The 72,089-nt window shown below is 38.7% G+C and overlaps 2 protein-coding genes and 2 pseudogenes across 2 annotated transcripts; all 4 read right to left on the reverse strand.

Moving 5' to 3' along the window:
• Positions 1-7,761: 7,761 nt before the first annotated feature.
• LOC114610230 (olfactory receptor 50-like) lies at positions 7,762-11,500 on the reverse strand. Its single transcript, XM_028754734.1, has 2 exons — positions 11,493-11,500; positions 7,762-8,698 (listed from the first exon to the last, which is right to left on the reverse strand). The coding sequence occupies exons 1-2, from the start codon at positions 11,498-11,500 to the stop codon at positions 7,762-7,764; spliced, it is 945 nt and encodes a 314-aa protein (XP_028610567.1).
• Positions 11,501-26,012: 14,512 nt separating this feature from the next.
• LOC114610257 lies at positions 26,013-26,953 on the reverse strand (annotated as a pseudogene).
• Positions 26,954-34,558: 7,605 nt separating this feature from the next.
• Positions 34,559-35,659, reverse strand: LOC114610169 (annotated as a pseudogene).
• An 8,995-nt stretch (positions 35,660-44,654) lies between these two features.
• Positions 44,655-45,593, reverse strand: LOC114610229 (olfactory receptor 50-like). Its single transcript, XM_028754733.1, has one exon. The coding sequence runs from the start codon at positions 45,591-45,593 to the stop codon at positions 44,655-44,657; it is 939 nt and encodes a 312-aa protein (XP_028610566.1).
• Between the last annotated feature and the right edge of the window lie 26,496 nt (positions 45,594-72,089).

The following is a 72,089-nucleotide window of genomic DNA, read 5'->3' on the forward strand; positions in this document are numbered from 1 at the left end:
AAAGTCCATCCAGAGACTGCCCCACCTAGGAATTCATCCCATCTGCAGACACCAAACTCTGACCAATACAGGTGTGAATGCTTGCAGCCAACCATCAGACTGAGCACTGAGAACCCAATGGAGGAATTAGGGGAAGGACTGAAGGAGGTAAAGGGATTTGCAACCCAAAGGAAGAATAACAATATCAACCAATCAGACCCCCCAGAGCTCCCAGGGACTAAAACACCAACCAAAGGGTACACATGGAGGGACCCATGGCTTCAGATGCATATGTAGCAGAGGATTGCCTTATCTGGCATCAATGGTAGGGGAGGCCCTTGGTCCTGTGGAGGCTCGATGACCCAGCTTAGCAGAATGCTGAGGCTGTGAGGTAGGAGTGAGTGTGTGTGGGAGCACCCTCATAGAAGCAGGGGGAGGAGAGATGAGATATGGGTTTGTGGAGGAAAAACCAGAAAGAGGAATAACATTTTAAATGTAAATAAATAAAATAACCAATAAAAAGAAAAGCTGTCAATGTAATTCATCAAATTTAAAAATGAAGAAAAAACCTAAACTAAAAAACCAGTAGTGAGTTCTGCTCTATCCCCTCTAAACTCCACTCCTCAAGCCCCAGGTCTACCTCTATCCCTGGAGGCCTATTGCCACCTGAGACAACCAAGTGTGATTGCTATGCTTCAATCCCCTGCCAGCTGGATCCCCTGGAAATCCCAGCATCTGTGAAGTCTGCCATGTCCCCTCTGGGCTCCATCTTCCAGTCCACACCTCTACCTGCAATCCCTGATGCCTGCAGACATCTGGGACCATCAGGTGAGATTCTTTCCCAAATTCTCTGCCTGCAGCTTCTCCTAGGAAAACCATCAGCAGTGAGGGCTAGTCCCATGCTGTTCCCTCTGCACTCAATTCCTTACATCACACCTATGCCTAATTTTAGTGTTTTTACATGCATTACATACCAACTTCAGTTTCCCCTACCTCAACTCCATCTAGTACCTCCACCACCAACACCATCCTTCTACCCTAGATCTACTCTGTAGTCAGAATTTGGGAGTTTGGATTTATTTAAAAACACAGAGACATCCTAAAAATATGTTTTTGTTTTAATACCAGGTGTGGAATATGGGGCTGTTTAAGATTGTCCACAGCAGTTTGCTATGATTAGCCTCATGTTCTAGTAAAGACATGATAGTTTCTGTGATTGAGAGATGTTTTGAATTCTGGGGACAGCTTAGATGGTATAGAAATGCTAGGACCTAAGAGGTGGGATTGGTTGTTGTTGGTTATTCTTGTGGGTTGTTGGGAAGTTTCTGGTTGTTGGTGGTCATTGTTTGTTAAGTAGTCATGCCCAAGAAGAAACAGCAACAAGGAATTGGATATCCTTATGCACATGAGCCTTGAGCTGGAGTTAATTTTAAACTATGTAGGAGCTAGTACACTAGAGTATTTCCTTGGCTTTTACAAATAAAGTCTCTGATAAAAGGAGAAGTCTGCCTACCTATAACATCTGTCCTTTTCCTAATACTACATTCCTTATTTTCTCTAAATAAATCAGAATATTTGGTATTTTTGAGGTGATTTTTCTCAATAAAGTAAAGAACACTTATCTTAAATTGATGCAATAATCTACCAGGCATCTGAACACTTGATTCTCCTGCAGATGACCTAGGTTCAGTGCCCAGGACTCATATAGTGGCCCACAACCACCTGTAATTCCAGTTCCAGGATATCTGATGTCCATTTCTGGCCTCCCCAGGCACTGTATACATGGAGTACACATATACTGATACACATAAAATAAAAATTAAATGTATTTTTAAAATATTGGTAAGTAGTTTTTACTTTTTTTAAATATATTTGTTGAGAATTTCATACATGTATATTCAGTGAAATAAGTTCATTCACGTACATCTTTTTCCTATCTAACTCTTCCTGTTTTCTCCAAACAAATGCCTCCAAATTTTTTGTCCTATTATATTTTAATAACCTGATAAATCTGATTAATGCTGTTTGTATGTGAATTGATAGGATCATTCAATGCATCTTAGGCAATTTATCAGTGGTCAGTATCCCAAAGAAGGATTCTAATTCCCCACAGCCATCAGCTTCCATTAACTCCTCATCTCAAGTGTGGCCTTGGTAGCCCCTCCCAACCTCAGTGCTAGCACTTTGATTTTGTGTGGATCTTACTCAGTAGCCATAGCTTCTGTGAAATTGTGACTATATCAACTCTGTCATGGACAGAAGACAGGATTCCACTGCGTTTCTCCTGATACTCTGGTCCTTACAATTTTTCAATAATGGGAGACACTTGCAATATAAAGAATAAAAAAAAAAAGATAAGATTCTCACACTACATGAAGTGCCTGATAAAGTCTACAATACAATATGTAACAGACAAACATGAAATGGGAAAGCATAGAAAAAACATGAGCATGGATTTCACATACACACAAACTCTGTAAAATAATAGAAATTATAGTTGCTCTAATGGTCCACTATATTCTTGTGAGATTATAGATTTTTTTCTGTATAGGAATACAGGAACCAGGCTAAATTATCTCCTAAAGCAGTAAGTGATGCACATGCTTCTTTATAACTACTCCAGGGAATGACAGTGTCTTCTTACCTCCAACAATATTACTCCTGCCCACATCTGTACTAGCTGTATAAGAAATATGAATGCGAGCAAGCCAGCCACCTGTATCACAAATAGTCAATAGGTGCCATACCTTATTAAAGAACAGGACTATAGTAAAGAGAGGTGAGCAGTTATTTCCCATTCATTATTTTTGTAAAAACAAAATATAAAGTTTGCACTTACCAAGTATCACCCAAAAGAGGCCATAATAAGAATTCCCAGACACTTTATATGGGATGGATCACAAGGTGGGTCAGTCTTTTGATAGCCTTTCCTTCAGTCTCTGCTTCACACTGTCTCCATATTTTCTCCTGTGAGTGTTTAGTTCCCCCTTCTAAGTAGTACCGAAGCATTCACACTTTGTTCTACCTTCTTCTTGAGCTTCATATGGTCTGTGAATTGTATCTTGGGTATTCTCAGCTTTGGGGCTAATATTCACTTATCAGTGAGTGCATTCCATGTGTGTTCTTTTGTGATTGAGTTAGCTCACTCAGGATGGTATTTTCAAGTTCCATCCATTTGCCTAAGAATTTCACAAAGTCATTGTTTTAAATAGGTGAGTATTGCTCTGTTGAAGGACATCTGGGTTCTTTCCAGCTTCTGGCTATTATAAATGAGGGTGCTAAGAACATAGTGGAGCATATGTCCTTGTTATATGTTGGAACATCTTTCAGGTATATGCTCAGAAGTAGTATAGCTGGGTCCACAGGTAATATTGTGTCCAATTTTCTGAGAAACTGCCAGACTGATTTCTAGAGTGGTTGTACAAGCTTACAATTCTACCAACAATAGAGGAGCATTCCTCGTTGTCCACATCCTCTCTAGCATCTGCTGTCACCTGAATTTTTGATCTTAGCCATTCTGACTGATATGAGGTGGAATATCAGGGTTGCTTTGATTTGCATTTCCCTGCTGACTAAGGATGTTGGACATTTCTTTAGATACTTCTGAGCCATTCAGTATTCCTCAATTGAGAATTCTTTGTATAGCTCTGTACTCCATTTTTTAATAGAGTTATTTTATTCTCTGGAGTCTAACGTTTTGAATTCTTTGTATATATTGGATATTAGCCTTCTATCAGATGTAGGACTGGTAGTGACATTTTCCCAATCTGTTGGTTGCCATTTTGTCCTATGATAGAATCCTTTGCCTTATAGAAGCTTTGTAATTTTATGAGATCTCATTTGTCTTTTGTTGATCTTAGAACATAAGCCATCAAACCCAGACACTATTGTGGATGCCAAAAAGTGCTTGCTGACAGGAGCCTGATACAGCTGTCTCCTGAGAGGCTGTGCCAGAGCCTGACAAATACAGAGGTGGATGCTCATAGCCAACCATTAGGCTGAGCTCGGGGTTCTCAATGGAGGACTTAGAGAAAGGATTAAAGGAGCTGAAGTACTTTGCAACCCCATAAGAAGAACAACAATAACAGCCAACCAGGCCCCCAGATCTCCCAGGGACTAAACTACCAACCAAAGAGTACACATGGAGGGACCCGTGGCTACAGCTACATATGTAGCAGAGGATGGCCTTGTCTGACATCAATGGGAGGAGAGGCCCTTGGTCCTGTGAAGGCTTAATTCCCTAATGTAGGAGAATGCTAAGGAATGGGTGGGTGGGGGAACACCTTCATAGAAGTAGGGGGAGAGAAGATGGGATGAAGGTTTCTTGGGGAGGGGAACCAGGAAAGGGACTAACATTTGAAATGTAAATAAAGAAAATATCAATAAATAAAGAAAAGAAAATAGAATATTACTGTGAGTGCTGTTATTTAATAAGCAATTCACAGTGTGCCTCAAACTTTGAATAAAAATAAGAATTCCCAGATACTTTGTTGAGTTTTCAATCAGCACAGCTTTCAAAATTATAATTATTTTAGAGAAATGTCATAATTCTGAAAATTTACATAGTGTTTTTACAAACTTTCATCCACATGCCACTTCCCCATTGTGATAGTTTGATGAAAATGGTCCCCAGATGCTTGTATATTTGAGAGGTTTGTTACCAGTTAATGCAACTACTGGGGAGAGATTATAAGCTATAACTTTATTGGGAGCTATTGTGTCACTGGGAGTGGACTCTGAAGTTGCAAAAGCCATTGCCAGGTCTAGTGTCTATTTTTCTGCCTTTGGATCAGGATAAAAATCAGTCTCTTACTGTTCCAATACCATGCCTCTCTGATACATGCTATTATAACCATGGAGTAACTCTCTAAAAATGAAAGGAAGCCCCTAGTTAGATACTCTCTTTTATAAGATTTGCCTTGGTCCTGATCTCTTTTCACAACTATAGAACACTACTAAAACACCACTACTAATTGGTTGTATTTGTATAATACATTTTTTATTTGAACTAATAATGGTTAATAATAATTTACTAAAACTTGCATTCTACAGAGTTGTTTGCATTTTTTGTTTTTCTGTTTTAGTTTGTTTGTTTACCTTTCTCGTTTGATTTGAAAATTGTGTAGAAATATTTATCTACAGTTACAGCATAATATGCAATGTATTTTCTTCCCTACAGTCCATTTTGCCCAATTTATTCATGCCTCTTTCTCTCTATTCTAAGGTATTAGAGACTACTCTTCATTTTTATTAGCTTTATTATTTGGTAGGTTTTGGATATAATATAGCTAAACCCAAAACTTTTAAACTGGCTTCTATTAAACTGTCTTGCAGACAAACTTAGCAGATACTGGTTAAACTGGTCATACATATTCTCTGTAATCCAAAACTCTCTGTCTGTACAGTTTACAGGATCTCCTACATTTAACCTCCAAATACACATAGAGGAATATTTGCAGTAGCATTGTTTAAAGAAAAAATTCAGCCACTGTGTCATAGTTACATTTCTATTATTATGATAAAAACACTGTGACCAAATCTACTTGTAAAGGAAAGTTTATTTGTGAGTTATAGTTTCAAACATGTAAACTATGATGGCAAGGAGCATGAAGGCAGGCAAGCACAACAATGAAGCAACAGCTGAGAGCTTATATACCTTATTCACAAGCAAGAAACAGAGAGCAACACTGGAAATGGTGTAGGCTTTTGAAAGCTCAAAACTTGCCCACAGTGACTGACCTCCTTGAACATGGATGGCTACATTTCGTAATGCTTCCTCAACAGTTACACAAACTATGAACCAATATTTGAATATATGAGCCTATAAGAGCCATGCTCACTCAATTCACCAAGCACTGAAAGCAAAAATAGTCTTTTTCTCTTGCAGTATAATACGAGTATATAAAGAATTTTTTTCAGAGCCAATAGCACAAAACAAAATCGAAGTGTAAGAAGAATAAATATAGTCATTTCTCTCATAAAACAAAACACTAGACCAGGTAAATTTGAACAATCTACAATACATGCAGAACTGTTACAACTCTAAGGAAAATATTAAAAATAGTCAACACACTGGTTAACTTCAAGAGATAATATGATACCACTGAGGAGAGACCAACAGAACATCAACAACACTGACAGTTTTCTACTATTTAAGTCTAGAAATTAATGTGTATTTTGTTTAATCTTATTGCTAAGACGTTATAGGTATATGACATATACCTTATAGGCTCATATATTTGAATATTGGTCCATAGTTGACGTAGTTGACTATTATATTATAAATGTATAATACAGCACACATATCTAACACATGTATAGAAATGCACAATGTTATTTCTAATGTTCTAAATAGTCTAATGACTGTATAAAATATTGCTTGTTTTAAAAATAATAAGTAGCAGAAATTTGACGCATTTGCAGACATGCACACACTCTCACTAGCTGAAGTTCTGCTAAATGCTAGCTGGGCAGCATTTCAGGAGGCATTAAACTCTCTTCTGATACTTTGTCTATATATCTGTGATACCATCAACTACTCTCAACTGAATTAAATCCCTGTGCTTCCACAGAGAATGATTATCATGGACCAAAGGCAAAATCACTTCATGGGATGTGACATTAAGCAAGAAGCTGTCTTTCTCTTTTTCAGAATAAAATATATTTGAATTAAACTTCTCTTCAGATCTCCTTGAACTTAATTGAAGAATTTGATATTTCCTGGTGTCCATCTCGCCACTCTTCATCACCCATTCAGAAGAGCAGAGTCTCCTTAGATTCTGCACATAACCAGAGCACCCCTGACCCTAGAGGCTCATGCTTCAGTTCACTCCAACTTACCAGGACATTCATGCTCTACACAGGGCTTGTCCTTATCCTTGTTTATATGTGTTTACAGAGTACAGTGTATTTTTACTTTAGTTAGTGACCAGGACCAAACACTTCTCAAAAACAAATTAGGTACTAACACACATACAAATTATTAAAAAAATTACAAAAATAGATAAGATTAGAGATAAAATAAGAAACAAACATGGGCATAGGTTGCTCAGTAGATACCAAACTATGGTAAGAAAAACAGAAGTTTTCATAGTTTTCACTGTGCAGTAATTACAAATACTATATAGTATTCCAAAGACTAGAATAAAGAGTTTATTACTAAGGCATGGTAAATATTTGAGTAAATTAATATATTTTCTTTGATGATGATATCATGCACTATTTACATGTATGAAAACATTACATCATACTCAATAGAATTCTGTCACTTTTGAGTGTCAACTACAAAAATTAAAAGATAATTATAAAGGACAGAAAGGATGGCTCAGCAAGAGCATTGACTGATCTCCCACAGGGCCAAGATTTTATTTCCTTCATCCCTATAATAGCTCACAACCATCTGTAAGCCCAATCTCAGAGGATCTGACACCCTCTTCTAATTTTTTCAGGCAATAAGCACATAAATAATACACAGGCACACATATAGGCAGTGAATGAATACACTAAATTAAACAAGTAAATGTGATGAGAGCTACTTCCAAAAATTAGAGCATGTTATAAGATGAAAGATAACAACAAATAATGAATCTAAGAGAAGAATGAGTTTTGTGAGCAAGCTTGCCAAGATGCTGAATATCAGTAAGATAGTAAAATAGATAAGAAAACTGTGACAGAAGTGATTGAAGGAAAGAGAGCCATGTGAAATTTACCTGAAAGAACAAATGATGAATGGAGAAAAGGAGAAGGAAGTATGGATGCTAACAAGGAAGACCATGCCCATCACTATGCACACAGTTTCCTGCTGAGGATGTTTCTCAGCGCTCCTTTCATATCCCGATTCCTCAAACTATAAATAAAGGGATTCATCATGGGTATGATCACAGTGTACATCAAAGCCACAATGGCATCCTTGTCATTAATGCTATTAGATGAGGGCAAAAAATATAGTCCAATAATGGCTCCATAGTACAAGGAAACGACACAGAGGTGAGAGCCACATGTGGACAAGGCTTTGCAGATTCCCCTGACTGAAGGAGTTCTCAGAATGGTGGCTCCAATGTGGCCATAAGAGACCAGAATGCATATGAATGGCAGAGTGATGACCACATTACCCAGAACAAGGATGACCAGCTCATTGATGGTGGTGTCTGAGTTGGATAGCTTCAGCAAGGTAGACAGGTCACAGAAGTAGTGAGGGATGATATTGTGTCTAAAGTGAGATAGTTGAGCCAAGAGAAGGGTGTGCACAAGGGAATTAGCAGTAGATAAGGCCCAGGACACAACTACTAGAAGAACACAGAGGTTCTCACTCATAATTTGTGAATAGTACAGAGGGTGGCAGATGGCCACATACCTGTCATAGGCCATTGAGGTCAGAAGAAAGCTCTCAAGATCAGCAAAAAATGAAAAGAAATATACTTGAGTAATGCACCCAGCATATGAGATGGATTGACTGTGTGTCAGCATATTCATGACCATTTTTGGAGCTGTGACTGACGAGAAAGAGATGTCTGTGAAGGCCAAGTGGCTGAGGAAGAAGTACATGGGGGTGTGGAGGTGAGAGTCCAGCCTGATGAGCAGGATGATGAGCAGGTTCCCTAGCACTGTGGTCAGGTACATGGCCAGGAACAGTGCAGAGTACATGCCTTGGTCCTCTGCCTGAATAGGGAGCCCCAGGAGGATAAACTCAGACACAGTGCTCTCATTATCTCTCCTCATGCTCTTGCTCTTCTGCTGGGAGTGAAAAGAAGAAATGGTAAAGAGAAGTGAATTTAACTATTACATTGTAGAAATATTTTATGAATCATGAGAACTGAAAATAACATTAGCTTAAACTATTTAGTATATCTGGTTTAACCTTAATATGAAGATATTTGTTACAGTAATATGCTAGTGATGGTTAGCAAGGGATATAACTTGGAAACAACAAAATATGTTTTAGAAGGAAATAACAAGTGATAACAATTATCAGATGAAACCTGATTCCAGATCAAGATGTCTGGATTTTACCAAGAAAATATTGTTAAGAAATTAGCATATAAATTGAAAATAGCCAATAGAAAATTCAACAGAATTTCAATGATTTTATGTATTTTAAGCTTTATTGAATGCAGCTGCCCAATGGTATGTTCCCATCAATTAAATCCAGATAGTGGTAGCCATGGAGCTATATTAGATCTGTGAGATACCAGGATCTGGGGAATTACTGAAAGCAGGATGTGCAGATGTTCAAAGCATTAAGAGCATGAATCTGGGACAATAATATAAAATACTTATACCAACTTGCAAGGAGCTATGAGTTCTTGCCCTAACATCAGCCAAAGAAATACCTTGTGTTTTTTCTAGCAAAAGCAAATGTCACATTTTACACTTAACCTGGGGTTTTTAAGCCAAAGACTGTGACCTATGCATTTACAGCATTTTTATCTGTTGCTAACCTGGCATTTCTCTCCTTTTCCATCAATCATGCCCTACCTGTGTGAGCAATCACAAAACAACAGGAAACAGAATGGGATAAAGTTAGAGATGTCAACCTAGCAGCTGAAAGAGCTCTGTGGTTATATTCTATTTGAAGACTTGTTTAGTGGCTAGTTTGTCCCCATGACTGACAGACACCTATTTGCTTCTTCACTCTTTCCAAGCTTAAACTAGAGTTAATGTATGAATTCTCCCAACTTAGTAAAGACCATGTTTAAAGTGCCTATCCTTCATCCACTTCAATCTGTAAAAAGAAAGTTCAGTTAATGTGACATTGCATTAAATTAATTATACTACTTTTTTTTACTTATTTCTGTGTTCGTAGTAATTACTTTATCACATGAAAATGCTGATTATTTATCTGTATATGGGTAGACTGTTTCTAATATTTTTTATATTTTGACCAGTATTGCAATAAGCAGTATTATTTTTATGTCATTTTAGATACTATATATGATATATTCAGAAAAAATGAGTTTAGACAAATAAGCACCCATGGTTTTACAAAACTGTCAAGTCATAAGAAGCCAAGATAATGAAAAAGCTTATATGTGTTCTATGAAAAGTCTTTAGTGGAAGAGGCTACATAAGAATATTGTCAACATGGGTCTCTAGGTAACTGTTTGGAAGTATATTGCTAGGGGCTTTGAAAAACAAGGGAAACCCAAGGCAATAACCAGTCATAGAAATGTAAATGTTGGAGAACATAAGAGAAGCATGCAGATATCATGTTTAATTTGCTATTATAAAAAGTTTCCACATGTTTAAGAACTGTAACACACACCCCCTTGCAAAAAAAAGTATTGAAGTATACTAATGGATAAGCAAGAATACTAGCTGGAATGTGAACATCAGGAGTAATTATGGAAAAATCACAGAAATTTGGGAAGAAGTTAGACTAAAACACAATAGATATTGTACCTAAATTAAATGTGAGCAGAAAGGATTATTTTCCTGCTTTCTTAAAAAAATGGATAAGTTTAAGGAACATATTCTATGGAACATTTTGAGGGGGTATATCCTTTTATCTCAAAGTGTAGGCAGGTTCTCAGTGCAAGGTAAATTACTGCATAGGGAACTGTATGCCAGTTCATGGTATGATTGTTGAGATGGGAAATACATGCTGAACAAAGAGATGGAGAATAAGAAAGACAGACAGACACAGACAGATACATAGGGATCCCTAAACAAGAGAATTGCAGTTAACTTTAGCAAAAAAGCATGGGAAAGCTCTTCAATTTCTCTCTAGAAGAAACAGCTGGATCACCTGAAGCAGTCATTTATCCATTGCAACAAATAGAAGAGTAATGAGTTCAGAATCAGATATGATAGATATGTGAACATATACACTGTCTACATATACTGAGAAGTCCATGTGAGCTCTAACTTTGAAAATCATGTGGAGTACCTAGGGTGTCCTCTCTGTCCCCAGATCCAAATTAGAGGCATACAGGATAAAATTGTTTTATTGTCATTGTCTCCCTTAGGAAAAGAACTTTTTTTCAAGCAGGTATGAGAGTCCCTTTACCCTTGAGAACTGACAGTAGCAATCATAACAAGATTCGTCAACATTTTGTCCTGTTTAAAACATGATCTCTGTGAGCGAGTGAAAATTCCCAGTTCAAACGACCCAAAAATGTTAACAAAATCATAGAGGAAAATTTCCTCAACCTAAAGAAAGAGATAGCCATATATGTAAAAGAAATCTATAGAGCACGAAATAGATTGGAACACACACAAAAAATTCTCTTCTCATATAATAATCAAAACACCAGATACATAAAACAAAGAAAGAATATTAAAAGCTGTAAGAGAAAAAGGCCAAGTAACATATAAAGGCAGACATATCATAATTATACCAGACTTCTCACCAGAGACTCTAAAAGCCAGAAGCGCCTGGACAGAGGTCATGCATTATCTAAGAGAACACAAATGCCACTATACTAAGCTACTATACCCTGCAAAACTCTCAATCATCATAGATGGAAAAGACAAAATATTCCATGAAAAATCAAATTTAAACAAAATCTATCTACCAATTCATTCTTACAGAGAAGATTCTAGAAGGAAAACTTCAATAAAACGAGGGTACCAACACCAAGGAAAAAGCAAGTCAATAATCATATCCCAACAAAACCAACAGGAGAAAATCACATACACATAATTCCACCTACAACAAACCTAACAGAAACTAACAATCATGTGTGCCTAGTATCTCTCAATATAAAATGAATCACTTCTTCCAATAAAAAGACTTATGCTAACAGACTGGATATGCAAGCAGGATCTAGAATTTTGCTGCATACAAGAAACACACTTCAAAGACAAAGACAGATACTACCTGAGAGTTAAAAGCTGGGGGGGAAAAAGCCTTCCAAGCAAATGGTCTAAAGAAACAAGTAGGAGTTGCCATCCTAGCATCAAATAAAATAGACTTTCAACTAAAAGTTATCAAGTGAGATAGGGAAGGATACTTCATATGTATTAAAGGAAAATTTTACCAAGAGAAAGTCTCAATTCTGAACATCTATGCCCTAAATGCAAGAGCCCACATTCATAAAAGTAACTTTAGTAAAACTCAAAACACACATTGAACCCCATAGTGGGTTCAACAGTTCATAGAATAGTGGGAGACTTCAACATGCCACTCTCACAAATGGACAGGTATTGAAACAGAAACTCAACAGAGACACAGTGAAACTAATAGAGGTTATGAACCAAATGGATTTAACAGATATATACAGAACATTTCACCCTAAAACAAAAGATTATACCTTCTTCTCAGCACCTCATGGATCGTTCTCCAAAACTGACCATAAAATTGGTCACAATACATGCATCAATGAATACAAGAAGACTAAAATAATCCCGTGTATCCCATCAGATCACCATGGACTAAGCCTGGACTTCAATAACAACAAAAACAACAGAAAGCCCACATACACATGGAAGCTGAACAACTCTCTACTCAATGATAACTTGGTCAAGGAAGAAATAAAGAAAGAAATTAAAGACTTTTTAGAATTTAATGAAAATGAAGGCACAACATACTCAAACTTTGGGTCACAATGAAAGCAGTGCTAAGAGGAAAACTCATGGTGCTAAGTGCCTTTATTAAGAAGTTGGAGAGAGCAAAAAGAAAGGTAGATGACAGGAAATAATCAAACTCAGGGCTGAAATCAACCAAGTAGAAACAAAGAAAATGATACAATGAATCAATAAAACCAAAAGCTGGTTCTTTAAGAATATCACCAAGATAGATAAACCCCTAGACAAACTATCTAAAGGGAACAGACACAGTAGTCAAATTACCAAAATAAGAAATGAAAAGGGAGACATAGCAACAGAAACTGGTGAAATTCAAAAAATCATCAGATCCTACTACAAAAGCCTATACTGTACAACATTGGAAAATCTAGATGAAATAGATGATTTTCTAGACAAGCATCATGTACCAAAGTTAAATGGCAAGCAGATAAACCATCTAAACAGCCCATATCCCCTAAGGAAATAGAAGAAGTTATTTAAAAAATCTCCCAGCAACAACAACAGCAACAGCAATAACAAGAACATAATGCCCAGGGTCAGATGGCTTTTGTGCAGAATTCTACCAGAATGTCAAAGAAGAGCAAATAGCAACACTCCTCAAACTATTCCATAAAATAAAAACAAAATGAAAACTACCTAATTCATTCTATGATGCTACAATTACTCTGATATCTAAAACACACAGAGATCAAACAAAGAGACCTTCAGACCAGTTTTGCTTATGAATATTGATACAAAAATAATCAATAAAATTCCAGCAAATTGAATCCAAGAACACATCAAAATGGTTATTTACCACAATGAAGTAGGCTTCATTCCAGGGATGCAAGGTTGGTTCAATATATGAAAATGCATTAATGTAATCCACTATATAAACACACTCAAAGCAAAAAAAAAATCATATGATCATCCTTTTTTGTGCTGAAAAATCATTTGACAAAAATACAACACTTCTTCATGTTAAAAGTATTATAGATATCAGGAATTCAAGGCTCACACCTAAACATAATAAAAGCAGCATACGGAAAACAAATTATCAATATCAAGTTAAATGGAGAGATTCTTGAAACAATCCCACTAAAATCAGGGAAAAGACAAGAATGCTCACTCTTCCCATACCTGTTTAATATAGTGCTCTAAGTTCTACCCAAAGCAGTAAGACAACACCAAAAAAGAACATGGTGATACAAATTGGTAAAGAAGAATTCAAGGTATCACTTTTTGCAAATGATATGATAGTATACATAAGCAACCACAAAAGTTCTACCAGAGAATTTCTACAGCCTATAAACAACTTCAGCAAAGTGAATGGATATAAACGTAGCTCAAACAAATTGGTAGCCTTTCTTTATGCAAATAAAAAATGGGCTGAGAAAGAAAATAGGGAAACAACACCCTTCAGAATAGTCTCAATATAAAATACCTTGGGGTAACTCTAAGCAAACAAGTAAAAGATCTGTATGACAAGAAATTTCAGTCTTTCAAGAAAGAAATAGAAGAATATTTCAGAAAATGGAGAGATCTCCCCTGATCATGAATTGGTAGGATTAATATAGTAAAAATGGCCATCTTACCAAAATCAATCTATAGATTCACTGCAATCCTCATCAAAATTCCAACCCAGTTCTTCAAAAACATGGAAAGAGCAATTGTCAATTTCCAGGATAAAACCCAGGATAGTGAAACAATTCTTAACAACAAAAATACTTCTGAGGGAATCACCATCCCTGATCTCAAGCTATACTTCAAAGTAATAAAAACTGCATAAGTTGGCACAGAGACAGACAGGTTGATCAATGGAATAGAATTGAAGAGCCAGGAATAAAACCACACACCTATGAACACTTGACCTTGGACGAAAAAAAAAGCCAAAAATATACAATGGAAAAAAGAAAGCATCTTTAATAAATGGTGCTGGTCTAACTGGCAATCACTGTATAGAAAAATGAAAATATATCCATATTTGTCAACTTTCACAAAGCTCAAGCCCAAGTGGATCAAAGACCTCAACATAAAACCAGATACACTGAATCTAATAAAAGGGAAGTTAGAAAAGAGCTACAAACTCAGGGGCACAGGAGTAAATTTCCTAAACTGGACACCAATAGCTCATGCTCTAAGACTAAGAATTGATAAATGAGACCTCATGAAACTGAAAAGTTTCTGTAAGTCAAAGGACATAGTCAACAGGGCAAATTGGTAACATACAGATTGGGAAAAAAATCTTCACTAACCTCATATCTGATAGAGGGCTAATTTGCAAACTATATGAAGAACTCAAGAAGCTAACCTCCAAAAAAAACCAAACAACCCAATCAAAAATGGGGTATACAGAAACTGAAGAAATTAAAAATATCATCAGATCCTACTACAAAGGCCTATACTCAACAAAACTGGAAAACCTGGATGAAATGGACAACTTCCTAGACAGATACCAGGTACCGAAGTTAAACCAGGAGCAGATAAACCATCTAAATAGTCCCATAACCCCTCAGGAAATAGCAGCAGTCATTAAAAGTCTCCCCACTAAAAAAAGCCCAGGACCAGATGGTTTTAGTGCTGAATTCTATCAGACCTTCAAGGAAGACCTAATACCAATTCTCTTCAAACTATTCGACAAAATAGAGACAGAAGGAACACTACCCAATTCGTTCTATGAAGCTACAATTACACTCATACCCAAACCAGACAAGGACCCGACAAAGAAAGAGAACTTCAGACCAATCTCCCTTATGAACATCGATGCAAAAATACTCAATAAAATTCTAGCAAACCGAATCCAAGAACACATCAAAACAATCATCCATCATGCTCAAGTAGGTTTTATCCCAGGAATGCAGGGATGGTTGAATATTCGGAAAGCCATCAATGTAATCCACTATATAAACAAACTTAAAGAAAAAAAACCACATGATCATCTCACTAGACGCTGAGAAAGCATTTGACAAAATTCAACATCCCTTCATGATAAAAGTCTTGGAAAGATCAGGAATTCAAGGCCCCTACCTAAACATAGTAAAAGCAATTTACAGGAAACCAGTAGCCAACATCAAGCTAAATGGAGAGAAACTTGAAGCAATCGCACTAAGATCAAGGCCTAGACAAGGATGCACACTCTCCCCCTACCTATTCAATATAGTACTGGAAGTCCTAGCCAGAGCAATTAGACAACAAAAAGAAGTCAAAGGGATACAAATAGGAAAGGAAGAAGTCAAAATATCGCTATTTGCAGATGATATGATAGTATACTTAAGTGACCCCCAAACTTCCACCAGAAAACTCCTAAACCTGATAAACAACTTCAGCAAAGTGGCTGGTTATAAAATCAACTCAAACAAATCAGTAGCCTTCCTCTACATGAAAGATAAACAGACTGAAAAAGAAATTAGGGAAATGACACCTTTCACAATAGTTGCAAATAATATAAAATACCTTGGTGTGAATCTAACCAAGCAAGTGAAAGACCTGTATGACAAGAACTTCAAGTCTCTGAAGAAAGAAATTGAAGAAGATCTCAGAAGATGGAAAGATCTCCCATGCTCATGGATTGGCAGGATTAATATAATAAAAATGGCCATCTTGCCAAAAGCAATCTACAGATTCAATGTAATCCCCATTAAAATCCCAACTCAATTCTTCTCAGAATTAGAAAAGGAAATTCTCAAATTCATATGGAATAACAAAAAACCCAGGATAGCGAAAACTATTCTGAACAATAAAAGAACTTCTGGAAGAATAACCATCCCTGACCTCAAGCTGTACTACAGAGCAGTAGTGATAAAAACTACCTGGTATTGGTACAGAGACAGGCAGGAAGATCAATGGAATAGAATTGAAGACCCAGAAATGAACCCACACTCCTATGATCACTTGATCTTTGACAAAGGAGCTAAAACTGTCCAGTGGAAAAAGGACAGCATTTTCAACAAATGGTGCTGGTTCAACTGGAGGACAAAATGTAGAACAATGAAAATTGATCCAGTCTTATCCCCTTGTACAAAGCTCAAGTCTAAGTGGATAAAGGACCTCCACATAAAACCAGATACACTGAAACTAATAGAAGAGAAGGTGGGGAAGAGCCTCGAACACTTGGGCACAGGAGAAAAGTTCCTGAACAGAACTCCAATGGCATATGCTCTAAGATCAAGAATTGACAAATGGGACTTCATAAAATTGCAAAGTTTCTGTAAGGCAAAGGACACTGTCAATATGACAAAACAACAACCAACAAATTGGGAAAAGATCTTTACCAATCCTTCATCTGATAGAGAGCTAATATCCAATATATACAAAGAACTCAAGAAATTAGACTCCAGACAACCAAATTACCCTATTAAAAAATGGGGTATAGAGCTTAACAAAGAATTTTCAACAGAAGAAACTCGAATGGCTGAGAAGCACCTAAAGAAATGTTCAGCATCCTTAGTCGTCAGGGAAATGCAAATCAAAACAACCCTGAGATTCCATCTCACACCAGTCAGAATGGCTAAGATTAAAAACTCAGGTGATAGTAGATGCTGGCGAGGGTGTGGAGAAAGAGGAACATTCCTCCATTGTTGGTGGGGCTGCAAGATGGTGCAACCACTTTGGAAATCAGTCTGGCGGTTCCTCAGAAAATTGGACATAGCATTACCTGAGGATCCAGATATACCACTCCTAGGCATATACCCAGAAGATGCTCGAGCATATAACAAGGACATATGCTCAACTATGTTCATAGCAGCCTTGTTTATAATAGCCAGGAGCTGGAAAGAACCCAGATTTCCTTCAACTGAGGAATGGATTCAAAAAATGTGGTATATTTACACAATGGAGTATTACTCAGCTATTAAAACCAATGAATTTGAGAGGTTCCTAGGTAAATGGATGGAACTAGAGATTATCATCCTGAGTGAGGTAAGCCAATCACAAAAGAACACACATGGTATTCACTCACTGATTATTGGATATTAGCCCAGAACCTTGAAATGCCCAAGATGCAACTCACAGGCCTCATGAAGCCCATAAAGAAGGAAGACCAAGTGGGGATGATTCGGTCCTTCTTAGAAGGAGCAACAAAATACTCAAGGGAGCAAATATGGAGACAAAGTGAGGGACAGAAACTGTAGGAGGGGCCGTCTCAAGACCACTCCATCTGAGTATCTATCCCATGTGCAATCACCAAAGGTAGATTCTGATGTGGAAGTCAGGAAGTGCATGCTGATAAGAGCCTGATATGGATATCTCCTCAAAGGTCTTCAAGAGTCTGACATACTCAGAGGCAGATGCTCACAACTAGCCATTGAACTGATCATGAGGTTCTCAATAGAGGAGTTAGAGTGAAGACTGAAGGAGAGCTGAAAAGATTTGCGACACCATGAGGAGAGCAACAATACCAACCAACCACAGCTCCCAGGGTCTAAACCACCAGCCTGTGAGCACTTAGGGAGGGATCTAGCACTTCAGTTGAGTATGTAAGAGTGGAGGGCCCTACTGGGCATAGGTGGAAGAAGAGAACCTTGACCGCATGAAGGCTGGATGCCCCAGGGGGTGGGAATGTTGAGGGTGGGGAAGTGGGAGTGGGGGGTAGATAGAGGTTACATCCACAGAGAAGAAGGAGGAGGGGTGAGGTGATTGGGGGTTCCTGGGTGGGTGGGGGATGGGGTAAGGGAACAACATAGGAAATGTAAATAAAACATCCAATAAAAATTAAAAACAAAAAACAAAAAAAAACAAACAAAACAACTAAACAGAGAAATAACAACAGAAGAGTCTCTTATGAATAAGAAGCATTTACATAAATGTTCAAAGTCCTTAGTCATTGTGGAAAGGCAAATCAAAATGACCCTGAAATTCTACTTTAGACCAATCAGAATGACTAAGATAAAATAACTTAGGTGACAGCACATGTTGGAGAGAATGTAAAGAAAGAGGAACACTCCTCTGTTGCTGGTGGGATTCCAAACTGGTACAACCACTCTGGAAATCAATCTGGAGTTTCCTCAGAAAATTGGGAATAGATCTACCTAAAGACCCAGAAATTCCACTCCTGGGTATATCCCAAAAGCTGCCCCACCAAACCACAAAAGCACATGCTCCACTATGTTCATAACGGCCTTATTTGTGATAGCCAGAAGCTGAAAACAATCCAGATGTCTCCCACAGTTGAAGAATGCATAAGGAAAATGTGGTTTATATATACAATGAATACTATTCAGCTATTAAGAAGGAGGACATTGTGAGTTTTTCAGGTAAATATATGGAAAGAGAAAAAAATCATCCTGAGTGAGGTACCTCGAACCCAAAAGGGCATGCATAGTATGTACTCACTAATATGTGGATATTAGTTTAAAAAGTGCAGAATACCAAGGACACAATCCACAGAACTCAAGAAGGTTAACAAGACAAAACACCCAAATGTGCATGCTACAATCACACTTGGGAAGGAGAAGAAAGCAAAGAGCAGAGGGAGAGAGGAAACTGGGAGAGAGGGGAGGAAGAGGGGTAAGAGAAAAGAAGAAAATGATCAGATATTGTGGAGGGACCAGAAGTGAAGCTCCAAGGACTAGCAGAATGAATGGAAATATATAACCTCGGGAGGTAGGAGTTGGAAGGTGAGAGTTGGGAGGTGGGAGGTGGGAGGTGGGAGGTGAGAGGTGGGAGGTGGGAGGTGGGAGGTGGGAGGTGGGAGGTGGGAGGTGGGAGGTGGGAGATGTGGTGAGCCTCTAGAATGTAGAGACTTGGGGAGTGGGAGAATCTCAAGATTCAAAGGGAGGGACATTAGATGAAATGCCCTACAATAGGGAGAGGGAACCTGTAGATTCCACCTCCATTAGAAAGACAGGGCATCAAGTGGAGGTATGGGGTTCACATCCCACAGTCAAAAACTCTGACCCAGAATTGTTTCTGTCTAGAAGAACTGCAGGGACAGAAATGTAGAAGAGACTGAGGGAAAGGAGGTCCAGTGACTGGCTCAAAATGGGACCCATCTCAAGGGGAGGCTCCAAAGCTTGACACTACTTCTTATGCTATGATGTACTTACAGACAGGAGCCAAGAATAGCTGCCCTTTGAGAGGCCCAACAAGCAGCTGACTGAGGTAGAAGCAGATACACACACCCAACCAATGGTCTGAAGTTGGTGACCCCTATGATTGATTTACAGAAATAGGAAATAAGTTGAGGAGGAGGGCAGCCTGATAGGAAGATCAGCACTCTCAACAATCCTGGACCCCAGAGATCTCTCAGACAATGAGCCACCAACCAAGCAGCAAACACTAGCTGGTCCGAGTCCCCTGACAAAACACAACAGACCGTATGGTCTGACCTTAATGAGAAAAGATGCATCTAACCCTTGAGAAACTTGAGCCCCCAGGGAATGGGAGACTTGTCAGGTTATAGGGGGTGTGGTGGTGTTGGGACATTCTCTTGGAGACAGGGGATGAGTAATGGGATGTGCAACTATTAGAGAGCAGAACAGAAGGGGCATAATGACTGAACTGTAAAAAAAGATTAAAGAAATAATGAAAAAGAATTGTACCTTTATTCTTGTGTATGCTCACTGAACACTCTTATCAACATTAGCTGAAATCCTATCAACTTTTAACAAAGAAATAATGTGACATTATTTACTATTGAAAATATGCATTCCGAATGGCTGCACATTGTGTTATCAGACTTACACCCAATGATATTTGCATACATACAAGTAGAGGTAGATCAAAGTTTGTAGCAACCTAATTTACAAAAAAAGTTTATCAATAAATATATTGGATAATTTTACATAAGGAATAATCAAGTGTATGGAAAAAACCAGTTTAAAAGAAATCTAGTGATGAAGGAAAAAATAAGTCCTTTAACAGTATGGGAAAATCATAAAAAAGAAGAGTTGGAGGAAGGATTGAGGGACCTGAAGATGAGAGGAACTCCACAGGATCAGTCAACTACTTTGGACCCTTCAGGACTGCCAGGAACTGAACTATCAAACAGAGAAGAAGCATAGGCTGAAGCTAGGACCCAACACAGACAGACATGCAGTTTGGTCTTCATGCAGGTCCCCCCAAAAATGGAATGCGTGCTGTCTCTCAATCTGTTGCCTGTCTGTGAATCCTTTTTTTCTGAACAAGGCCATCTTGTCTTGCTTCAGTGGAAAAGGATAAATCTAGTCCAGTAGTGACATTCTGTGCCCACTCCCCAGTGGGGATGTGATGGCTACAGAGAGCTCTCTGTTCTCAAAGGAGGAGAGAGAGAGTGGGTGGAGGATTTATGTGAGGGGAGAGTGGAAGGAGAGAAGGAGCTGATATTGGGAAGGAAAGTGAATAAATAAATGAACTAATGAAAAAATATATCTTGTATTTCAAACAGACAAAGAAAAAAGAAAATGATGTTTGACCTGTAATCCCAGGTCTGCACTCAACTCCCTAGGCCCTGCTTGTGTTCCTGGAAGACTGCTGGTAACAGTACAACCAGGTGAGATCACAACCCAACCCCCTGCATCTTAAAGAAATACAGGAAGATAAAATCAAACAGGTTAAGGTAATGGATAAAATTGATCGTCATCTGAAAATGGAAAGAGAAACAATAACAAAAAAACAGCAAAAGAAGCAACTCAGGAGATGTAAATCCAATAAAAAAGAATATGAATTACAGACACAAACATCACCTACAGAAAAAAAATGGAAGAGAGAACTCAGGTGTGCAAGATATAAAAAAAGAAATTGATGCATCATTTAAAAAATGCTAAATCTGAAATCTTTATGACATAATAAATTCCAGAAAATTTGGGACACCATAAAAAGATCAAGCATAAGAATCATAGTTATTGGAGAAAAAGAAGATTCCTAACTAAAAGGCCCAGAAATTATCTTCAATAAAATCATAGAAGAAACTTCTATGTCACAAAGAAAGAGATGGCTATAAATGTCCAAGAAGCTTACAGAATAATATTCAAAACAGTAAATGTACAGAACAATGACAAAATATTAAAAGCTGCAAGGGAAAATGATCAAGTAACATATAAAGGTAGATGTATCAGAATTATACCCAACTTCTCAATAGAGGCTCTAAAAGATAGAAGGCCCAGAGTAGATGTCTTGCAGGCCCTAAGAGACCACAGATGTCAGCCTATAATACTATATCTAGCAAAATTTTCAATCACCATAGATGGAAAAGCCAAGACATTCCATGACAAAACCAAATTGAAAAGAAAAAGATCTTTGCACTAATCCAGCTCTGCAGAGATGCTAAAAGGAAAACTATAACACAAGAGGGTGACCACATATAAAGAAAACAGAAGAAATTAAAAATTTCACAACAGCAAAACCAATAGAAGAAACAAAGACACACACACACACACACACCACTACCACCACCACTACCTCCACCACTACCACCATCAACATAACACATATCTCGCAAACCTGAGTTCTCTCTTCCATTTTTTTTTCTGTAGGTGATGCTGGTGTCTGTAATTCATGTTCTTTTTTCTAGGATTTACGTCTCCTGAATTGCCTCTTTTGCTGTTTTTTTGTTATTTCTTCCCTTTCCATTCTCATCAATGGTTCATAAGGGAAATTGATCTGAATTTCTTTTTCTTTGTTGACTCTTTGTGTGGTTTAGGTATCAGGTATCTATGAGTTCTTAGAATGAATGTGGCAGTTCTTCTGCTGTTTGTATTTTGTGGAATATTTTGAGGAGTATTGGAATTAGCCCTTCTTTGAAGGTCTGGTAGAATTCTGCACTAAAACGATCTGGCCCTGGGATGGTTTTGTTTGGGAGAGTTTTAATGATTGCTTGTATTTCCTTAGGGTTGTGGGATCATTTAGAAAGTTCACATAATCTTGATTTAACTTCAGTAAGTGATATTTGTCTCAAAAATCATAGACTTCTTTTAGATTGACAATCTTGCAGAGGACAGGCTTTTGAAGTAAGAACAAAAGATTTCTTAAATTTCCTCAATGCCTTTTGTTATGTCTCTCCTTTCATTACTGATCTTGTTAATTTGCATACTGTCTCCCTGTGTTTTAGTTTTGTTAAGAGTTTTTGTCTATTGTGTTGAGTTTTTAAAAGAACCAGCTCTTGCATTTGTTGATTCTTTGTATTGTATTGATTGATTTCAACCCTGACTTTGATTATTTCCTGCCATCTAATCCTCTTAGGTGTGTTTACTTGCCTTTTTCTAGAGCCTTCAAGTATGCTCTTAAGTTTCTAGTATTAGTTTTCTCTGATTTCTGTATGATGGCATTTAGTGCTATGAACTTTCCTCTTTATACTGCTTTCATTGTGTCTGATCAGTTTGAATGTGTTGTACCATAATTTTCACTGAATTTCAGAAAGTCTTTTATTTGTTTCTTTATTTCTTTTTGATGTTGTCATTGGGTAGACTGGCAAACACTGACTGCATTCTACCATTATTTTAAGAGCATTCCTAGGGCTAAACTTAAAAGCCAAGTAATTATTTCTTTGGCAGAGGAAAATTCATGATAGCTTAAAATTAATACTGCTATGTAGGAGTTTACAATTACTCTTATACAGATTTTCAATGAAAGAGAATGAATGGGGCAGGCAGAAGTACAAAAGGTACAGTTGGAAAAGGAAATGACACTAGAAAGTAGTATGTTATAGCTGAGGTTTGTGTTGGAAAAAATGCTGGAACTGTTAAGAGAATAGTTGTTATTAAGGGCAGATCTGATTTGCATTGGAATAAAGGAAAGTGTGCCCTTGGAATAAGACCTACCCAGATACACTTCCAACCTGTGAGGTAAAAGGCAGAAGATGTTTCCTGCTCAACAACAAATAGAAATCTCCACAAATGTTGCTCAAGAGGTGTACATAAACAGTTTTAAACTGTCAGTTTTAAACTTGGCAATGTCATCTATGTGGAAAGGATGTAGGAATTAAGGGACCACTACAGGCAGGTGATAGCTAATGAAGAAGGGTCATGTTTCTTTGCAAGTCTTGCTACTGATAAGTTCCACAGGTCACAGTAGACGGTCCCAAAATCTTGTGGACATGAGAAGTATTAATAGGACATGTCTGTGATAGAAACATGTTAATTTCTTCACTAGAGGTACTGGAGGTAGGTAGTGGGAAGCTGGTATAATCAAAGTACATTGCAAACATATGAAATACTCAAAGAATAAATTCAAAATACTTTTAATAATAGTGAAAATAATCAAATTTTACTAGTAAAGAATGAAATGAATAGAATTAATGATTATTGTGTTAGATGGCCCAGACTTCCAAAGACAAGCTTTACAAATTTTCTCTTATATGGAACTTTGAAAAACAGAGGGCATGAAAGAAAACAGAGGATATTTAGGAATGTGTTGAGTAAATAGAAGAGAGTTTAACACAGGTCAGTATCTTCAAACTACATTATATACATTATCAAGATAATTAAAACTCATCACTTTGAGACTAGCATGATGGCAGATATATTTAATCCCAGCACTCAGGAGACAGAGGCATGTTGATCTCTATGAACTAAACTAGCCTGGTCTACATGAACTACATGATCCACATGATGTCTATGAAATAAAGACTTAGCTTAGTCTCAGTGGCTGTGGTGTTCACAACTTTCCACACTTGTGGAAACTTTTCCACCAAGGCCATTTGGTGAGACCTTGACTCAAAACTGAATAAACAGAAAGAATCATCATTTCATATAATTACTATACCCTAATAGAAAGAAACAGTTAAGGCACTGTCTTCAAGAAGATATAACTGACAAGTGACCAAAGAAACTTTGGCACTTATAGTATTGGTTTCTATCATTTAAGCCTAGTGATTTTTAAATGACTATTTTAATAGTATTCATCCAATGACACAAGCATAAATATATATAATATGTATACTATATATAATGTATAACATATGTATGATGTGTGATGTATGATATATGATAAATGACATATAGTATACTATATATGGTACAAAATTATATGCACATATATTTTAATGGTGATTGTTATATGTATATCATTTTTCTTAGAACTTATCTTAGTTTTTATAAGTATAAATTAACATTTCACTGAAAAGAGTAATGGCTCAGATTTCAGAAGTTTCCAAGTGGTACACCAATCTAAGGACTCAACTTCACATACAATATTCTGAGAAGAACATCCACTAAAACTGCTAGTGTTGCAGCAGAATATTAAGTTCACTCTACTTGAATCTCTTTTTTGTAATAATCACTAGATATGAAAATATCTGTCAGAGTAACTGGATACCATTAATAAAGCTAAATACCTTTGTTTTGGATGTTTTCCAAGAACAAAAACACAAGTTCAACACTTCAGATAGAAATAGAGGACAATGTATTTATGCAATTAAATGTGGAGCCCACTTCATTTTAAAACACAGTAGAGTTTAATTAAATTTTTTAGTTAAACTTTTTCAGATTTTCATACAAGTATTGTATTTACATCATTCCTACCAGCCCATACACTTGGGCATCAAACCCTTATAGAGAACACACTCATGGCACATAACTACAGCACCATATGAAAGGCCATTCTAAATTTTTATTCCCACTTTTATACTTCACATAAACTTGGTCTTCCTAAACAAAGAGGTCTCCAAAGCCCTTTTCACCACCTAGAACCTGTACCCATTTTGTCTACCTGATATCAATGACCTTTGAGTTTGGAAGAAGAAAGAAGGTAACTGCATAGTTAATATCAGTCTAAGAATATATTGCAAAAAAAATTGAACATTGAAGAACAAATATAAAGTGATGAGCAAATTATGTGGAAAGAAGGGAAAGTTGCTAGTGTATGTAAAATTTGAGCAAAGGAGGGAACTATAGTGTTGACTTCATAGTAGAGGGACAAGAGGTGTGGGTGATGGAGTGCATAGTATAAAAGTAGTACAGGAACAAACTCTGAGTGCTTATACCACAAAATATGATAATCCCATTTATTATACAACATACACAACATGTATGTGTATCAAAACATTTCTTCATATAAAAATACATATCTTCATTTTTCAATAAAAATGAAAAGTATATTACAAACAAGAGGCTGGAAAATTTTCTGCATGGGTGGAAGTCTCAGGATTGTGACTTCAATCTGTACTTAAGAAGCCAGAAGACATGAACGTGAGGCTAATGAACCCCACCCCACAGTACACATAACCAGTTCATTGATGATATGTCTGAGATACAGTATCTATTTAAGCTTACTCTCAGTGAAAAAGGAAAAACAAAAGAATTTGCTCTAAATGCTACAAGCCATCCAAATGAAGAGTATTACACTGAATTTTAAATCTTGTGTAGAAAGGTATCATGTGCAAAGGAAAATACAATTAAGACACACACACACAAATATATATATATATATATATATATATGTTGGAAACCCCTTTCCCAAGATTATCAAGATCAAGAATCTTACTGAAGTAAGTGTAACATCCAAGATATATGCAAGAATTTCAGATTAAAATATCTTTAAGATGGCCATTCAGAGAAAATATTACAGGTTTCAATCAATGAGGAGTCCTAGACAGATAATGGGAAGTAGAATGTGCATCATTTTGTTCTGCTGAGGATATTTCTCAGTCCTTTCATTTCTCAATCCCTCAGAATGTAAATAAAATAAATGTATTCATCATGGGTGTGACCAAAGTGTACATCATGGACACAATAACATCTTTGTTATTGGTGTTATTAGATGAGGGAACTAAGTACAAGTAAATAATGGCTCCTACAAAGAACATAGTACAAAGAAACTACATAGAGGTGAGAGCCACACATGCACAAGGCTTTGCAGATTCTCTTGATGGTGGCAGTTTTCAAGATGATGACTCCAATTTGGCCATAAGAGAGCAGGATGCCCATGAATATCAGGAAAACAACCACAATACTGAAAGAAGTATAACCAGATTATTGATGGTGGTATCTGAGCTGGATAGCTTCAGCAAGGTAGAGACATCATGGAAGTAGTGTGGGATGGTATTGTTTCTAAAGTGAGATAAGCAAGCCAAGAGAAGAGTGTATACAAGAGCATTGGCTGAAGATAAGGCCCACGACATTACTACTAGAAGAACACAGAGACTGAGATTCATGATCCTGGTATAGTGCAGAGGATTGTAGATGACCACATACCGATAATATTCCATGGAGGTCAAAGGATAGCTATAAATGCTTTCAATAACTGTGAAAAAATACACCTGGGAAATTCACCCGGTATATGAGATGGACTGATTGTGTGCCAGCATATTGATGAGCATCTTTGGAGCTGTGACTGATGAGAAAGAGATGTCCCTGAAAGCCAAGTGACTCAGGAAGAAGTACATGTGGGTTTGGAGGTGAGACTCCAATCTGATGAGCAGGATAATGAGCAGGTTCCCCAGCACAGTAGTCAGGTACATGGTCAGGATCAGTGCAGAGTACAAAGCTTGGTCCTCTGCTCAAATGGGGAGCTCTAGGAGGATGAACTCTCACACAGTGCTCATATTATCCCACCTCATGCTCTTCCTCTTCTCCTGTGAGTGAAAGGAGAAATGAGAAAGATAAATGATTTTGACTAATAACATGTGGGAACATTTTAGGAATTGCAAGTACTGAAAATAAAATAAGTTGGGGTATTTTAATAGGAAGATGAAGATTTTTCTCATAGTAATGAGCCAACCTTGAAAACAATAGAATGTCATTTAGAAGGAAACAAGAAAATTAAGAGCAATTATCAAATCAGGCCCAGTTCTATCTCAAGGCACCTGGATTTCACCAAGACAATTTGAAATTTAAAAATTAGCATGTAAATTATTATCAGCAAATTGATTTTAAATCAACATGATTTTAGTGATTGTTCACCTGTTTTAACTTTTCTTGGATGCATTTGCCTAAGGCTTTCTACAAATTAAATCCAAGTAATATAATTCACAGAGCTTATTTGGATCAGTAAAATGTAAGGATCTGGGGGAAATTAGGGGAAGTAGCATGTGCAGATTGTCAATGCCTTAAGGGCATTAAGTCTGTGCCAACACTACAATCTACTAATAACAGCATTTAAGTAGGTATTCTACTTCATGCCCCCCCTTTGGGGAACATTCTCCCTGCCAAGGTTAATGACTACATGGTAATCAGGAACAGAAGGAATCTGGGAAACAAACATGAATTTGTTTGATGATCCTCAGCAATATGTTAATGTCATGACATTCATGACATCCCTTGGGCTGGAGAAAGAACCTTGAAAACATGAGTTTGACAATACATAAATTAATATAATAACTGTTCTTTAAAGGATTTTTTTTAAACTATGCATTATATAAGGATATAGTATTAATTGTATGAGGTACCTCATGGACCTAAAAGAACAGAGTCAGTTGCACTAAACAGTCAGCTTAGTCAGAAAAATATTAAGGAAGGAGACATTACTTAGTCAATAGAGGAGAAAACATGGATCACGAAAGAGAATGGAATTGTTAGAAAACATGTCTCAGATATGGGGTTCTACAATATTAGTGCTAAAATAATGTTCTTCATGGATCAATCAATAACTATATTTGATCCAGATATTCTGTTTCCTAAAAAAGTTAGTTGTATGGTGGATTCAAATAGAGGTTGGAGATGGACAAAAGTCTGGTTTCAAGAAAAAAACATGGATTTGCTGAGTCTACTGAGACATGCTTTGAGCAGTCTGATATCTCTGGTGGACCTTCATTCTCCTGACACCTTTTCACCCACATTTAACAGATCTTTCAGTCCTGAACAATACAGGTTAGCTTTCCTTTCTCCACCCATCTCCCTTTACTAAGTCCTCTAGGTCAGCTCAAGCTCCTCTGAGCAGTCTGTTATTCCCAACAGTCCTTCATTCTCTCATCAACTCTCTGCTCACCTTCATCAGGTTTTTTGATCATCAACCATACAGACCTGCAGATCTTGAATTATACAGTGAAAGAATACAAAGCAGAGCAGTACCACACTAGGATCATTGAGGTTAACCTTCTCCCAACACCTACAACAAGAATATCCAGGGACTTAAGCCATAGAGAGGTCTAAAAGCCCTTGAAAGAACACAATCAACAGAAGACTGGGAAATATATTATCTTCAGAGAACAGCTACCTTACTAAGATAGCCCTGGATATTATAACACAACTGAGGTATATGAAGATGACATTTAGTCTAGTCTTAAAAAATAATATAAGCCCTTAAAGAGGAAATAATAAATCTCTTAACGAATACAGGAAAATAGAATTAAAGCAGTGAAGGAAATAAATAAAACCGGTCAAGTCCTGAAAGTATAAATAGAAGCAATAAAAGAAACAAACTGAGGGAATCCTGTAGATGGAAAACTTAACGATGAAAACAAGAACAACAAATGCAAGCATCACAAACAGAATATAAGAGGAAGAAGAGAGAATCTCAGACATAGAAGATGTAATAGAAGAAACTGATACATTAGTCAAAGAAAATGTTACATCTAAAAATCCTGGACACAAAACATCTATGAAATCTAAGATACCATGAAATGACATAACCTAAGAATAATAGGACTAGAAAAAGGTGAAGAGTCATAGTTACAAGGCCCATAAAATATTTTCAATAAAATCATACAAGAAAAATTTCCCAACCTCAAGAAAGAGATGCTGATAAACATTCAAGAACCTTAGAGAACACCAATCAGACTGAATCAGAAAAGAAAATCTTCCTGCCAAATAATAATAAAAAACACAAAAATCTAGAAAGCAAAGAAATATTTAAAGTAGCAAGGTAAAAAAGGCCATGTAACATACAAAGGTATTCCTATCAGAATTATACACTACTACTCATGAGAGAATCTAAAAAGTGAAAAGATCCTGGACAGATAGATATCTTGAACTCCTTTAAAAAAAAAAACAGAGGCCAACCTGGACTCACTCTTGATGGAGAAAACAAGATATTTCACGATGAATCCAAATTTAAATAACATCTGCATGCAAATCCATCTCTACAGTAAACACAAGAAGAAAACTCCAATAATAACATGCAAGAAAGCAAAAGAAGTAAAAGCATACCATAGCAGCAAAAGCAATGAAGCACACACATACATACACACCACCACCACCATCAAAATAACAGGAATTAACAATCACTGGTCATTAATATCTCAACATCAATGGACTCAATTTCCCAATGAAAAGATACAGACTAACAGACTGGATGTTAAAACCAGATCCATCATTCTGCTGCATACAGAAAACACACCTCAGCAATAAAGATAGACATTACCTAAGAGAAAATGGCTGGGTAAATGTTTTCCAACAAATTGACCCAAGAAGCAAGCTTGAGTAGCCTTTTGAATATCTAAAAAATAGGCTTTTCACCAAAATTAATCAAAAGAGACAGGGAAGTTCACTTCATACTCATTGAAAGAAAAATTTACCAAGATGATATCTCAATTTTGATCATGTATGCCTCAAACATTGTATTTTACTGCAGAATTCTACATGACCTTCAAAGGAAAGCAAATACCAATATTCCTGAAACTATTTCACAAAATAAAAAAGATAAAGGACATTGCCCAACTCACTCTATGAAGCCACAGTCACCCTGATACCTAAACCACACAAAGGCTCAACAAATAAAGAGAATTTCAGAATGATTTATATTATGTACCTTCTTTCAAACAAAATTAGTAAAAGACTTGAAAACTGAATCCAGGAACACATAAAAAATTCATCCACCATAAGCATGTAGGCTTCATCCCAGGGATGCAGGGACAATTCAATATATGATATTCCCTCACTGTAATGCACCATATAATCAAACTGAAAAATAATAACATGATCATATGATTATATCCTGAAAAAGCCCTTGACAAAATTCAAAATGCCTTAATGTTAAAAGTATTAGAGAGATCAGGGATATAAGGCATATATATAAACATGATCAAAACACTATACAGCAAGCTAATATCCAACATCAAGTTAAATGCAGAGAAACCTAAAGCAATTCCAATTAAATCAGGACCAGATCAAGGCTGTTTCCCTATCTATCTAATGTAATACTTGAACTTCTACCCAAAGCAATAAGGCAACTAAAAGATATTAAGGGGATGCAAACTAGAAAGGAAGAAGTCAAAGTATCACTATTTGCAGAAGATTTGTCAGTATACATAAGCGACCCCAAAATTTCTGCCAGAGAGCTCATGCAGCTGAAAACAACTTCAGAAAATTGGCTAGATACAAAATTAACTCAAAAATACCAGCAGCCCTCCTATATATACATATGACAAATGGATTGAGAAAGAAATTAGGGAAACAACTACCTTCACAAGCCACAAACAATATAAAATATCTTGGTGTAACTAACCAAGCAAGTTAAAGGCATAAGTGACAAGAACTACAGATTGCTGAAGAAAGAAATTGAGGAAGATACCACAGGATGGGAAGATCTTCCATATTCATGGATCATTAGGATTAACATAGTGAAAATGTCCATCCAACCACAAGCAATGTCCACAAGCAATGTTTGTTTGTTTGTATCAAAATTCCAACACAATTCTTTAAAGATCTTGACAGAGCAATTCTCAACTTCATATGGAGAAACAAAACAAAATAAAACAAAACACCCTGGAGAGCTAAAATAATCTTGAAAAATAAAGGAACTTCCAGAGGTATCATCTTCCCTGATCAGAGCAATATTAATAAAAACTAGATGATATTGCTATAGGAACAGCCAGGTTGGTGAATGTAATCAAATAGAAGACCCTGAAATAAACTCACACACCTAGAGACATCTGTTTGTTTGTTTGATTGATTGTTTAACAAAAATGGCAAAACCATAAAATGCAAAAAAAACGGCATCTTCAAAAAATGTTCCTGATCTAACTGCATATCTGTATGTAAAAAAATGTTAATAGGTTCATATCTATCACAATTCACAAAACTCAAGTCCAAATGTATCAAAGATCTCAACCTAAAACTGGATACCCTAAATCTAATAGAACAGTAAGTGAGGAATAGCCTTCAACTCACAGACACAGGAGGCAGCTTCCTGAACAGAATGCCACTGGTTCCAATTCTAAGATCAATAATTGATTAATGAGATGTCTTGACACTGTTATTAGAACAAAATAGCAGCCTGCACATTAAGAATGTACCTTCACCATCCCTACATCTGCCAGAGGGCTAATATCCAAAATTTATACAGAACCCAAAAAGTTTGACACCAACAACCCAAATAACCAAATTTTAAAAGGTAGACAGAGCTAAATAGAGAATTCTTAACAGAATAATATCATATGGCCTACAAACAATTAAAGAAATGTTCAAAGTCTTCAGGTAGATCTATTTCCAATTTTCTGAGGAACCTCCAGATTGATTTCCATAGTGGTTGTACCAGTTTGCAATCCCACCAGCAAGGGAGGAGTGTTCCTCTTTCTCCACATCCTCACCAACATGTGTTGTTAGCCATTCTGATTGCTGTAAGGTGAAATCTCAGAGACGTTTTAATTTGCATTTCTCTGATCACTAAGGACTTTGAACATTTCTTTAGGTTCTTCTCAGCCATTCAAGATTTCTCTGTTGTAATTTCTTGGTTTAGTTCTATACCCCCTTTTTGATTGGGTTGTTTGGTTTTTGGGTGGTTAGCTTCTTGAGTTCTTTGGATATTAGCCCTCTATCGGATGTGGGGTTAGTGAAGTTTTTTCCCAATCTGTAGGTTGCTTATTTGTCTAATTGGCTATGTCCTTTGCCTTACAGAAGCTTTCCAGTTTCATGAGGTCCCATTTATCACTTCTTGATCTTAGAGTGTGAGTCATCAGAGTACTGTTTAAGAAGTTTCCTCCTGTGCCAATGACTTTAAGGTGCTTTCCCACTTTCTCTTCAGTGTACTTGGTTTTATGTTGAGGTCCTTGATCCACTTAGACTTGAGTTTCATGCAAGGTGACAAATATGGGTCTATTTTCATTTTTCTACACACAGCCAGTCAGTTAGACCAGCAGCATTTATTGAAGATGCTTTTCCCCCCATTGTATATATTTGACTTCTTTGTCAAAGATCAACTGTCTGTGATCAAGTGTCCATGTGTAGTTTTATTTCTGGGTCTTCAATTCTATTCTATTGATCAATGTGTCTGTCTCTGTATCAATACCATGCAGTTTTTAATCACTATTGCTCTGTAGTAAAGGTTGAGGTCAGGGATGGTGATTCCCCCAGCCATTCTTTTATTGTTAAGATTTTTTCTTTTTGCCTTTCCAGATGAATTTGAAAATTGCCCTTTCCACAATTTTGAATAATTGTGTTGGGATTTTGATGGAGATTGCATTGAATCTGTAGATTGCCCTTGGTAGGATGACCATTTTTACTATATTAATTCTGCCAATCCATGAGCATGGGAGATATCTCCATTTTCCTAGATCTTCCTCCATTTCTTTCTTGAGAGACTTGAAGTTATTGTCATACAGGTCTTTCACTTATTTGGTTACAGTTACCCCAAGATATTTTATATTATTTGTGACTATTGTGAAGGTAGTTGTTTCTCTAATTTCTTTCTCAGCCTGTTTATCATTTGTATAAACAAAGGCTACTGATCTGTTTGAATTAATTTTAAATCCAGCCACTACTGAAGTTGTTTATCATCTGGGGAAGTTCTCTGGTAGAATTGTTGTGGTCCCTTATGTATAATATCATATCATATGCAAAAAGTGATACATTTATTTCTTCTTTGCCAATTTGTATCCTCTGGATCTCTTTTTGTTGTCTTATTGTTCTAGCTAGCACTTTGAGTACTATATTGAATAAGTATGGAGAGAGTGGGCATCCTTTTCTTGCCCCCAATTTGAGTGGCATTGCTTCAAGTATGTCTCCATTTCTTTTGATATTGGTTGTTAGTTTGCAGTAAAATGCTTTCATTATGTTTAGGTATTGAATTGAATTATGTTAAATATTGACCTTGAATCCCTGATCTCTTCAATACTTTTAAGATAAAAGAGTGTTGTATTTTGTCCAGTGCTTTTTCTTCATCAAAGGAGGTGATCATGTGATTTTTGTTCTTTGAGTTTGTTTTTATAGTGGACTACAGTAATGGATTTTTGTATATCGAATCAACATTGCATCCCTGGGATGATGCCTACTTGATCATGGTGAATGGTGGTTTTGATGTGTTCTTGTATTCTGTTTGCAAGAATTTTATTGAGTATTTTGCATCAATATTCATAAGCAAGATTGGTCTGAAGTTTTCTTTTTTCTTTGGGTCCTTGTATGGTTTAGGTATCAGGGTAATTGTGGCTTCATAGAATGAATTAGGTAGTGTTCCTTCTGTTTCGATTTTATGGAATAGTTTGAGGAATATCAGTATCAGGTCTTCTTTGAAAGTCTGGTAGAATTCTGTACTAAAGCCATCTGGCCCTGGACTTTTATTGATTGGGAGGTTTTAAATGAATTCTTCTATTTCCTTATGGGATATGGGCATGTTTAGATAGTTTACCTGCTCTTGATTTAACTTTGGTATGTGGTATCTTTCTAGAAAACCATCCATTTCATATAGGTTTTCCAGATTTTTTTTTTTGAGTATAGGCTTTTTTTTCTTAGAGCTTACATTTTTATTAATAGTAATTCATGTATAGAACAAATATCTTTATTTCCATATTTTAAAGAAATATATCATTTTTGCTGTGAACTTTCCCAGTAAATTTCTTTTGGGCCCACTAGTCTTAGAATGTTATCTTGTGCGATTGTTAAAACCCTGTTTTATTCCCAGTTTGTTTTCATAAACCAAAAATCCAGGGTTTTTGTTAAAAAGTTACATATCTTCTCTTATTAATTCTGTATCAGAATATTTACAGTTAAGGAAAAATTATTATGCCTGAAGTGTAAAATTGGTTAACAATGATAAATGATACAGCTCACTTACAGCTTACAAAAAAGGTTTACCAGACAGACAATAAATGCAACAAGCACTTGGGAAAATCCTTAGAATGAAGGCCTGGGGCCACCATGTGCATCCATCGCAAGGGTTTTAAGAAAAGGCCAGATTTGAAAATGTACTCTGTCAAGAAGCAAGCAAACCAATGGTGGGCGCTCTCAAGGAGGATTACAGGATATCCTTCTGGAGTGATTGCCTGACTGCAACAAATCCACCTGCAGAAGTGTTAATCTAAGTCTTGTACTCTACGGCAGATTTCTTCTGTGAAGTCAGAGCACTTCGCATTGCCTCCTAGATCTTTTGTTAAGTTCTTTCCATCCTTAATGGTAGCAAAACACGCAGCTTCGATTTTTGCTGCATGGTTAAACAGTCCCATGTGGCACAGCATCATCACGGCTCTGAGCAGGAGGGCCGTGGGATTGGCCATGTCCTTGCCTGCAATGTCCGGGGCTGTTCCATGAACCGATTCAAAGATGGCAACACCGTTGGCTCCAATATTGCCACTTGGAGTCACACCAAGAACTCCAATCAGTCCTGAACACAGATCACTAAGGATGTCTCCATATAAATTTGGCATGACGAGAACATCGAACTGGGGTGGGTCTTGTACCATATTTAAACATACAGTATCAAGGTACATCTCATTAAATTTAATATCTTTACAGTTCTCTGCAATTTCCCTGCATTTTTTGCAGAAAGAGCCCATCTGACATCCTCATGATGTTAGCTTTGTACACAGCTGTGACATGGCTTTGGTGGTTGTTCCGAGCGTACTCAAAGGCGAACTCAGCAATGCGCTTGCTTGCTTCTTCGGTGATGAGCTTGATGCTCTGCACAACCCCATCAACGATCGCAAGCTCAATTACACTGTATTCTCCTTCCGTGTTCTCTCAGATGGTGACAATATTTACATCTGTGTAAGGGGTTTTATACCCTTCAATTGAGACACATGGCCAGACATTGGCATAAAGGTCAAATGTCTTATGAAGCAACAGATTCATAAATGGATGGCCAGCTGCTATGGGAGTCTTTAGTGGGCCTTTCAAGTCCATCTTGTTCTTATCCATGGACTCTTTGGATTCTGGAGGGATCATTCACTTCTTCCTGGTCCTTGAATCGCTGTGACATTTCGCTCCTCCCACTGAATAGGTACTTTGGCAGCACCAAAAACCTTCATAACTGAGGCTGAAATTTCTGGGTCAATTCCATCTCCAGGAATTAAAGTTACTATCTGAACACCACCAGCAAAAGCTCTTGTCACCTGTTTTGTGTTGTGGAATGCACCTAGCAGCTGAGAGACCTTAGACACCCATGTGGACCCGGCCATCACTACAGCGGCAGCCTGTCTATAGGCTTTTATAGTAGGATGTGATAATCTTCTTAAATTTCCTCCATTTCTGTTGTTATATTTCCCTTTTCATTTCTGATTTTCTTAATTTGGATACTGCCTCTGGGACCTTTAGTTATTTTGGCTAGGGGTTTATCTATCTTGTTGATTCTCTCAAAGATTCAGCTTTTGGTTTTGTTGATTTTTTTGTATTGTTCTCTTTGTTTCTATTTTGTTGATTTGTCATTAGTCATTGGGGAAATGTGAATCAAAACAAGTCTGAGATTTCATCTTACAACAGTCTGAATGGCTAAGTTCAAAAACCTGAAGTGATAAAGTATGTGCTTCAGAGAATGTAGACAAAAGGAACACTCTCACATTGCTAGTAGTTTTGCAAATTTGCACAACCATTTTGGGAAATCAATTTAGTGATATTTCAGAAAACTGGGAATAGTTCTTCCTCAAGACCCAGCTATACCACTTGTGATGGTTTGAGTGTGCTTGGCACAGGGAGTGGCACTATTAGGAGTTGGAGCATTGTTCTTGTTGGTGGAAGTATGACACTGTAGGGGTGAGCTTTGAGAGTTTCTCCCAAGCTGCCTGATGAAGCCAGTCTTCTGTTTGGCTTTAGAACAAGATGCAGATCTCACAGCTTCTACAGTGCCATATCTGCCTATATCCTTCCATACTTCCTGCTTTGAAGATAATGGACTGAACATATTAATCTATTAGCAAATATGAAATGTAGTCCTTTATAAGTGTGACCTTGGTGATGTTGTTTGTGGTGGATGTGCTTTGCCAAAGAAGTGGCACTATTTGGAAGTGTGGCCTAGTTGGTATAGGTATGGCCTTGTGGGAGGAAATGTGTCACTGTATGCATGGGTTTAAGACTTTCATCCTAGCTTCTGAAAGTCAGTCTTCTCCTAGCTGACCTCATATGAAGATGTAGAATTCTCAGTTCTTCCACCTCCATGTCTGCATGGATACTGTCATGCTCCTGCTTGATGATAATGGACTGAAACTCTAAGCCAATCCAAACTAACTGTTGTCTTTTATAAGAGTTGTCTTTGTCATGTTGTTAACAGCAAGAAAACCCAAAATCTGACAGTGCCTCTTCACAGCAATTGAAATCCTAACTAAAGCAGAAGTTGTTACCAGGCACCGGGTTACTGCTGTGATAGGCCTGACCATGCTCTTATTTTGAGAAATGTGGATTTTAGGACTTTAGAAAGCAGTGGGATGTATTCAGTTGAGCCTAATGGACCATCCTAGTAAAAATATGGAAGACATTGATTTTAAGGGTGATTTCAACATCACCTTGTTGCACATCATCTTGTGCAAATCTGGCACAAGAGTTTTCAGTGTAGAAAAACTTCAGTATATGACCTAGAGACTGTTTTGTGGCATTTGGGTGAAGAATGTGGCTGTTTTTTGCCCTTGTCTAAAGAGTCTACCTGTGGCTAAGGTAAAGAGATATACATTAATTGCATTGACAAAGAAGTCTCATAAAGGCCCAGTAGAGTCTTTGTTCTCTTGTTTAGTCTCTCGATGAACATTTTGATCAAGTATAGCAAGCTTCATAAGGAAATGTACAAAATATATGGTTCAATGAATAAAGGAGAACCAAGAAGTAGAATGGAGCTGAATCCTACCTTCCAGGAGATAAAAGAATACATGACTGGTGACCTCTGGCAAGATCACACCCAGCTAAGCTTATTTTTTATGTGTTTGCAGTTGAACAAGGAACACATATTTCATGTTAGGCATTATTATTGTTTTATTTGGATTTTTAATTTGGAATGACCTACAGTTGAGAAAGAGAGGATAAAAGCTGTTCATCCAAATATTGAGGAATCGTGGCTATGAAAAGCTTGGGTGCAGGCATGGTAGTACACATGTTTATTCCCAGAAGACAGAGGGAACAAGATATCTGAGAATAAAACCAGCCTGGTACAGCGCAAGGTCCAAGTAGAAAAAAAGCTTAACTCCCAGCATATAGAAGGAGAGAGAGTTATGTAGATCTCTGATTTCAAGAACGTTTACAAAGCAAGTTCCAGGACAGTGAAGTTTAAGCAATGAAAGATAAAATAGAAAAAGGAGCAATCTTCAAGCTAGAGCAAGCAGCAAAACTTGGCAGCTTCAACCATGAGGCTCTGCCTTTAGAGTCAAAAATAGAAGTGAATACTGGTTAGATTTAGCTAAGAAATTAGAGGTGATTAAGAAGAGATCAGCATCACTGAAAACTTCTTAAAGTATTTTCTGAGAGAACAAAGAAGCTGTGTTCCATAATAGCCATGATTATACCTATGTGCAGGTAGCCTTGGTAATGTGTAAAAATCACCTAGGTGGTACTGGTTTTGAAGGCATGAAGGGGTCTTGGAGAGCAGCTGAGGCTTGGAAGTGTGAGAGGCCAAGAAAGGTCATTGATAAACATAAAGCTTCAGTTGCAGTTGATGGCCCAGGACTGAAGGGTTCATGCAAAGAATTTGAGGCTTGGCACCATGAAGGGAGCCTATGAGTGAGTACTGTTAAACTCCTGTTACAGCATAAGACTCTAGCATATTGTATATGCCAGTACTGTGGAATGATCACCAAGAATAGCAGCAGCAAATGGAGCAGAAAGAACCAGACCCCGGACTGCTACAGAAGGAAGTAATGGAGATATGAACCAAGTACTTTGGAGGAAGCGAAAAGATACCAGAAATTGGAACAAGAATGTGTAAAAATGAAGTTGCCTTAAATCAAGATCTAAGAGATGTCAGAGATCTGGGATACCTGCTGAGAAAATATGCTAACAGGGAGTGATACTAGACCAAGAAAAACAAGTTTGTAACAGTCAACAAAGGTGAAAAGAGTTGAAGATATAAAGTGTGCATTGTTTGGAATTGGAAGAGAGCCAATTGCTCTTTTAAAAAATACTCTACTGTCAAGTCATGGGGACCTCATCAATTCATGACTAATGCACCAAATGGAAGGGTCCAAGAGTCACTGAAGACCTCAAACTCAAATACTATGCAAAAGCAAAGAGTGTTTATCCTGCAGAAACAACCAGCATTCAGGGATCAGTCATTCATATTAAATGGCAACACTGGGATGAGATCTCAGGCTCCCTTGAAATGGAGCTAGAGAAATTATAGGGATGATTAGGTCATTTTTAATATGTAATGCTAAGTAAGCAACAGTTACATTAATTTATTTCTAATTTGTTATATAAGTTTTTACCATTTTTCATTAGGCTTTAGGGAAATTCCAGGAATTGTCTTAGTCCTTGGGACCGTAATCTCTCCTGGCTAGATATCAGAGACATTTCTGATTAATGGCACCTTGTCTGTGCTTTTTTCTAGAAGCCTTGCCTGCTTCTTTGGGAAACTGTAACCTAGGCCTTGTTATAAAATTGAGCAAGTTTCAGTCAGACCTTTCAGGTTCTTTGAAGAAATCAACAAGATAGACCAATCCTTATTCAAACCAAGTAAGAGATAGAGAAAGAATATCCAACTTGACAAAATCAAAAATGAAAAGGGGGACATATAGCAGACAATAAGGAAAAAAGTTATCATTGTGTCATACTTTAAAAACCAGTAATCATAAAATTGTAAAATAAAAAAAATGAATTTCCTCAATATATACTGCATGCCAAAGTTAATCAAGACCAGATAAACAATTGAAATAATCCTATAATGTCTAAGAAAATAGAAGCAGTAATCAAGAGTCTCCCAACCAAAAATGTCCACGCTCAAATGGCTTTAATCTAGAATTGTAGTAGACTTTCAAAGACAGCTATTTACAATATTCCTCAAATTATTCATGAAAATAAAAACAGAAGGCCTCAGTCACCCTGATATCCAAACCATACAAAGTCTCAAGAAAGAAAAAGAATTTCAGAACATGATAATTGATATAAAATACTCAAAAAATACTAGCAAACTGAATTTAAAAACACATTAAAATGATCATACAACATGGTCAAGCAGGCTTCAACCCAGAGAAATAGTAATGGTTCAACATATGAAATCTATCAATGTAATACACCATACATAAAAGTCAAGAAATAAAAAACAAACACAAAAAACCATCAGTGAATCATGCCCTGTCCCCTCAGTACTCGATTCCCAAAGCCACAGATCTGCCTGCATCAATCGAGGTCTGCTGCCACTTAGAACAATCAGATGAGTTAGCCAAGATCCAATAGCCTGCTGACTGGATCTCCCAGAAATCTCAGGATTCATGAGGTCTGATGCATATCCTCTGGACTCCATATTCCAGTGAACACCTCTACTTGTAATTCCCCAGGCCTGTAGACATCTGGGACCATCATGTGAGATTCCAACACCAATTTCACCAATTTTCTCCTAGAAGCACCTTCTGGCAAAACCAGCAGCAGTGAGGGCTACTTCCACCTTGTTCCCTCTTCCCTCCATTCCCTGTGTCACACCTATGCCTAATTTTAATGTTTTTACATACATTTCTTAGCAACCTCAGTTTCATGTACCTCCACTCCATCTAGTACCTCCACCAACAACACTATCCTTCTCCTCCAGAATCACTTTGTATAGAAAATTTTGAAGTTTTTGTTTAAAAAAAAAACCACAGAGACATCATAAAAATGTATTTTTGTTTTAATTCCAGGTGTGGGATATGAGGCTTTTTAAGATAGTCCAGAGCAGCTGAATATGATTTGCATCATCCTCTAATAAGGACATGGTAGTTTCTGTGATTGGGTGCTGTTTTTAATTCTGGGGACAGCTCAGATGGTATAGAAATGCTAGGGCCTAAAAGGTGGGGTCGGTTGTTGGTGGTCATTCCTGTGGAAGTTGGGGAGTTGCTAGATATTGTTGGTCATGGTTTGTTAAGTAGTCATACCCAAGAAGAAGCAACAACAAGAAATTGGATATCCTCATGGCATAGGAGTATTGAGCTGGAATTAATTTCAGTATATGTAGGAGCTAGTACATTAGAGTATTCCTTTTGCTTTTGCAAATAGAGTCTCTGAATAAAGGACAAATCTCCTTATCTATAACCTCTGACCTTTCCCAAATACCACATTCCTTACTTACTCTAAATAAATCAGAATGGTTATCATTTGTGAGGTGATTTCATCAATAAAAAAATGAAAACAAATATTTGATGGATGCAATAATATATCAGGCAACTGGAGAGATGACTCCAGTGTTAATAACACTTTATTCTCTTGCAGATGACATAGGGTCAGTGCCCAGCACTCCCATAGTTGCTCACAACAGGCTGTAACTCCAGTTCTAGGATATCTGATGTCCACTTCTGGCCTCTCAGGCACTGTATTCAAGTAGTACACATACACTGATACACATAAAATAAAAAATGTATTTTTAAGAATTTTTTTTATTTTTTTATTTTTATTGTTAAATTTACTTTTTGAAAATTTAATACATGTATGTATATTCCAGTGAAATAAGGCCATTCACATATATCTTCTTCCTATCAAACTCTTACATGTCCCCCCAGAACAAATGCATCCCAACTTTTTGTCCTGTTACATTTTCATAACCTGATAAATTTGATTGACACTGTTCATATGTGTATGGATGTGGAACCATTCATTGAACCTTGGGCAATTTACCAATGGTTCATATCAGAAGGACGGATTCTCACTCCCCCATAGCCATCAGCTTTCATTGAGTATTCATCTAGATTCTGTTCTTGGTAGCTCCTCTTCACCTCAGTACTAGCATTTTAATCTTGTATAGGACTTAGTAGGACTGCTTCTGTTCATTTGTGACTATATTAACTGTGTCATGTACAGAAGACAGTTTTTCACTGTAATCCTTCTGATGTTCTGGTCCTTACATCTTTCAATAATGGGAGACACTTGAAATATAAAGAATGAAAAAAAATGGATCCACACACGACATGAAGTGCTTGGTAAAGTCTACAATACAATATGTTACAAACAACATCAAACTGGAAAGCATGGCAAATACGAGCATCGATTTCACATACATACAAACTCTGTAAAATAGTAATAGGAAATATGGGTGCTCTAAAGGCCCACCAAATCCTTGTGAGATTGTAGATTTTTGCTGTATTGGAATACAAGAACCAGGCTTAATTATCTCCTACAGCAATAAGGGATCTAAATGCTTCTTTATAGGAAATGACAGTGTCTTCTTATCTGCAGCCATATTTCCCCCACCAGTATCAGGACTAGTAGTGTAAGAAATCTGGATGATAATGAGCCAGCCACCTGTATCACAGATACTAAATAGGTGACTATATTACTAAATAACAGAACTATCGTAGTGACAGGTGGGCAGTAATTTGTCATTCATTATTTTTGTAAAAAAAGAAAGAAAGAAATTTTAATTTTACAAACTATCATTGAGTAGATGACATAATAATAATTTTCAGATACTCTGCAGGGTTTTCAATTAGTACATCTTTCAAAAATTATAATTATTTTAGATATATTTCAGATTTCTGAAAATTTACATCCTGTTATAACCTTTTGACTCACATGCCATTTCTCCTTTGTGATAGTTTGATGGAAATGTTCCCTATATGCTCATATATTTGAGTGGTTTGTCACCAGTTAGTGTAATTGTTGGGGAGGGATTAGGAGCTATGGCTTTGTTGGAGGCCATTGGGTCACTGGGAAGGGACTCTGAAGTCACAAAAGCCCATGCTAGTCTGTCTCTTTGCATTTGGATCAGGATGTAAATCAGTTAACTACTGTTCCAATGCCATCCCTTTCTGATTCGTGGCATTCAGACTGTGGACTAATTCTCTAAAATTGTAAATAAGCCCCCAGTTAGATTTTTCTTTTATAAGAATCACCTTGTTACAATGTTTCTTCACAATGAACACCACTATTGATTGGTTGTATTCGTAAAGTACATCTTTCTCATTTAAACTAATATTTGTTAGTTATCATTTAGTAAAACTTGCTTTGTGTTCAACCTTCTATTCTTTTTGTTTGTTTGCTTGTTCCTGCTTTTTTAGTTGGATATTTTATTTACATTTCAGAGGTGATCCCCTTTCCCCATTTCCCCCCTACCCAGGAACCCCCTATCCCATCCCCTCTCCTCCTGCTTCTATGAGGATGTGCCCCACCCACCTGCCCACTCCCAACTCCCCACCCATGAATTCCCCCACACTGGGGCATCCAGCCTTCACTGGACCAAGGACTTCCTCTCCCATCTATATCTGATCAATCTTCTATTCTAAAAAGTTGTTTCATTTTTTTGCTTTTTTGTTTGTTTTGTTTGCCATTCTGTCTATTTAGGTTGGAAAATTGCATAGTAATATTTATCCACAGTTACAGCACTATATACAATGTATTTTCTTCCCTATATTGATGTCTTCTTCCCTCTATATTGATGTATTAGAAACCAATGATTATTTTTATTAGCTTTATTATTTTGCATTTTTGGATACAATGAAGCTAAGCATGCATGTAACTTTAATTTTGTCAAAGGCTTCTTTTAATGATGGGTCTTAAATACTTTAACCTCCCTTCCATCACACTACCCTCTAAAGGTAATAGAAAGGAATGTATACAGGGGAAGCTGGCCTGTTTAGGTATGGTTCCCTGGAGCAACACACATGCTGTGTTGTCAGCAGTTCAGTTCAGAGTAGGCAGCAGTAACTGCTCAATTCAATCATAAACACTTCATGGGTATATCATCAGTCCTGTTTGATAGGACTGATCAAACATAGTCAGGATAGCAAACATGAATCAGTAGCGGGGACACTACCCATCACAGACAGTCAGGCCTCAGCCTCGGCCTCAGCACGAGTCAGGAGGGACCAGGGCAAACATGTATACCAGGAAAATTTATTAGCTTTATCACCCACTCAGAAAAGAAGAGTCTCCTTCTTAGGATGCAAAAATTGCACATAGCCACAGCTCCACCTGGAAGCTTATATCAAAGTCCCAAAACTAGGTATGATATCTCAGCTGACTCCATCTTCATAGGACCTTTATGCTCCACACAGGGCTTGCCTTACTCTTGTTTTTATCTTATATATAGAACAATTTATTTTTACTTTATTTAGTAATCAGTGCCAAACACTTATTAGAAAAACACAAGGAATTATGAACCACCACACTTATACAAATAATAAAATGTTCAGAAATGGATAAGATTACAAGTAAAATAGGAAAGAAACATGGGCATATGTTGCTCAGTGGGTACCAAATTTTGGTAAGAATAAAAAGTGTTTCAATATCTTTCACTGTGAGGTGATTATAAATACTACATTGTATCCCAAAGGCTAAAATAAAAAATTTCATACAAAGACATGGTAAATATTTGAGTAAAGTAATATCCTTTGTTTCATGAGTATATTATGCACTATTTACATGTATTAAAACATTACATCATACTCAATAAACATCTGCCACTTTTGAATGTCAACTACAAAAAACTAAAAAAAAAAAGCATAATAAATGTAAGGGGCAGAAAAGATGGCTCAGTAATTAAAAACATTCACTGCTCTCCCAGGGCCCAAGGTTTGATTGCCATCATCCATATAGTAGCTCACAATCATCTCTAAGCCCAGTCTCAGAGGATCTAACACTCTCTTCTGACAGGAAATAGACATATACATAATACACAGACATGTAGGTAATATACAAATAAATAAATAAATAAATAAATAAGAATAGAGTTACCACCAAGAAATAAGAGTATATTACACAATGAAATATAAAAACAAATCATCAACTAAGAGACGAAATAATTCTGTCATCTTTCAAGAAGAAAAGGTACAAACTTGTCTAATAAAAAAGACTTGGTAATGACTATACTAACAAGTAAGTGTCTGCAAAACAAACAAAAAATGAATAAACTTTGTAAGAAACCTTCTCAAGATGATAATAAGATAGAAAGACAAACAAGAAAACTGCAAGTAGAAGTGACTGAAGGAAAGAGAGCCTCATGAAGATTCCCAGACAGAGAACAAAGGATGAATGGGAGAAGAGAAGGAAGTAGGGATGCTAAGAGGAAGACTACACACATCACTGTGAACACAGTCTCCTGCCAAGTATATTTTTCAGTGCTCCTTTCATATCCCGATTCCTCAGACTGTAAATAAAGGGATTCAGCATGGGTGTGACAACAGTGTACATCACAGCCACAATGGCATCCTTGTCATTAGTGTTATTAGATGAGGGAACAAAATATAGTCCAATGATGGCTCCATAGTACAAGGAAACTACACAGAGGTGGGAGCCACATGTGGACAAGGCTTTGCAGATTCCCTTGATTGAGGGAGTTCTCAGAATGGTGGCTCCAATATGGCCATAAGAGACCAGAATGCATATGAATGGCAGGGTAATGACCACATTACCTAAAACAAAGATGACCAGCTCATTGATGGTGGTGTCTGAGCTGGACAGTTTTAACAAGGCAGAGAGGTCACAGAAGTAGTGTGGGATAATATTGTCTCTAAAGTGAGACAGGTGAGCCAAAAGAAGGGTGTGCACAAGGGCATTGGCAGTGGATAAGGCCCAGGATACAACTACTAGAAGAACACAGAGGCTCTGATTCATTGTTTGTGAATAGTGTAGAGGGTAGCAGATGGCCACATACCTGTCATAGGCCATTGATGTAAGAAGAAAGCTATCAAGATCAGCAAATATTGCAAAAAAATATACCTGGGAAATGCACCCAGCATATGAGATGGACTGACTGTGTGACAGCATATTCACGAGCATTTTTGGAGCTGTGACTGATGAGAAAGAGATGTCAGTGAAAGCCAAGTGGCTGAGGAAGAAGTACATGGGGGTGTGGAGGTGAGAGTCCAGCCTGATGAGCAGGATGATAAGCAGGTTCCCCAGCACTGTGGTCAGGTACATAGCTAGGAACAGGGCAGAGTATACAGCTTGGTCCTTTGCCTGAATGGGGAGCCCCAGAAGGATAAACTCAAATACAGTGCTCTCATTATCAGTCCTCATATTATTTATCTTCTGCTGTGAGTGAAAGAACAAATGGGAAAAAAAGAAATCTGATTTTTTCCTATAACAATATTAAAACAGTTTATAAACGACCAGCACTCAAAATAGCGTTAGTCAAATCTACTTAGTATGTCAGTTTTAATCTTAATATAGAGATTTTGTCACAGAAATGGGCAGCTGCTGGTTGGAACGGGGTATAAGTTGACAACAATTGAATGTGTTGTTAGAGGGAAACAATGAAACACCCAAACAGTTTTTAAACCCAGGTTTAGATCACAATGCCTGGATTTCATAAAACTATATATAATCAAGCAATTAGTGTGTAATTATAATTAGCCAATAGAATATTCAACATGATTTCAATGTTTTTTTTTATTTCTTTTACACTTTCTTGAATGTACTCCCTAATGCTGTCATCCTGTTAATTACATCCAGATAGCAGTTCCCATGGAACTACATTAGCTCTGTGAGATACCAGGATCTGCAGAACTACTGAAAGCAGAATGTCCAAATGTTCAAAGAATTAAGTATATAAGCCTGTGTCAATGATATGAAGTATCAATTGTAGCTTGCAAGCAGATATGAGTTCTTCCCATAATAACACTGTTTACCAATCTACGTTCTCACTCTTCCATCACTCTTCCTATACCAAATAAAATGACCCCAAGTCCATATCAATATCTCAGCTTCAACCTAAGCATCTCATGCAGGTACACCAAGCACTTGGAAGAACTTAATTTTTCCTCCATGTCAAGATCAGCCAAGGAAATCCCTTGTATTCGTCTAGCAAAAAAAAGTCACAGGTTTTACTCTTAACCTGGGTTTTTAAGCCAAATACTGTTACATTTTATGTGTTTTCAACATTTTCTCTCTAGTTAAAGTGGCATTTCTTTTTCATTCAATTATGTCCTACCCATGCAAGCAATCACTAAACAACAGGAAAAGGAACATGATAAAACTAGAGCTGATATCCTAGCAGCTGAAAGAGCTCTGTGGTTATATTTTACTTAAAGACTTGTTTAGTGACCAATTTGTCTCCCTGACTGGCATTTCACTCTTTGCCTCTTCACTTTTCCCAGGATTTAACTAGAGTTAATGTATGAATCCTCTCAACTGAGTCAAAATCATCTTTAAACTGCCTACATATTATCCATTTCAATCTGTAAAAAAAAATGAAAATTGCCTGAAATTAATTATACTATATTTTCACTCATTTCTGTGTTTGCAGTAATTACTTTATCACAATGAAAATGCTAATCATTTATCTATAAATGGTAGGCTATTTCTAATCTTTTCCTATTTTGAGCAATAGTGAAATAAGTAATATCATTCTTATGTGATTTTAGATACCATATATGGTATATTCAGAAAAGAGTTTAGAGAAGTAGGCATCCATGGTTTTGCAAAATGTCAAGTCATGAGAAGCCAAGATGATGAAAAAAGCTGATATATGCTCTATGAATTTAGTGGAAGAACCTGCATAAGAAGATTATAAAAGTGGATTTTTAGGTAAGTGTTTGGAAGCACATTGCTAGGGGCTTTGAGAAACAAGGAAAACCCAAGGCAATAACCAGTAATAGAAACCAGTAAATGTTGGAGAATATATAATAAGTAGGCATATATAATATTTAACTACCTGTGATAAAATGTTTCCATCAGTTCAACAACCATAACACCCCCCAAAAATGATGTGGCAGAAAATAGGAAATGAAATGCTGGCTGCAAGGTAGAAAGCAGAATGTAGAAGTTAAGAATACTAGCTGGAATATGAACATCAGGAGTAATCATAAAAATGACACATATATTTGGGAAAAAGTTGGAATAAAGCACAGTCAAAATTGTGCTTAGATTAAATGTGAGCAAAGAGGATTATTTTCCTGCTTTCTTTTAAAAACTGGATAGTTTAAGGAAAATATTCTGTAGACCATTTTTTAAGGAAGTGTATTATTTTATCTCAAAACTTAGGCAGGTTCTCAGTGCAAGTGTAAATTATTGTATAGGGAACTGTTTGCTATTTATGGTATGAACTTGAAATGTCAAATGCATGCTGAACAGAGAGACAAACAATAAGAAAGATAGACAGACACACAGAGAGCCCAAACATATGAGGTCATACAGAAGAGTTTACATTCTATTCCTGATCTGACAGGCTATCATACATGATGAACACAGATACCTTTAGCTAAGAATCATGGAAAAGCCTTTCATTCCTGTCAAGATGAAACACAACATAGGGAAACAGCTGGATCCTCTCAGACAGTCATACATCCATTGCAACAATCAGAAGAGTAATCAGTTCAGAATCATATATGATAGATATGTGAACATTTACATTTTCTACGTATCCTTGGAAGGTCATGTGAGCTCTAATTTTGAAAACCATGTACAAGATCTAAAGTGCAATCCTTGTCCCCAGATCCAAATTAGAGTCATACAGGATAAAATTGGTTCATTGTTATTGACTCCCTTAGGGAAATAAACTTTTTTTCAAGGAGGCAGGAGAGTCCCTTTGCACTCAAGAAATAAGAGTAGCAACTATAACAAGATTCTCCATCATTTTTTTCCTGTTTAAAACATGACCCCTGTGGTAGCTTGACATTTAATAGCATAATATTGTCATACACAGACACAAAACAGTTGAAAACATAATCTAATATAATTTGGGGATAATAATTTTAAATAGGACTATTACCACAGAAAGTGATGGTCAACCTCCATAATAATAGGGAACAACTTCTGACAATATCTGTGGATTTCTTGCATTGCACTTAAAGAATTGGAAATTTACTCTTGTGTAGGCTCATTGAATACTTTGATCTACATTAGTTGGTAAGCTTAGACACTTTTAGAAAAAAAAAACAGTATAGTTTTATTTACCATTGAAAATGCACATTCCCAATGACTGTGGATTGTGGTATCAGATTCAAACCCAATGATATTTTTGGGTACAAGTAGAGGCAGATTAAAGTTTTTAGCAACATTATTCATAAAAGCAGAAAAGGTTCATCAACAAATAAATTTGGTATTTTTACATGAAGAATAATACAGATCAATTATATGGCAAAAAAATAAAATAAATCTAATGATTAAAGAAAAGTAAGTTCTTCCTCAGGACAGGAAACCATATAAATAGTATTGGAGGATGGATTAAGGGACCTGTAGAAGGCAAGACAACAAGGTGAGATAACTATAATCCAATCTCCCACCTCATAAAGAAATACAGGAAAATACAATCAAACAGGTGAAGGAAATGAATAAAACTGATCAAGACATGAAATTGGAAATAGACATAATAATGAAAACAACTGAAGACCCAGCTATATCACTCCTGGGCATGTACCCAAAAGACAATCCACCATATAACAAGGACATGTGCTACTATGTTCACAACAGTCTTGTTTATAATAGCCAGATGCTGGAAAGAACCCAGATGTTCTCAACAAAAGAATGTTACAGAAAATATGGTACATTTACATAATGGAGTACTACTCAGCTATTGAAAACAATGACTTTATGAAATTTGATGTCAAATTGATGGAGCTAGAAACTATCATCCTGAGTGAGGTAACCCAGTCCAAAAGAACACATATGGTATGTACTCACTGATAAACGGATATTAGCCACCAAAAAGCTTGAAATAACAACGATAGAACTTACAGACCATGTGAAACCCAAGAAGAAGGAAGACCAAAGTGTGGATGCTTCAATCCTACTCAGAAGGGGGAAGAAAATAATTATGGGAGGTAGCAGGAGGAAGGAATCTGGGAAGGAGCAAGGAGGGCCAGGATCTGTGGTGGGATGAGATGTGGGAGAAGTACAGAGGTTCAGGAAAGTGAACTGAAGTGTATAGCAGTGGGGGATGGAGAACTGGGGGTAGCCACTAAAATGTTTCAGATGCCAGGGAAGCAAGACATTCCTAGAACTCAACAGGGATGACATTAGTCTAAAGACCCAACAAAGGGGAGAAAAAACCTGTAGAGACCATATTCAGTAGATACACAAGGACTCCAGTTGAGGGATGGGGTCATTCACCCATCTGAAACATTTTAACCCAGAATTGTTTCTATCTAAAGGAAATGTTGGAACAAACATGGAGCAGAAACTGAAGGAAAGGCCATTCAGAGACCACCCCATGTAGGGATCCATCCCACCCACAGACACAAAGCCCTGACATTATTGCTGATGCCAAGAACCCTTGCTGATAGGAACCAAGTGTAGCTATTCCCTGAGAGGCTCTGCCAGCACCTGACCAATACAGATGCAGATACTCATAGCCAACCATCTGATTGAGCCTAGGGACTCCACTGGAATAATAATGGGAAGAACTGAAGGAGCTGAAGGGGATTGCAACACCAAAGAAAGATCAATGATATCAACTATCTGGACCACCTAGAGCTCCTAGGGACAGAACCACCAACCAAAGAGTACACATGGAGGGACCTAAGGCTCAAGCTACATTTGAAGCAGAGAATTGCCTTATCTGGACTCAATGAACGGGGAAGCCCTTAGTCCTGTGGAGGCTTGATACCCCAGCATGAGGGGATGCTAGAGTGATGAGGCAGGAATGGGGAGTGGATGGGAAGCACCCTTATAGAGGCAAAGGGCAGGGGTTGGAATGGGTGAATTGCAGAGGCTAAATCAGGAAGGGGACAACATTTGAAGTGTAAATAAACAAAGTAACCAATTAAAAATAAAATAATTTATTTTTAGAATATGAAAGCTATCATAAGCAATGAATAACAAAAAATATGATAAAGAGAGAAAAAGAAAAGAAAATACAAATGGGGCAATTCTGGACATGTAAATCCTAGGAAAAATACAGGAATTGCCAGACACAAGCATCACTGACATAATACTAAATAAATAAATAAATAAATAAATAAATAAAAAACAAGAGAGAATTTCAGGTATAGAAGATATGAAAAAAGAAATGGATGCATCAGTTTAAAAATGCTAAATCTAAAAGGCTTATGAAATTAAAAACAAAAAAAAAAACAAAACAAAATTTGGAACACCACAAAAAGGTTAAACCTAAGAATCATAGTTACAAGAGAAAGAGAAGATTCCTAGCTCAAAATTCCAAAAAAAAATATCTTAAACAAAATCATAGAAGCTAGCTAGTCTAACCTAAAGAAAGAGATGGCTATAAATGTCCAAGAAGCTTATAGGACAATGAATAGACCAGATCAGAAGAGAAAATCCTGTCAGAAGCCATAATAGGACAAGCTAATAATTAGCAGTTGATCATCCTGAAATGCTTGCCTCGGATTATTATCTGCGACAAGTGTGCCATCATCAGCAAGGCTATGTTGGACATATTTTAGGAAAGATCCTGCTATTAATATGCTTTTCCTATTATTATTATTATTATTATTATTATTATTAAACATATATAACAATCACTAAGCAATAGCACTCCCCTTTGGAGCAGATCTCTGCAGACCCACAAAGATGTATTATCTTGTAGTGTTGCTATATAGACAAATAGATGACTTCTTAAGTCTTAATGATGATCCTATAAGAATTCCTAAAATTATATCAATGATTATTAAGCTCTTTTATAGTGGGACTGCTATTAAGTCCCTTTCTGATAGTCAAAACTGCTATGAGAACTCTGCCAGTCTCCGAAGTGTCATCAGTTAACAGCACTTAGATAGTAACCAGACTCTCTCCTGCTCAGAGCACATTCCAAGGTGGTTCTAAAACAATTAACCAAAGGTCACTAAAAGGAAACTCATGATTTATTATAGGTGCTAGGACAGAAGAGAAAATACTGCCTTGGTTTACCTATACAAAACTTCACTAATTTCTTAGTTATAGTTTTAAACCTTCGGTGAACCTGTGGAGCTAGACAGGTGATGGGTGTTTAGTCAGATAATTACCCCTAATGGATATGCATGTAAACATTCTCTGTTGTAAACTTCTATTTCAATTTATGATTTGAATTTTGGTGTGAACTTGTGATGAACTTTGTAACATGTGATCAGGTACTCTGAATGATGTATGAGACAAAGGGATGTTCCTTAGGACTGACTACTTCACTTCTCACTTTCTCACTCTCACCTCCTTTTCTCTCTCCCACTCTTTCTGGCTCTCCTCTCTTCTCCTCTCCTCTCCTCTCCTCTCCTCTCCTCTCCTCTCCTCTCCTCTCCTCTCCTCTCCTCTCCTTTCTTCTCCTCTCCTCTCTTCTCTCCTTCTTCTTTCTCCCCTGCTTAGAATTTCCCCACTTAGAATTTTTCCTTTGTTAGAAGTTTTTCCTTTTCCTCACTTAGGACTTCCCACTTTTCCCCTTAGATAGCTTTCATAGGAAATTTCTTACACTTAGAAATAAACTATAATAACTTTTCTAAGTGTCTTTTCTTCCTGCAACCTCAAACTAACAGGCCTAAGTTAGAGCCTGGCAGTGCCTGCAGAGACAGATCAAAGGCATTGATTAATCCTCTGCTGTCCAGAAACTGCAGTTTCTGGCCTCAGAGGATCAAACAGATAGCAGGTCAGCTACAGTAGGCCTAGTAAGTAAACTTTAGTAATGTAGATAAGAAAGATTTTATTAAACAGCAACTCTAAATATCTCATAAGATATTACCCTGAATCTCATAAGACCAAGTCTTACCCCTCGCCGATGCTCTTCCAATTCCCATCCCCCTCAGCTGCCTCAAGAAGAACCGACCGTGGAGGAGAAGAAAGAAGATCACCTGCTCCTCCCACCAAGTCGGGTACAGCTCCCGGCAAAATCCTGCTTCATGATAATCAAAACTGTAAATATAACAGACAATGGCAGAAAATTAAGAGCTACACGGGGAAAACCCTCAAAGTAACATATAAAGTAATAAGTATCAGAATTACACCCAACTCTAAAATCCAGAAGGGCCTGGACAGGTGTCTTGTAGGCCCTAAGAGATCACAGATATTGGCCAAGAGTATTATATCCAGAAAAATCTTTCAATCACTAAACATGGAGAAACCAAGATATTCCATGACAAAACCAAATTTAAAAAAATATATCTTTAGAAGATTCTTTAAAAAGCCCGGTAGCACAAGGAGGGTAACTACATGCAAACAAACACACAAAAAAAACCCACAAGCAATTAAATTTTCACATCAAGAAAACCAGTAGAAGAAACATACCACACACACACACACCCCACAACCACATACTAACACCACCAACATCAACATAGTAAAAACACACAATCATTGGTATTAATATCTGTCAATATCAATGGACTGAATTCCCCAACAAAAAGATACAGGTTAAGAGAGTGGATTGATTTGTAAACAGGAACCATCTTTCTGCTCCATACAAGAAAAACACCTCGACAACAAAGATAGACACTACCTCAGAGTAAAGATGCTGGAAAGAAGGTTTTCCAAGCAACTGGACTCAAGAAACAAGCTGGAGTAACCATTCTAGTATCTAATAAAATAAATGGTCAACCAAAAGTAATCAGAAGAGAAGGGAAGGACAGTTCATATTCATATTCATCAAAGGAAAACTCAATAAAAATGATGTCTCAATTCTGAATATCTATACCTCAAAATGCAAGGGCACCCATATTAATAAATGAAACAGTACTAAAACTTAAATAATACATTGAAACTCACTCATTAATAGTGGCACATTAAATACTGCGCTGTCACAAATGGACAGGCCATCAAGACAAAAACTAAACAATGAAACATTGAAACTAAAAAATGTTACTAAAAAATTTACCTAACAGAGATCTACAGAATAGTTCACTCAAAATCAAAAGAATAAAACTCATAGAACCGGCAGGAGTTTGGTGCCCCTCAGAATCCAGGATCCTGAAAAGCAGTCACGATCTCCCTAGAATTACATTGTTCAGTCACATAGGCCAGGCTATAGGCCTCAGGCTCTAGGGATTTACATACTAATGAAGGCCAGAGGGCAGAGCAAATTAAGTATGCCTCCCCCAGATCCTCCCCCAATCCTCCCCCTTTCTCCCTCCCTATATAGCTCAGGACTGCCCTGAGTTTTTGGGGGGTACGCCTAGATCCATCTATCATCTGCCATGACAATAAACCTTTTTGGAACCAAGGACTTCCACGTGTTATTGGGGACTGCCGCCGCCAAAGCCTCTAGGCCACTGGAATTATAGGGTTCCTCCCGAATGTGGGACCTGCCATAGTGTGGAAGCCCCTCCAGGGCCCCACTGCTGTGGCAGCCTCTAAATTTTCCCCACATTTTGACGCCCAATGTGGGACACAGACACGCACAGACTTCAAGAACTGGGCCACCCCAGTCTGCTACAGAATGCAGCTGAGCTTCCCGCCCTGCTTGTCCGGTGCTGTGAGGAATCGACTCAGTGAAGATTCCACGCTTCTCCCATGCTGACTAAAGCTGCAGCTGCTTAATCTCTCACTTGGAGGATCTCTGCATTCCAGCCATGAGGACCCACCTTCAAGCAAGCTGGCCAGGCCACTGAGTCTGCTAAGCAAGTGCAGTCTCTCCCACGGGTGCTGCTAGGGCCTCTTTCTTCTTCCCCTATCCCTCTCCTTTTCTTGGCTGTGGGTTATCCGACGTGAACCCACATGCCCCTGTCTCAGTCCTGAGAGCCAAGGGCTTGAGACCAGTCGGTCCCTGGGTGCCTCAGAGCACAGTGATCCCCAATCCCTTTCATTTTTCTCGGCAGTGGGTTTTCCGACGTGAGCCCACATGCCCCTGTTTCGGTCCTGAGAACCAAGGACTTGAGACCAGTCTGTCTCCAGCCAACTTCTGGCCTGGAGATCCCCAGTCCAAGAGCTCTACACCCCCGTGGAACCTGAGTGAAAATTCCCCATGCTGGGCGGGGCCCCACTGCGCTCGCCTGGTGTTGCAGGAAATAAACTCAGCCAAGACCCCATGTGCTCCTGCCATGTTGACCTACTGTGTCATGGCAGATGCACAGACCTACAACACAACAGAGATTCATGCCTGCGCGTGCCCAAGCATGGGCCTACATCATTCCCTACAGGTGGTAGAGGATTCGGACAAAGCCAGCCCCAAGAGAACCCCCCGCTGGTGCCCGCCAAGACCCTCTCCATGGAACTGAGAGTAACCCCAGCCTAGTCCCCAAGACTAGGCAGGTCTCTCTCTATCCTTTCTCCCTCTTTCTCTCTCCACGTGTTTCGGGCCAACGTTTTCTCTCTGAATCTTAACTACCACTAGCTCCTGCCTGGCTCAAAAAACTAAGTTTTTCTCTCCACGTGTGCCCCACAAAATGGCAGAGACTCCTTAATCACCATTCTTTACCCCTCCCCCCAAAAAGTCTCCCGTGCTCTGCCTGCCAAGAGGTTTGCCCCTCCCCCAGGGGTTAACTTTTCGTGCTCTGTCTACTAGCCTAGTATAAACTTCCCCCACTCCTCCACCATTTGCGGCCAGCTGGTTACAGCCCAGCTGAATCGCCTGTAACAACAGGGCTGGCTCCCTGTTTACCCTCTCCCCCACTTCACCTTCTAGGTCATTTGTGGCCAGCTATAGCCCAACTGGCTTGCCTGATAGCAGAGGGTCTGAGACTCAATCTGCACCCCTTCGCCTCTGTTTACCTTACAGTTTCTTTCTCACAACTAAAAACTCCAGGCTGAGCCTAGAGAAACTGCCGCTGCTTGTCCTCCCCTCCCCCTCTGACTGAGAACAGCGAGCTGCTGAGTCTAGGTGCTAGCCTCTAGTTGTCTCCCCGCCATGGCTCAATTTTACACAAGCCTTTCAGTCCTTGTAACTTTCCTATCAGACACCCATATTAATTGCTTTGAGCTTTTCTTCAAATTTACCCTTTCTTTTCTCTAAGAAAAACAACAGGGAGAATTCCTTGGCCTCTCTGCTAGAGCATCCAGCCACCACATGGTAGCCCAACCACCACATGGCAGAACAGGACTCTCCTCCACTACGTCTAAATCCGCCATTAACCTTTTCTCCCTAACAGGAATACCCACAACAGTGTTCATGCTTTCCCACCATTAATGCCTTTTCCCCTGACAGGAATGCCTATAACAACAGTGTTTGTGCTTTTCAACCCAAAATTTTTGCTTTTTGTTTAAATGTCTCCTTTTCACTCATGATATATTCCCAATATTTTTTTTTAACTTGTAAAATTTCTTCAAGTTTTGAAAGTCATCTAAATCTACTTCCACAGGTTAAATCAACATGCTGATCACCATCTTTCAACTCTTAATTAACAACTAGTTTCCTTTTACAGACGAACTGTTGCTGCCTACATAATTAATATGATTTTCTTCCTCACCCAGCTAAAACAGACTCAAAGGTGACTTCTACCACTAAAATTTCCTCAAATACCTTTGTTTTCTAGGATCTCAACACCACACCATGACGTGCCTGATCCCAAGTAGCCTAATGCTTACTACACACCCTTTACAGACATCCCCCTGCTGGGGTGCCACTTCCCTGTTGTGATTATTCTACAGGTGCTCCCACAAGTCCAGCAGAGACAAAACCACCCCTGGAACCTGCCTAGGATGCCATGCTGTCTTTTGACAGCCACACCACCTGACTGCAGAATCCAGAGACACGCTGAGATCCAGAGACACATGCCAAGATCCAGAGATGCTCACTGAGTCCTATGGACAGATTCAGACCTTCCAGCTACAAATGAACTCTTTTGCCAAAGTCAAATAGCTAAAGTTACATGTTAGTGAGGAAAATGTAATGTCTATCTAGATTAGTCAGATATTACTACCCTCAAACTGTACCACATAAATTCAATTGACTCGATGATCCCTTCCCTTCCCTACCCCCCCTCAACTCCCCTTACCCTGTGACTTAATGATGCTAACCCCTCTGGCCTACATAGTGCTTTCTTTCGACTTCCTCATCCAAAATTTTCACAGTGACCTCCCTTTTTTAAAAAAATAAAGGGGAGGAGATGTGGGACTGCGTAAGGGTATCCTGGGTCATAGTTGAGCAGGTGCCTAGAACCCCGAGACTCTCCAGACTCTGTGTGGGATTCTGTGTGAGAACTGGCAGGAGTTTGGCGCCCCCTAGAATCCAGGATCCTGAAAAGCAGTCATGGTCTCCCTAGAATTACATTGTTCAGTCACATAGGCCAGGCTATAGGCCTTAGGCCCTAGGGATTTACATACTAATGAAGGCCAGAGGGCAGAGCAAATTAAGCATGCCTCTCCCAGATCCTCCCCCAATCCTCCCCCTTTCTCCCTCCCTATATAGCTCAGGACTTCCCTGAGTTTTCGGGGGTACTCCTAGATCCATCTATCATCCGCCATAACAATAAACCTTTTTGGAACCAAGGACTTCCACGTGTTATTGGGTACTGCCACCACCAAAGCCTCTAGGCCACTGGAACTATAGGGTTCCTCCTGAATGTGGGACCCAACACAGCATGGAAGCCCCTCCAGGGCCCCACTGCTGTGGCAGCCTCTAAATTTTCCCCACACCTCATTAGAGAGATCAGCAGTAAAAGAGACAAACCTGAACACAATAAAGTCAATTTACATTAAACTGATTGTCAACATCAAATTAAGTGAGGAGAAATTCAAATTAGGAACTAAACTGAGGAACAAGATGAGGCTGTCCATCCTCATCATTCAATATAGTACTTGAAATTTTAGACAGAACATTAAGGCAACTAAAGGTGAACAAGGGATATGACTTGGAAAGAAAGAAGTCAAAGTATTTCCTATTTAAAGATGATATGATGCTATACATAAGCAACCCCAAAAATTCTACCAAGAAACTCTTACATCTGATAAACACATTCATCGAAGTGCCTGGATACAATACTAACTCAAAAATATCAGTTACCCTCCTAAACACAATGACAAACACACTGAGAAACAAGGAAACACACAGGGAAACAAGCTCAGTGATGGTGGTACATGCCCAGAGTACTTGCAAGGCAGAGGTAGGTGGGTCTCTATGAGCTTGAGACTAGCCTTGTCTACAGAGCTACCTTCAGGACAATCAAGACTATGCAGAGAAAGCCTGTCTTGAAAAACAAACAAACAACAAAATAATCAGATAAACAACAACTTTAAAAACATCTACAAATAATACAAAATATTGTGAAGTAACTTTAACCAACCATGGAAGAACTGCATGACAATAACTTTAAAACTTTGAATAAAAATATGAAGAAAATATCAAAAGATGGAAAGATCTCCCATGTTCATGGATCAGAAGAATTAACATAGTAAAATCGGCCTTCTTACCAAAAGCAACCTATAGATTCAACACAGTTCCCGTCAAGATTTTCCACCAACAATTTTTTACAGACCTTCAAGAACAACACTCAACTACATATAGAAAAAGAAAAAAAAACAGGATAGGTAAAACAATCCTGTACAGTAAAAGAACTTCCAGAGGTACCACCTTCACTGATGTCAAGCTGTACTATGGAGCTATAGTAATAAAACCACATGGTATTAGCATAAAAGCAGACAGGCTGATGAATGGAATCAATCTGAAGACCCAGATAAAAATCCACAAATTTTTTATTTTAAAAAGTCAGATATACTCTATTGTAATGCTAAGTATGAGACATTAAGATATAGAGATTTCAGGTAGCTCCTAAGTTAATTCAGATTGGTGAATAAAGATTCTAATAGCCAATAGCTGAACAGAAGAGACATAGGTGGGTTTGAGATTTCACAGGCATGAAGAAAGAGAGGACAAGGAGAGGAGGAAGAAGGAGAGCACCATGGGCTAAGTGCCAAGAGCATGTGGCCCAAAGGGCTGACCAATTAGGTTAAGAGCAGTCCAGATGGAATGTAGTAAATGGTAAGTTATAACTTGGAGTTATTGAAGGTAGATTTTGACATCATGGAGTATATACAGCTCCCCAGCTATTGTCCTGACTAAGACATATTTTAAAATATAAATACTGTGTCGGTGTTTCATCCAGGAAAATAAATGGTTTAAGGCAGGGAAGAAACCCGGTGTCAGAATTTTTAATATTTTCTACTAGTCACAATGGGGAGTGGAGGGGACATCTGTAACGCATGCTGCTGGTCTAACTAGATGTTGGCATATAGAAAAATACCAATAGACCATATGTATCACCCTGCCCAAAACTCAAGCCCATGTGGATCAAAGACCTCAACATAAAACAGATAAACTAAACCTGATAGAAAAGAAAGTATGGAATAGCTTTGAATGCATTGACACAGGAGACAACTTCCTGAGCTGAATACCAATAGAGCAGGCCCTAAGTAAACCAGTTATTAAGTATGATTCACACACACACACACACACACACACACACACACACACACATCTATAATAATAACTAAAAAATAGTAAGCTGTGTAATTGAGAAGATGTGAGGAAGTCCATGGCAGGGATGTGAGAAAAGAGGAAGTAGAAATGTTGTAAATATAGGACTTATGTACCAAACTTTCAGAAGCAACTTTTAAAAATAAGTATTTTAATGGATTTATAGATAAGCAAGAAAGAGCAGATATAAGCGTGCAACTTCATGTACTGGTGCATAGGAAATATACTTATATAACAAACAATTGAATGAAGAAATAACACCCCATATAGTGATCCTTCTAGTGAGTTTTTCTACATGTAAGCCATATTTTATTCTATTTTCCTAATTTACCATATGTATGTGTGTGTGTATGTGTGTATGTATATGTCAGAATAAAAATTGTATTCTCAGAATAATTCATTATAGAATGATATAATTAGGTAATAATGGGCCAGTTAGTTGACTTAAGCAAATATATACCAAAACAAAACCATTATGATCATTCCAGTGAGGTTCCTAATGCACCATTCTAGCCAATATCATCCAGAGGCAGCTGTTGATGTCTTTATTTTTTACCATGTGTTAACTCAGCCCTGGAGGTAACTCTAGGCAGGGCACAAAAGTTCCATCATTTGCAGGATACTGTCCCAAACTCCACTGGTGATGAAGCTAGTGGTGGTGTGGTGCTAGGGTTAGCTCTATGTTTATTTTGCCAATAGCCTCAGCTGAAGCTGAGAGCAAGCCACCAGTACTCGGTCTGTATCTAAGTGGACTGCTGGCAGTGGAGCTAATAATCAGCGTGTCCCCAGCCCTAGACTAGCTTCTTGTTCTGGTGCTAACGTTGAAACTGCAACTGTAACTCCTGGCTACACCTCTGACAGTAGCTATAGAACTATAAGTGACAATTAAACTACATTTTGGACACCCCTTATTCAGGAATTCTTCTTCCAGGGACAGAAAATGGCCAACTGAAATATGTGCCTTGAGACAGTTTCTCTTACTACAGCCTAGTCTGTCCTCTCTTACATACCTACCTTCATCCATTGACTCTCTCACCGTGGACTCCAGGTACTACAGGAGGGACAAGATAAAGTGAGCATGATGCATCCTGTCTGAGACATATGGGTTAAAATGTGTCAAAGCTGCCATTTCTTTCATTCCAGTAATGTTTTGGAACTCCTGGGAATACTGTAGACACTGCATCTCCAAGTCACCCTCCTTAACAAATCTATCACCTAGCACCATTTCCAGGTTACCTGCAACAAGATCTCTGTCTCCAAGTTATTCCCCCAACAAGTCTGCATTTCAAGGTTACAAGCCTAAGCCTGCCTAACCAATCAGAAAAAAAGCAGAAGTTAAGTTTAAGGTTTGGCTCCCAGTGTGAACCAATTAAGTTAAAGGCTAGAGTAGCCCCCCCCCAATTAGATGCTTGACAGTATAGAATCTCTCACCCCTCACCTATCATTTCCTATAAAACCTTGTACCAATAAATGTTTGAGGTTTTTCTCCACTAAAACTGTCCTGTGAGTCAGTGGTGAGTTAAGTTGAAGCTTGAACTTGTGAAAAAGTCCCTTGTGTTATTGGATCAGATGGACTCCTGATTGATCTTTTGGGGTTGAACAGCACGTCCTCGGTCCTTGTACTACATTTTTGGTGAGTTGGCCTGCAAGTTCCTCATGGCTTTCCTGACTACTAATATGTAGAGTCCTTATGCTCCTAAATTCAGTCTGGGTCTGTCCATATGTGTTTCTGTAGTGCTATAATAAACCTCCCGTTTTACATGTTCCTGTGTTCTTTCCTGTTGTCCATGTTAAGAGCTTCCTGTCTGTCCTCATGTTAAATCAGTTTATGTGGTCTGTACTGCACAGTAGTTTGGGTCCACATAGCACCTCAGTCTGTGTCAGAGGTTGGTGTCTGTGTGTAACTCTTCAGGTTCTGAGCCATGCTGAAGTGACTTTGATTCTGAGCATCTGTGAAGCACCATGGTCTGAGCAGTTCTTTGTATGTAAACTCTTGAGTGGTGCCACATCTGTCTTCCTGTTCTGAAGAAAGGCCTTAAATCTATATCTGTGACCAGATATGATTAAGAAAGACATGTCAGGGGACCGTGGCCACATGGGGCCAGAAGGCATTCTGAGTTCAGGTCTGAAGTGAGAATGGACTCAGAGAGCCAAGGGCACTGTGGCCATGTGGGGTCAGGAGAAGTCTGGGGTGAGTATTGGCTCACAATCCCAAGGGGACACTATCATCATTCTGATTACTTTTATCTTTTCTTGATAGGGAGGAAGGGATGAGTTTCTTTTTTCTGTGTATGAGTGCCACTTTCCAGTTGTTTCTCGTTCCTGCCTTACAGAAAGGAAAGAATTGACTTGTATTTTTGTGTATTATATTTGTTTCTCAGTATGAGGTGACTTTGACAGATGTCTTAACATGGGACAGGCACCTTCAATCCTATTGGAATTACTCCTCAGTAATTTTAAGGATGTTAAAACTATGGAGGAGAATCTCATAGTCATTATTAATAAAGATAACTTGAGTACATTTTGCAGGTCAGAATGGCCCATTTTCGACACTGGCTGACTCCCAGAGGGATCCTTTGACCTGGGATTGGTCCACAGATCAAGAAAGTAATTTTAAAACCCAAAGTTGACCACCCAGACCAAAGACCTTATGTGGTGGTTTGGGGAGATGTCCTAAAGGACCCAGCCTCTTGGCTTAAACACTTTCATCCCAGATAACAGGCAGAACTTCTTGCCTTGGCTACCAAAAGCCCAAGGGTATGAAGGAAGAGATACTAGACCATCTATATCCTTCTGTAGCATCCCTCTACCTAGTCCTCCAAGGAGAAATGGAGGAGGATGTTATCTTTCCACCCCTACCTTATTCAACAGCTTAGCAGAATAGCAGCCACCACAGAGAGATCTGCCACAAGCTGCCCCATCTCAGGCAGGGGAAGGAGGACATGCTGCAGGAACATGAAGCCAAAGGGAGTTGCCTCCTGAGCCAGAGTATGTTGTCATGCCCTTGCATTCATACAGTGGGGCTGGTTGATGACCAAGGAAAGCAACCTTATCATTATTGGTCTTTTGCTACTATTGACATTATACCTGGAGAATGCAGAACTCTCCATTTTCAGACAATCCCAGAGATCTAATAAATCTCGTAGAAATAGTCTTCTTTACCCATAAGCCCACTTGGGATAATTGTCAACAACTTTTACAGGTTCTCCTCACCACAGAATAGAGGGAGAGAATCTAGGTGGCAGGATAACCCAAAGAGAAAAGGACAGGAAGTTGGTTCGTGGTCCCACAGGGATCCCATCAGTAACAAAGCAGCTATTGATGCTTGCTTTCCCTCAACTCACCTAGACCTAGACTGGGATTTTAACACCATTGAAGGTAACAGGAGGCTCTTGCCTTACCATCAGGCTCTGCTAGCAAGTCTCAAGGCAGACACACACACACACACACACACACACACACAGCTCACAAATCTGACCAAAGTGTATATTAGGCAGGGAGATAATGAGATCTCTGCAGCTTTCTTAGAAAGGGTCATGAAGTCATTCTCACAATACACCCCCATGGACCCTGAATCACCAAAAGCAAAGGCAGCAGTAGCTCTAGCCTTTATTGATCAGGTAGCACCAGATATTAAGACAAAGCTCCAGAGGGTTGAGAGGTTAGGAAAAAAGGAGTCTGAGGAACTTAATGATAGTAAGAGTGAGAATGTTAATGGAAGAGAGAATGCAGAGGAAAAGCAGATGAGAAAGCAGAGGTAACAGACTCACGACCTGACAAAGATACTGTTGGCAGTCATGGCCAAAACAGAAGGAAAAGATTTGTTAACAAAAATGAGAGCACAAATGCATTTGTACTCAGAAGGAGCCAAACTCTTAGATTCAGAAGAGAAGTCTATTTATGTCCTGACCACCACTTTAGCTGAAGAGTACTAGTTGTTTGAGTTCCTCTCCACCTCAGAGGACAGAATTACTACTTAGATTGCTTCCCCAATGCTTAGGCAGAAATAGGAATGTTTAGTCAGGATTGCTAAACATCAGACCCTGATTTGGATAAAGCTCCTGGACACTGCTTCTAATTTCTTTAAGAAGCATGCCACTGGTCATTGCCAAGGTCCATGAGTCTGCATCAATACCGCTTTTGCTATCCCAGATCTCCTGTCTACAAAGAGATGAAAGGGCTTAGTCACATCTGAAAACCCCAAGGCAGGTAAAAAATTAAGGACTTCCTTAATTTGTTGAAGGCTTTCTGATGTCCATCTAGCCAAGAGCTAAAGCTCAAGCCAGGAGCTGAGCCTGTATGGGTCCAACAGTACCCCCATGCCTCTGATTGCCAAGGAAAGTATAACCCCCATATCAGGAAGCTATTAAATGTGGGGATTGTGAGACCACATCAATTGACCTGGAACACCCACCTCCTGCCAGTCAAAAAGCCTGGAAGTAACAATTATAGACTGATACAAGACTTAAGAGAGGTAAACAAATGAGTTATGGATAGCCACCCAACAGTCATTAATCCCTATACCTCTTTAGTGCTGTTCCTCCTGAGCACCAATGGTTTACAGTGCTGAATTTAAAGGATGTTTTCTTCAGCTTGACCTTGACACTCAAGAGCCAAGACCTTTTTGCCTTTGAATGGCACAATCCCTAGCTCAGAATAAATGGGCAGTTGGCTTGGACTTGTCTACCCCAGGGATACAAGAACTCTCCTACCATATTTGATGAGGCCATCCATGAATATATGAGTGACTATAGAACTCAGCACCATAATCTGATTCTTTTAAAATATGAAGATGACCTCATAGTGGCAGCAGAGAATGAGCAAAAATGACTGAAGGGGACTCAGGGCCTCTTGGAAGCCTTGGAAATTTGTGCTGTCAAGCCTCTGCTAAGAAAGCTCAACTCTGCCAACTTCAGGTGACCTATCTAGGGTATATATTTAAAGAAAGTCAGAGATGGCTCCCTGATGCCAGGAAAAAAACTGTCCTGTGCCTTGCAACACCAGAGATTCTCCGCCACATAAGGGAATTCTTGGGATCCTCTGGATTCTTCACAATTTGGGTACTAGGCTTTGCAGAAATAGCTAAGCCAGAATATGAGTCCACCAAAGAGCCTTCTAAATATGTTTGTAGACAGAGGGACATCAGAAAGCCTTCAACACATTAATGAAGTCCTTAAATTGTTTACCTACCTTGGTGTTTTCAGATGTGACAAAGCCCTTTCACCTCTTAGTAGACAATAGCTGTGGGGTAGCAAAAGAGGTATTGATGCAGACTCTTGAACCTTGGCAATGACCAGTAGCATACTTCTCAAAGAAATTAGAAGCAGTGTCCAGAGAACGGCTCCCTTGTTTATGCATCAGTACTATAATGGCCTTCCTTTTCAAGGATGCTAACAAACTGTCATTGGTCCAGAGCCTGACCATCACCATACCTCATGCTATTGAAGGGGTACTCAAGCAAAAACCTCCAATCAATGGCTCACCAACACCAGAACGATTCATTACCAGTCTTTCCTCTTAAACCCTTCTAGGATAACACTTCAGGCCCCAACTGCCCTGAATCCAGCTACCTTGCTGCCTGATCCTGTTCTCACAGGGACTTTGCATAAGTGCTCAAAACTTCTGTCCCACTTCCAGGGGACCAGACCAGATCTTCAAGATACCCCTTTGATGGACTCTTAGACAACATGGTTTATTGATTATAGTAGCTTCATTTAGGGTGGACAGAAGTATGCTGGGGCAGTAGTAGTCTCAAACACTGAGATAATATGGGCAGAGTCACTCCCAGCTGGAACATCAGTCCAGAAAGCTGAACTAATAGCTCTAACCAAAGCATTAGAGTTGGGAAAAGACAAGAACTTAATATCTACACAGATAGTCAGTATGACTTTGCTATCACTTATATCCATTTAGGGACTGTTTATAGGGGGAAAGGCTTTCTAATGAGAGGAGGAAAGACTATTAAAAAGAGGAAATCTTCCCCCTACTAAGGGCCCTGTGGTGGTCTAAACAGTTGACTATTATCCATTGTCAGGGACATCCAAAAGTAAAGGACCCCATCTCAGAGGCCAACAAAATGGCAGATGAAACAGAAAGGCATTTGTCCCTAGAAATTGGGCCTATCATGTCCTTGTTTACACTAGAACTCAGAGACCCCATGGTCCCTGACCAACCTAACTATACTACAGAAGATATGATATGGACCAGAAACATGCCCATGTCTCAGTATCATAAGGTATGTTGGAGAAGAGTAGACTCAAGTTAATTTTACCAGAGAAAACTAGTCTACACATACTAAAAATTATCTATGATTTTTCACATATGGGTGCCTGAAGAATATAGGACTTAGTCTGCCAGTGTCACATCATAATTAGAGATGCCAATTTGAAAATAGCTGAAATTGTCAAGAATTGTAAGGCCTGTCAGTTGACTAATGTGATTGGCAGTGAAAAAAAACTCTGGTACTTGATACGAGGCACCAAGCCAGGGGTCTATTGGGAAACAAACTTCATGGAGTCAAAATCAGAAAAAAAAATTGTATACTGATATTTCCTGGTGTTTAAAGATACTTTTTTAGGCTGGACTGAGGATTTCATAACTAAGTATGAGACCGCTTCCATGGTGGCAAAGAAACTATGAGAAGAAATCCTTCCAAGGTATGGTTTTCCTAAGCTTATAGGATCAGACAATGGACCTGCATTTGTGTCCCAGGTAAGTCATGGTTTAGCTACTATTCTGCAGATTGATTGGAAATGTCATTGTGCTTACAGACCCCAGAGTTCAGGACAGGGAGACAGGATGAATAGAACCCTAAAAGAGCCCTTAACTAAATTGACCTTGGAGAGTGATTCTTCTTCCCTTCACTCTGTATAGAGTATGGAACTCCCCATATCAGATGGAATTCACCACTTTTGAAATTGTGTTCGGTTCACCTCCCTCTGTTATCCAAACTTACAGGTAGAGGTTATTCCAGAAGTAGATGATGGCCAATTATTAGATGATTAATAATCATGGGTGTCCAATGAGTACACAAACATATTTGGCCTAAACTTTTTGCTCTCTATGAAACAGGTTCACCTTTTGGAGCCCCACTGATTCCAGCCTGGTAATTGGGTCCTAGTCAAAAGACATTGCCAGGGAGCAGTAGATCCTCACTGGAAAGGCCCCTATTTCACCCTTCCGACAACATCTACAACCCTGAAGATTGATGGAATTGCAACATGAATTCACCATACTTACACTCAAATCACAGACCCATTTGCAGTTGAGGGTGACCCAGAGCAGTGGGGACAAATGAAATGGAGGGCTATCAAGCACCCTCCCAACCCTCTCAAATTCAAGTTACAGTGATCCTGATAAATCTCCTCACTGCATGTACTGCAGAACCCAACCCCCACCAGTACTGTAATTCTACCTGGGCCCTCATCAATATGGCCACAGATAAGATTGTCAGCTCCACTTCCTGGGTTACACTCCCAGGTACCTGGTTCCCCAATCTCCATGTTGACCTCTGTGATCTGGTGGATAAGGACTGGAACACCACTTTCTCTAGAGCAATGTTGCTATACTACTGTAACTCTGTTTAGCCATTTTGATGCCATGAGATACTAAACACCAAGCTTTTTATGTTTGCCTGAGACATTTTGAGAGTCATAACCAACACAACAAGTGAGGAGGCACTGAGGTCTTCCGTGCAGCCTGAGGATGCTAATCCACTGGATAGATATACTGGAAACCTCCTAATAAGGACCTCATTACCATGACTAGGATCAGTACCTGGGGCTATGGGAAGAAATGCAATCCTCTTATTAGATTATCCAATGATGGTAGGAAGGCTGAATGGACTACCAATAAGACTTGGGGACTCAGACTTTATGTTACTGGTAAAGATCCCGAGTCCTGTTCACCATCCAACTCTATGTTCAGACACCCCAAAATGCTCTTAGTTCCAACATCCTGATGGATAAACCCACACCTACACCACATCTGTGGGCATGGATGCTAATTCTACCCCAGGGCCTATGCCCATCTTCCACTAATAAGATCCCAACACAAGACACCAGGTAATGAGAGCCCTGACCCCATCTGGAATATGATGGTCCAGTCTTTTCAGGTCACCAGTGCTTTAAGGCCTGAGTTAACTGAGTTATGTTGGATGTGTTATGAGATAAGAGCACTCTATTTCGAAGACATAGCAGTGATTGAAAACTTTACTGAAACTGAAAACTCCAATGAGTGAAGATGGCAACAAGGTAAGTCTAAGTTGACCTTACAGGCCATAGAAGGTCAAGGAACCTGTATAAGGACAATCCCTTGGACCTAAAGCCATCTTTGTAACCAGACCTAAAAAATAAATCCAGATAACGATAAATACCTATTATGACCCACTAATGCCTAGTGGGCATGCACTGAAGGGCTTATATCATGTATTCATGGAACTATACTACATTAGGACAAAGAATTCTATATACTTGTCCAGTTGGTACCTAAGATCATCTATCACACAGATGAGATGAAGTCCTAGATTTCCTAGAGGAAAAGTCTGGTTTAGTCCCCACAAGAGTCAATCGAGATTGATTTCAGCTGTAACTCTGACAATTCTCATTGAATTGGGCCTGACTGGCACAAGAACCAGGGTAGTTTCTTTGTTGCTACAAAACAAACACTGCATTACAATGGTCTAAGAGAGGCCACAAACACTGATATAGAGAGATTAGAAAAATGAGTCTCTCTCCTCCAAGATTCTCTGGGCTCTCAGGCAGAGGAAGTACGCCAAAATAGGAAGGGAGCTAGAATTTCTGTTTATGCAACAGGGAGGACTATGTGCAGCCCTGAACGAGCAATGCTGTTTTTATGCTGACCACTCTGGAGTGATCAAACGTTCCAATAGAGCTTGTGACAAAAAGACCCTTGTGTGATTGCATTAGATCAGCTCATGATTGGTCTTTGGGCTTCACAAACACCTCCTGGTACTGTATATGCACCTGGGCACAGGAATGGAGTCCTAGGCATTCTCTGAAGGTACTCACTCAGTAAACCTGAGGAGATCTAGGTAAGATAGTAACACACCACACTGGTCATCTTTATGTGGGCTTTAGATGTTTTATTAGGGTTTCCTCTGGGCCATTTATTCTATATCAGATATCAATGAGTCTGCATCTATGTCAGTGGTACAAAGTTATGGTTAGTATTATTGCTTTGTAGCAATTTGTTTTCAAATTTGTGTTAATTGTACAGAAGCAATTTAAAGAAGCATTTCCATTTCCACTGAGTCCAGACAAGACATCCCAAGTAGAGGAACAGATTCTACATACAAATGCTTATCCAAAACAACAAAAACACAGGGAGAGAATACCCATATTAACAAAATCAGAAATAAAAATGGAGAACATATAACATGTGGGGCAATGGGCTATAAGAAAAGCCAGAAAGCTTGGTAGAAAGACCTGAAGCTCCGGGAACCTTGGTCTGAACAAGACCAGTAGGAAAGAAGGATGCTTCGAACTTTCCCAAAGCAATATGGCTCTCTTAGCTTCTGCTTCCCACAGCCCCTCCCACAGAGAGGTCCATGGCCTTTATCATGTAGGAATAACACCTCTGTGCAAATAAGTCTTCCCTAAGCTCTCAAACCAAACCAATAGATGTTACCTGTTCTCCCCCCAAAACTGTATATATATCCTCAGAGCTCAAAGTAAAGCTTGCTGTGTGGTGTGAGACCTTCCTGCTGTCGGAGTGCTTTTCATGATTCCTCGCCAGTCACCGGCTATCCTGCACATTTCAAAGGACAACAACTCCCCCCTCCTCCCTGCGGGCAGAGCGAACCGAAAGAGCCACCGTAACACTTTTCTTCCACGGGCACTTCTGAGCTGCTCCCGGAAAGAGGGAACCGAAAGAGCCAGTAACACTTGCCCGCATTTGGAGGCTGGGACAGAGGCCCTGCTCCGCGCGACTGAAAAGTGCACTGTGCCCCAGCTCATAGCTGTGCTCTCCATCTTCTCCACCGCTGCCACTGCCCCCTCCCGGCTGGTGGCTGCTGCAGCCGCTGCTGCCACCACTGCCTCTGGGGGCCACGAGCCAAATGGAGGCCGCTGAGGAGCACGAGCCCTGCTGTCCTGCCGGCTGCCGAAGGCCCCGGGCTGGCTCGGCCTATGCCTTCCGCGCCCCCATCCCAGAGTCTGTCTGCCCGCCCCGTGGGCCAGGCCTGGTGCAGACGCCCACCACCGCTGCCACTGCCTCTGCACTCCTCCTCCTGCTCCGGCGGCCTGTGGCCCGCTGCTTCCCTCGCTTGCCGCCCCGCACCCCACGCCGCTCCGCCGCTGCCACCTTCTGCGGCCACCACTCCCCTGGGACGTCTCTGTCTTGCTCAAGCCGGCACAGCCGCCCGTGACCAGGGCGTGCGGGCAGAGCGCAACAATAACAGACATTGAGGAAATCCAAAGAATCATGAGGTCATACTTTAAAAACTTATACTCCACAAAATTAGAAAATCTAAAATAGACTGATTTTCTCAATAGATAGAGCTTACCAAATTTTAATCAAGATCAGATAGGATTATAGGACTATTTGGTAGAAAGACCTGAAGCTCCGGGAACCTTGGTCTGAACAAGACCAGTAGGAAAGAAGGATGCTTCGAACTTTCCCAAGGCCATATGGCTCTCTTAACTTCCACTTCCCACAGCCCCTCCCTTCAAATAGTCCTATAATCCCTAAGAAAATAGAAGCAGTTATTAAAAGCCTCCCAACCAAAAAATTGTCCATAATCAGATGAGTTTAATGCAGAATTCTACCAGACTTATAAAGAACAGCTCATATCAATACTCCTCAAATTTTTCAATATGATAGAAACAGAAGAAACATTGCCAAATTCATTTTATGAGGCCACATTTACCCTGATACCCAAAACATACAAAGATTAAAAAAAAAAAAACAGGAGTTTTAGACCAATTTCCCTCATGAATATTGATCAAAAAATAACCAACAAAGTAATGACAAACTGAATAAAAAAAAAAGTCAAAAATATCATCCATCATGATCAAGTAGACTTCATCCCAGAGATGGAGGACTGGTCCAACATCTGAAGATTTTTCAATGTAATCCACTATACTAAAAAATAAAACAACAGCAACAACAACAAAACAGCATTGAGTTTTATTCTTTCCCATTTTCACTCCATTCCCTGAGCTCTGCCTGCTTCTCTAGAGGTCTGTGGTCACCCTGGACAAGCATGGGAGACAACCATGCCCCAATCCTATACCTTCTGGGTCCACTGACAAGCCCAGCATCCATCATGTCTGCCGAGAACCCTCTGCACTCCATCTTCCAGTCCATACCTCTACTTGAAACCCTCGAGACCTGCAACCATTAACACCAGTAAGAACTTCTACCCCAATTCCATGCATGCCTGCAGCTCATCTGGGCAAAGCCCAGAGTTCTGCTCTGTGTCTTCTGCCCTCCATTCCCTGGGTCACAGCACTGCCTAATATATTTTTTTATACACATTATATCCAGACCTCAGTTTCCACTGGAGTTATGATGTTTTTTAAAAACAAAGAAATATAGTAAAAAAAAATGTTTTGTTTTATTCCCAGGTTTGAGATACAAGGCTGCTTCAGATTGTCCACTGCAGCTGACTATGCCTTATGCTCTAGCAATTGCATAATAGTTTCTGTTATTTTTCAAAGTTTGGGATTTTGAGGACTACTCCAAGGGTATAGAAATGCTAGAGCCTGAAAGGTGGGGTTGATTGTATTTGGTTATTCAATATGGATTTTTGAGTAGTTGTTGGTTGTTATTGGTCATGGTTTAAGTAGTTGTGCACAAAGAAGAAACAACAAAAAGAATATGAATACCCTTATGGTGATCAAATTTGCCTAAGAAACTCATTGTCCCTAATCAGCTGGAATTTGAACCTTTTCTGACACCTAACATTATTAATGGATCTCTTTACTTCCTTCACTATCTGTTTTTCTATCTTATCTAGTGTTGGAGGGTTGGGAAAGTGGAAGAAGAATGCAGAAAGGTGGAAGAAAAAAGAAATCACAAAGTAGGCAAAGACCAGTTACACACTCCTCCTTAGTTTTCTTTCAAAATAAAAGAACAGAACACCCAGACACATCAATCGAATGTGGAGACTGAATAAGATGGGCACAAACCCTCATATCACCACAGGATGAGGTGACCCAGTAGGAGAAAGGTGTTTCCAAGCATAGTAAAAAATAGAGTCAGAGATATAGGACCCCACTCCTGCTTTTCAGAGTTTCAAAAGAACAACAAGCTACACAACAACAAGGTATATGCAGAGGACCTATCTCAGACCCATACAGACTCCCTGGTTGTCGGTTCAGTCTCTGTGAGCTCCTATGAGCCCTACTTAGTTGATTGTATGAGTCATGTTCTCATGCTGTCCTTGATCCCTCTGGCTCCTAGAATCTTTTGTTGGGTTCCCATAGCTCCACATAGTGTTTGGCTGTGGGTCTCACATCTGCTTCCAACAGTTGCTGGATGATGCCTCTCTGATGACAATTGGGCTAGGCAACAACCTATGAATATAGCAGAATACCTTTAGTAATCACTTCATCGACTTATTTACCAGTCATATTTGGATCTATCCTGAGTCTCTGTGCTGGCCAGCCCATAGTTCCTTGTGATCTACAAAAATAAAACATGGCCTCATGTTGCACAGTGATTGGTTACCCAGCCCCACAAGTTCTGTGCCACCATTACACCAGCACATCATTCAGGCACAACATATTGTAGGAAAAGTTTTCAGACTTGGATGATGTTCCTATCCCACTGCTGGGAGACTGACCTTGTTATAGAAGATGGTCAGTTTTGGCTCCTTATTCATCATTACTATGAAATTTTGCTAAGGTCACTGTCATAGATTTCAGGGTGTTTCCACTGTACTAGGTTTCTACATCATACCCCAATTCTAGTTATTTCAGTACTCACTCTCTTTACATTCCTCGAACCACCACATTATCTCTTGTTCTCATGGATAACCACCCCCCCTCAGTCCACTCACAAATTCTAATCTATTTCTCATTCCCAGGAAAACCCACATATCTTCCCTTGAGCTCTTCTTGTTAGTTAGTATCTCTGGGTCTGCGAGGCCCTCTTATAAGTGAATACATACCATATTTGTCTCTCTGGGTCTGAATTATCTCACTCAGGATAACTTTTTTCTAACTCTATTTCCAAATTTCATGTTGGCATTGTTTTTAACAGATGAGTAATACTCCACTGTATAA

Source organism: Grammomys surdaster, unplaced genomic scaffold, assembly GCF_004785775.1.
Source record: "Grammomys surdaster isolate TR1022 unplaced genomic scaffold, NIH_TR_1.0 126035, whole genome shotgun sequence".
In the NCBI taxonomy this organism is placed as follows: domain Eukaryota; kingdom Metazoa; phylum Chordata; class Mammalia; order Rodentia; family Muridae; genus Grammomys; species Grammomys surdaster.

Coding starts and splice junctions, on each gene's coding strand:
- LOC114610229 (XM_028754733.1), bottom strand. CDS start 45,593: ATGAGGACTGATAATGAGAGCACTGTATTTGAGTTTATCCTTCTGGGG.